The following is a 72089-nucleotide window of genomic DNA, read 5'->3' as shown; positions in this document are numbered from 1 at the left end:
TGGACCGTATTTTATCCCAAAATGTCAAATATTGACGAAATTCATTTTCTTTAATTTTCTTTCCCTCTCACCTTCACGAATTTACTCATCACTTGTTTGAAATAGCATAATACTTATAAATCCAAAATAATCTCATTCCCGAACTTACGTCGATTAACTTACGACGAAACGTTAACGTACGAAAATGTGGGATGTAACATCTCATTTCCGAGATTCCATCAATTTATTTATGGCGTACTTTCACGTACGAAAACATGGGGTGTAACACCTTTCACCAACAGGAATGAATGCAAGGCTACCCATACTCAGCGTCTTCCTACTCAAGGCATCGACCACCACATTGGCCTTCCCGGGATGATACAAAATAGTAATATCATAACCTTCAGCAGCTCCAACCATCTCCGCTGCCTCAAATTTAGATCATTCTGTTTGAATAAGTGCTGGAGACTCCAATGATCTATAAATACTTCACACAACACACCATAGAGATAGTGCCTCCAAATCTTCAATGCAAGGACAATAGTTGCAAATTCTAAATCATGAACAGGGTAGTTCTTTTCATGTGGCTTCAACTGATGCGAAGCATAAGCAATCACTCTACCCTCTTGCATTAAGACACACCTAATACCAATCCCAGAAGCATCGCAATACACTGTATAATAGCCTGAAGTTGAAGGCAAAACTAGAACTGGAGTTGTGGTCAAGGCAGCCTTGAGCTTATGAAAGCTTTCTTCACACTCATCCGACCACCTGAATGGAGCACCCTTCTGGGTAAATTAAGTCAAAGGTGATGCAATAGACGAGAAGCCCTCCATAAAGCAACTATAATAATCGGCCAAGCCAAGAAAACTCCAAATCTCAGTAGCTGGAGATGGCCTAGGCCAACTCTGAACTGCCTCTATCTTCTTTAGATACACCTTAATTCCTTCACTAGACACTATGTGTCCTAAGAATGCCACCGAACTAAGCCAGAACTCACACTTAGAGAATTTGGCATAAAGTCTCTCCTCTCTCAACCTCTGTAATATAATACCAAGTGTTGTGCATGCTCCTCCTGGCTACGTCAGTACACCAGGATATCATCAATAAATACTATGACAAATGAATCAAGATAAGGCTGGAATACGATATTCATCAAGTGCATAAATGCTGCTGGGGCGTTTGTCAGCCCAAAAGACATCACGAGAAATTCATAGCAACCATAACAAGTCCTAAATGTCGTCTTTAGAATATCCGAATCCTGAATTTTTAACTAGTGATACCCAGGCCTCAAATCAATTTTGGAGAACACTCTCGCTCCTTGAAGCTGGTCAAATAAATCATCAATGCGCGGCAAGGGATACTTGTTTTTAATTGTAAATTTGTTCAACTGCCTGTAATCAATGCACATCTGCAATGTACCATCTTTCTTTTCACAAACAGGACCGGCGCACCCCAAGACGACACACTAGGCCTGATAAACCCCTTATCAAGAAGTTTCTGAAGTTGCTCCTTCAATTCTTTCAGTTCAGTCGGAGCCTCTCACCATAGTAAATGAGACCCCACTAGTCTCCAGGATACCCGTTGTATGAAGAATCCGCTAGCATCTATCCAAGAAATTTTGAGCATCCTCTGACTCAGTTCCACTGAATGATGGAGGATGGAGCCTCCCAAATCTCTCTAATCTCTTTTGCTCCTCGTCATTCATAGTAGGACCCACCTGGGCCTGAGCAGCTATAACTGGTTGAACTGGTAATACCCCTGGTATCTAGAGTCCCTGCAATACCTGCTCTAGAGCACGGGCGACAGGGGTATGAGTACCTCCCCCGGCCTGAGAAGTGGCTGGTGCGACATGAGCCAAAACCACCTGAGCAAGGCCAGTGCAAACTGTGAATATCTGGGCCAAAGTCTCTTGAAGGCTTGAAATCACAATAGGCATCGCTGGTGCCTAAGTTGGTCCCACCGGCTCAACTATATCTGGAACCTCCTCATGAGTTGGAGCAACTGGTGGGTCAATAGGTGTTGCTCTAGCTGTTGTACTAGCTGTACCTCGGCCTCTACCGTAGCCCCGACCTCTCGTGGCCCAAACTGGTGGTACTGGTGATTGTCTATCCAATCCAGTAGTACGTGTCCTCACCATCTGTGAGAGAATAAAATAACAGAATTTTAGTTTTTGGAATCAATATATTCGCATGACCATAATACAAGAGAGTGAAATTTTCCTAAGGATTCTGCAGCCTCTCGAAGAAAAGTACAGACGTCTTCGTACCAATCCGAAAGACTCTACTAAACCTACTCATGACTCGTGAGACCCATGCAACCTAGGCTATAATACTATCTCAATACTAAGAAAGCCAATAATCTCAATAAATCACAAATTCGTTTAAGTTTGAAAATATAATAATTAGATTTAAAAGAAAATCCCACAATTTCTGATACAGATTCACTCCCAAAACCCGGTGTCACTAAGTACATGAGCATCTAAATGATACATAGTCAGACTGAATAAAATACTGTCTGGAAATATAGAACAATACAATAACTGAAAGGAAAGAGAATCAAGGTCTGCGGATGCCAAACAGCTACCTCGATAGTCTCTAACAGCTAAATCTCTAAAATCTAGCAACCGCCATATCCGAAAGTACCTGGATCTGCACACGAAGTGCAGAGTGTAGTGAGTATAACCGATCCCATGTACTTAATAAGTAACAAGACTAACCTTTGGGCTGAAAGTAGTGACGAGATCAATAGGTACAGTCCAATATGAAATAACAGTACAGAAATATAGGCATATTTTCAAGTTCAACAGATAATTCAGTACAAGTAAAATAAATCAATTCTGCATGATATGAGGATTATGACATCTCTATATCTACGTGCCAATGTACGTGTTGTATATGGTATACTACTATGGAAGCATCATGTACTCACATTTTAAGAGTACTCAATCACTCAATACTATACGGGCAGGTCTAGCCCAGGGAAGATCCATCCCTCAATATAAATAGCAACTGACAGTCAGTCACTTAGTACTGTATCTAGCCAATCCAGCCCAGATATAAAAAAAATAAGGCAACTCCATGCCCTGGGAAGTCCATCCTAATATAATATCCATTACGCTCACTATGTGGGGTGCAGACTCCGGAGGGGCTCCTTCAGCCCAAACGCTATATAAGCCAGATCCAAGCATAAATCAATAAAATATGTTACGGCGTGCAGCCCGATCCCATAATTATAACTCACAAATCAGGCCCTCGGCCTCACTCAGTCATAAACCTCTCCAGCCTTCGGGCACACAATGATATGAAAATTAGCCTGACATGATGATATGGTGTATCAATGAATGACAACATAGACTGAGATGTGATATGCAAATAATATATGTGACTGAGTACAAATTATATTTTAAACATTTTAATTCAACAACATCACGACCTCTGTGGGTCCCAAAATATCGGCACATAGCCTAAACATGATCTCTACTATGATTCTCAGCTCAATTTCTATAACACATGGAGGATATGTGGATAAGGATATGATTATTTGAAATTCCACGGAATCAATTAGTTCACCATTACTATGGTACACGCACACACGCATGTCACTGAGCATGTGTGTCACCTCCAACAAATCATATAACACGTAATTCGGAAATTTATACCCTCAGAACCAAGTTTAGAAGTGTTACCTCAAACCGTGTAATTCTTTACTCTGCTATGCCTTTGCCTCGCAAATCGCCTCTGAATGCCTCAACTCTAACCACAATTAATTCGATTCAGTCAATATGAATTATAGGAATTAATTCCATATGAAAATACTAATTTTTCAACAAAATCAGAAATTTAACTCAAAAATCGCTCGTGGGGCCCACATCTTGAAATCCAACGAAACTCACAAAATTCGACAACCCATTCAATTACGAGTCCAACCATACTAGTTTGACTCAAATTCGACTTCAAATCGACATTCAAGTCCTAAAGATTCATTTTATGAAATTTCTACAATTTTTCCCAAATTTCCATTTCCAAATACCGATTAAATGGTGAATACAATGATATATTCATGTATGTTGACCAAACCTGAGTTAGAATTACTTATCCCGGTGAATTTCTTGAAACTCCCACAAACAATTGCCACAAATCGAGCTCCCAAAGTCCATATATGAAATAATACTCTAACCCTCGTTTATAAAGTACAAAAATCCAATCCCTCATTGTGCCGACCACAAAATTTTTGTGCGGTCCGCACATTCCAGGTTCTGCGGCCGCAATCCAAATTGTGCGACTGCACTTTAGCAGTCTCTGCCCTATCAGGCTTCAGTAAATTGACCATAACCTTTTCTACAAATGTCCAATTGGTTAATGGTATACCTTTTGGGAAACTAGATTCAAAGGTCTACAACGTTCATTTTGTAATCATCTCTAAATTCCTTGTAGATTAAAAGATATAAGCTTCCGAAATCGGACCATTGAACCTGCAGAATCCCTTTTCTGCGGCCGCGAGAAGAATTTTGCGGTCCGTACTTTTCCTTTGTGGTCTGCACATGATGCTTTGCCTCAACACTACAAAAGGTGCCCTCGCACTTCCAAAAGTTCCAGAACAACATCAAAGTGCCGAAATGCCTAGACTAGCTCAAAACTCACCCCGAAACACATCCGAGCCACTCAGAACTCCGTCTGAATATACCAACAAGTCCTAAAACAAGATACAAACTTAATCGGGCCCTCAAATTGCATCAAACAACATCAAAAACATGAATCACACTCCAATTCAATCCTATTAAAACTAAGGAAATTCCAACTTCTACGATCGATGTCAAAACCTATCAAATCAAGTCCGATTGACCTCAAATTTTGCACACAAGTCATAAATGACATAATGGAGCTATTCCAATTTCCAGAATTAGATTTTGATTATGACATCAAAAAGTCAACTCCTCGGTCAAACTTCCAAACTTAAATTTATGTTTTAGTCATTTCAAGCCTAATTTAACTACGGACTTCTAAATAATTTTTCGAACATGCTCCTAAGTCCAAAATCACCATACGGGGCTATTGGAATTATCAAAATTCTACCTGGGTCATTTACACATATGTCAATATCCGGTCAACCTTTTCAACTTAAGCTTTAAATCTTGGAACTAAGTATTCCAATTCATTCTGAAACCTCCCCGATAAGTCTCATAATTATAATTGAACACTTAATAAGAAGTAAATGGAGAAACGGGGATGTAATACTCAAAACGACTGGACGGATAGTTATAGTTCTACTTTACCGGTGATTCTTTCCTCTTGTTTGACTAACTTATAGGTTGACTCTACATTGGCGGTGCTCCACAAGAGGGAGAAAGCTATTGGGTGGACTTTGGCGGATATTTGGGAAATAAACTCCGCATTTTTCATGCACAAGATTAACTTGGAAAAAGATTCCAAACCCTTCACAGAACATCAAAGGAGACTCAATGAAGCCATGCAAGATGTTTTCAAAAAGGAGATCATCAAGTGGTTAGATACCGGGGTGGTCTACCCCATTTCCGACAATTCGTGAACTTCTCCGGTGTAAGGTGTCCCTAAGAAGGGGGGCATAACTGTGGTCACCAATGATAATAACGAGTTGATTCCAACAAGAACGGTGACCGGGTGGAGAGTGTGTATGGACTATCGGAAGCTAAACAAAGTGACAAGGAAAGACTATTTCCCACTCCCCTTTCTTGACCAAATACTTGATAGGTTGGCTGGCCGTGCCTTCTATTGCTTTCTAGATAGATATTATGGCTATAACTAAATCCTTATTCCCCCGGAAGATCAAGAGAAAACAAATTTCACTTGTCCCTATGGCACTTTTGCTTTCAAGCGGATGCCATTTGGCTTATGCAATGCACCGGCAATTTTTTAACGGTGTATGATGGCGATCTTTACGGATATGGTCGAGGACTACCTTGAAGTTTTCATGGATTACTTTTTGGTAGTCGGGGATTCCTTTGATAATTTCTTGGCAAATTTGGATAAAGTATTGGCAAGGTGTGAAGAAACGAACTTGGTGTTGAATTGGGAGAAATGTCATTTCATGGTTGAGGAGGGCATTGTCCTTGGCCAAAAAAATTCAAAGAAGGGCATTGAGGTCAACAAGGCAAAGATAGAGGTGATTTCTAAACTTCCACCTCCAACATCAGTGAAAGGCGTGAGAAGTTTCTTGGGTCACGCAGGGTTCTACCAGTGCTTCATAAAGGATTTTTCCAAAGTGGTGAACCCCTTGTGCAATCTTTTAGAGAAAGATGCTAAGTTTCACTTCAATGATGATTGCATGAGAGCCTTTGAATTGCTAAAGTTCAAGTTGACAACAACTCCCATTATCACCATTCCTAATTGGAGTATTCCTTTTGAGCTCATGTGTGATGCTACTGATGTAGCGGTTGGAGTAGTTTTGGGGCAACATATCAATAAGATTTTTCATCAGGTCTATTATGCTAGTAAGACCATGAATGATGCCCAAGTAAATTACACCGCTACTGAAAAAGAGCTCCTTGCCATTGTGTTTGCAATTGAGAAGTTTCATCCCATACTTGATGGGCAAAGGTTATTGTCCATACGGATCATGCGGCACATTGCTATCTTATGAGCAAGAAAGATTCAAAAGCTAGGTTGATGAGATGGGTGCTATTGTTGCAAGAGTTTGATATTGACATTCAAGATCGACAAGGGAGTGAAAATCAAGTGGCGAACCACTTGTCTTGTTTGGAGGAGGGGGGGAGGCCGCATGATGGCCTTGAAATCAATGACTCCTTTCCCGATGAGCAACTCTTGGCCATTTCAATGAAGGAGGTGCCATGGGTCGCCGATCTAGCAAACTTCCTTGTATGTGGAATCATCCAGGATGATTTCTCTTCAAATCAAAGGATGAAGCTCAAACGGGATTGTCAAGATTATTATTGGGACGAACCTTACCTCTTCCATATTTGCACGGATGGGGTAATTAGAAGATGTGTACCGGATGAAGAGCAATATATTATTCTTGAGGCTTGGCATTTTTCGCCTTATGGTGGTCACCATGGCGGACCAAGAACGGCGGCTAAAGTGCTAAGTTGTTATTTCTATTGGCCCACTCTCCACAAAGATGCAAGTAATATGGTGAAAAGATGTGATGAATGCCAATGGGCCGGTGGAATCTCGAAGAAGAATGAAATGCCTCTCACTACCACTTTGGAGATTGATATCTTTAATATGTGGGAAATTGACTTCATGGGTCCTTTTGTGAGTTCTTATGGAAACACCTACATCTTAGTCGTGGTTGATTATGTGTCTAAATGGGTTGAGGCCATTTCTCTACCCAACAATGAATCGAGAAGTGTGGTGGCGTTCTTGAAGAAGAATATTTCACAAGATTTGGTACTCTGCGGGCTATCATAAGCGATGGGGGTCGCATTTTTGCAACAAGGCTTTTGACACTTTGCTTAGCAAGTATGGTGTCACTCATAAAGTTACGACTCCCTATCATCTTTAAGCTAGCGGTCAAGTGGAAGTCTCCATACCGGCTGGTTTTTGGCAAAGCTTGTCATCTTCCGGTGGAACTTGAGCACAAAGCCATATGGGCTTTAAAGAAGTTGAATCTTGATTGGGATGCAGCCTCCAACTTGCAGGTTGCACATTTGAATGAATTGGATGAGTTCTGGTACCATGCATATGCAAGTTCGTCCTTCTACAAATAGAGAATGAAGTACCTTCATGAAAAATACATCCAAAACAAGGAGTTCAAGGTGGGAGATCTTGTTTTGTTGTTCAACACACGATTGAATATGTTTTCCGGAAAGTTGAAATCCAAATGGAGTGGTCCCTTTAAAATTGTGGGTGTGACACCTTTTGGCGCATTGGACTTGAAGAACAAAAATGATGAGGTATTCTGAATCAATGGTCACCGGGTGAAGCATTATTTGGGACAAGCTAATGATAGCCACGTGGTGGCAGTTATTCATTTGAAGTGATGGTAATATGCGTCGTGCCGCGATGTTAAATCATGCGCTTCTTGGGAGGCAACCCATGTCTTCTTTTTGTTTTTTTTTCTTCTTTTGTAGATAGGTGTTATTTTATGCTAACCAGATTTGAAGTGTGTTGCAGGAATGAGTGTGCTTTACAGGAATTGTTCTTAGACAAATTGGCTAAGTGTGAAAAAAGTGTGGACCGCACAATTTTGAATGTTACAGCAGAAGGAATCTGCGGCGGCACAATTCTTATGCAGACCGCATAAATTGAGATGGGAAATTGCAAACTCTCTGAAGTTTGGTCTTTCAGAGAATTGGCCATTCTACGGCCGCACATCGAATTATGCGGTCCGCAGCCAAAATCAACGGTCGCACCACAAATTATGCGGACCGTAGATCTACAAGGCTATTGAGCCTTCAGGTAACTGAGTGCGGACCGCAGAAGGAATTTTGCGGCCGCACTCCTCCATTTATTCCTCAAGTCTGCGTCTAAGTATAAATAGTAGCCTTGGGTTACTGTACAAGTTTTTCCCTCTCTGAGCACCCTAAATTATAAAACTTGGAAATTATTTGTTCATTCATATGCCACACTCCATACACATTTTTGATCACTTATTTGCACTCCTTCATATCTGGTATGTTAAATTTCTCATAGAATTTTTAACTTTTTAGTTGAATTTATAATTTGTTAGATAGTTTTAGGCCATTTATCAATAGATTTCAATTTTACTACCATGTGGGGGTAAATCTGTGTTGGGTCAACTACTAATTGCTTTATGGGGACTGGGTAACTTGATTTGCATGCTTAATTGTTAATTCCACGTTGAAACTATGCAAAAACATAAAAATCCTAGAGGTTTAATCGAGTTGATTTTGAAATCTACGACCACACAAGTGATTGTGCGGTCCCCATAGTTGAGATCTAGGATCCTTGGTCAAGTAAGATTCTGCAGCCGCATTCCAAATTGTGAAGACCGCAGAAATTCCACCGTAGCCGCAGAAAAGTGTGCGGTCGCAAATCAGGCAAATCTCTGTCATCAGAGAATTGGCACTTTTGGAAAATCTAATGTGCGGTCGTAGTGAGAAATATGCGGATCGCACTTCTATTATGCGATCGCACTAAAAATTGTGCGGACCGCAGTTCTATCTCTTCATCCGTAAGTACAAATTGTGCGGTCCGCACAACCCGGTCTGCGGTCGTACTTGTAATTGTGCGAACTGCACTTCCCCATCTTGTACTCATGTTCTACACTGTGATATGTTGTCTGTGTGCAATTGGATTACAACTGAATTCTAATGTTGCTAGTTATAGAAAATGGTTAGATCTAGTAGCCGCGGTGACACTTCAAAAGGGAAGGGGTAAACCTTCCAGAGGCCGAGCCAAAGACACTTTATCCCTCGCCCTCTAGAAGATAATCACCAAAAAAGCTATAATAGTCCGAGGAATATAGCTCGAGCCCTCCGAATCTAGTTCATATTCCCCATATCGGGAAGCATCGGAGGGCGACTCAGTGCAAGAGAAGCCTATTGTCCAATCACAGCCACAGCAGCCACAGGGAAGGTATCAACTCTGGGACGAGCCTTCCTCCTCACATAGCACCTCCGAGGGTTCGGAGAGTGCCAGTCAGGCTTTAGAGCCTTCTTCTACACCTATCCCTGAGGCACCAGAAGTCGTTGTTGATGATATTCCGAATGATGGTTGAGGGGGTGATACTACAGTTGCCAGCCTTAAGAGGTCGAAGAAGAAAGAGGTCTGGGAGGACCGTTTTGTGAGTCTCGCTGCCTTCACCAGCTTTCGTGACTGGTGGCCGGTGAGATCGCTCACTCTTGAGCGACAATTCCAACTCAAAGCTCTTGATAAGTATAATACATTCGTGTTGAGACAGTTCCGAGAGAGGAAGGGGTGGATGTGTTTCACCTAGAATGTGGTTGATGCCAAGGAGTATTTGGTCCGAAAATTCTATGCCAATGTGGCACACATAAAAAATGGGACAAAAGTTACAAAAGTGAGAAACCTGATGGTGCGATTTGACCAGCGCACACTGAACTCCTACTTGGGGTTTGAGGATGTGGAGCCAGTGCAGTACTTCGAGAAGTTGGCGATGGGTGATGCAGCTCTCCCATGGCTAGCTAAGATTCTTGCAGCCCTGGGGCCACCACTACCATGGATCACTACAGGGGTTCCTATTCAGCTTAACACCCTTAATTTCGAGGCGAAGGGATGGCATACCTTCGTATGCAGCAGACTAGACCCGTGACAGAACGAGATAAACTTACCTATTTCATAGGCTATTCTAGTCGCATCTATTATGGCCGGGTACCCGATCAATGTGGGTGTCGTGATGTCGGCCAACATGTCAGTGGTCGCCAGGCAGGCTGATACATCCTACCTGTATCCCAACACCCTCACTGAGTACCTTACAGATGCACGGGTAGAGCCCAGGGATTTTGATACGAAGGTTCGGGCAAAGAAGCCCTTCTCTTGGTATTCTCTGATGGATCCGAAGAAGCCTAAGAGAAAGGGTCAGCCGACTACCACCATAGGCCAGTCTGATAAGCCTTCGGTGGTAGCTGCAAAGCCAACAGACATGCCCTCCACCTCAGCAGAGCCTTCTGCCAGTGCAGCTGCCATGCCTCCACCTTCAGCCTCAGTTCCTCCCTCCTCGGCTTTGAAGCCGGTGCCTATGCTTTCTGCCCTACTATCTGCGTTGCGAGTCTCCTAGACTTTGGCAAGCCTCAACAACTGGATGCAAATAACTAATGCAAAGCTGTTTGATACATCTGGTCATATTGCAGCATAGTCGTCTATGCCGGCACCCCAGATTCCTCCCACAGTCGAAGAAACTTTGAAAAAGATCCTGGACAACCAGAACACTATCATTGCCACTCTGGTACAACATGGGTCCGTGATTGAAGAATTGGCCAAAGAAGTAAAGAAGATGCGGAAGTAACAGGCATCGAAGAAATCAATGGGCAAGCTCCGGCAATAGGTCACCAAGCTTGCATCAGTCGGAGACATTGCATTTGACATGTTGATAGACCCGTACCACCCACGTCCAGATCCTATAGAGCCCACAGCAGTAGCTGGCTAGTCAAGGGAGCTATATCTTGCTGCTGAGACAGCCCGTCAGATGTTCACCAACTCAGCTACTCCCAGACTTGAGGATGATGAGATCCAATTGGAGACTGAGGTCGGTGCCACTGCTGGGGACACAGAGATAGCCACAGAGTCATATGGAGTTTTATTCACTCTCACCCTTCTTATACTCTTATTTTGTTAAGCATTGGGGACAATGCTTATTTTTATTCGAGGGGTGGAGTTTCTTTGATATTTTGATGATTCTGATTCTGTATTTTGATAACTATGACACATTTGGCCTGTAATTAACTTATTACTATTTTATTCTTCTTTCTCATTATTGTATATATTCTCTATTCCCTCATTATGTATATTCGTCTAGCTTTCAATAATTTTTTATTTTATATCTTCTTTATCTTTATGTTTGTCTTCTTTTTTACTTAGTAGCTTCTTTTGGATTTGATTTTGGAATTAGTAGCTTTTTTTTATATTTTAGTGGATAATAAGCCTTTGGTTTTCTTAGTACCACGGTTCCTTCCAAATTTGGTTTTTTTTTGTGTGAACCGGGTGACTCTTCTCAATGATGGATCGCGTGACAACCTTCTTACGGGATTGAGTCCGTTTTTGGTAGTTAGGTAATAATAGTAGTAATAATGAATAAAAAGACCTAATTCGGTCATGCTCGAAGAGTCAAACATGCTTCACTTGGTACCAACACATTTAACTACGTGCTTATGGTTAAGAACAAGGTTTTTGCAAAGAAATAGCTCTAGTTAGTGACCTTTTTACTCTTGTGTTGACTTAGGAAATCATCGAGTGGTTTCGTCGAACCATAGTGATTTTCAATCTTGAATATGGTCATTTTGGGCCCTCAATTCTATCCTTTTTAACAATCCAGTTGCGTGAGGGGTGAGATGTTGTTGTTGCAAGTCCAAGTACCCGTGTGAATGGTCTATAACTTGCCCTGAATGTGTTTCTAGGCGAAATTTTAAGTTTTACTTGGCTTGAGAAATGATTGTAGGCTCTCCTTGTCCCGCTTGAAATTTTTCATGGCCCATCAATGTTGTTATCCATAGTCAACCCATTTGAGCCTAAAATCTTTCTCATTTGATAACCATGTTACAAGCCGTTACCCGTTTTGTCATGACCCTCTCTTGGATCCCGAGCTTTCCTTAATACTCTTGTGAAACAATTGGATGAAAATGTAAGTTTGGGGGAGAGACGAGGAGTTTGAAAAAGGTATAAATGCATAAAAGAGAAAAGAAATGAAGAAAAGAAAATGCAAGAAAAAGAAAGAACAAAGAGAAAAATACAAAAAGAGAGTGAATAAGTTGAAGAGTTGAAGAAATTCAAAGAAAAGTAATGATGCAAAGCATGGAGAAATCAAAGAAGGAGAAAATGAATACCATGACCAAGAAAGAGTGATGTTAAGTCTTTCTAGTTCTCCTAAGGAAAAGAAAATGCCTCAAAGAGTTGGCAAAGCATGAGCCTAGAAAAGAAAATGGAGTGCTTAAGGAAAGATGACCCGTTCTCTCATAGCATACCCAACCTTAGTCCAAAAGCCTTCATTGCATTCAGAAAAAGCCCTACGTGATTTCAAGTCGAGTAAGCTTACATTAATGGTGATTTACATGAGGGGAAAGCCTATGGTACTTAAAGCCGTACTTGCGACATTCTTTTGAGAGAGTTGAGCGAACCTTTCACAAATCTTTGGACTGAGTGCTATATTTTTAAGTGAGATAGGCAAACTGAAAGTAGAGGAGGAGGAGTTGTCACGACCCAATTTCAGCTATAGGTCGTGATGGCGCCCAACACTACAGCTAGGCAAGCTAACAAATAAATTAAAAATATATCAATTATTTTCAGAAAAATTTTCTAAGAAATTTTATTATTTTACTAGCAATGTTCAAGAAATTATAAAAGATACTGATTAACTTAAATCCAAGAAAAATAGTATAATTCCAAATTCTACCAATGTGTGCCAAGACCTGGTGTCACAAGTGTATGAGGATCAAGTAGATTATAAAAAAACCTCAAATAATATCTGAAATAAAAATAGACAGAATGAAAATACGAGACACACTGGTAGCTGCAGAATAGCTCAGAAAGGCAGCTCATCACTATGCCTCTGGATAACGTGGGTGTAAGACGATAGGTCCCCAACTAGTACTTGCCTCAGGTCCTGTACACAAAAAGTGCATCAAGTGTACTATGAGTACATAAACAACGTGTACCCAGTAAGTATCAAGCCTAATCTCGAAGTGGTAGAGACGAGATGGCCGACTTTGACACTCACTATAGGTCAATAATAATAATAATTGAAATAAAATTAGAATATCTAAATCAGCATGATTCACAGAATATAACAATAATTTATTTAACCAACAGAAATAATTAAATTCCTTCAATTCCAATAATTTTTTAATTTATCAATTAGTCTCATTTATAGGAATAACAATAATTCCTGAACAAGCAGGGATAATAATTCTTTAAATTCCAAATATTTCCAATTTATCAATTAGCTTCACAAGCTACAATAAACTATCAAAGTATCGTGTAATTATTATTATTAAACACGATTTCTGCTGAGGTCGTACGGCCCGATCCAGAGTGTCGTGTACACTGCCGAGAGACGTGCGGCACGATCCATAAATGCATTTATCCTGCCGAGGTATTCGGCCCGCTCCACAAGAAAGATGGACATTTTTTTATGTACCTCCGGAAGGAGAGTATATTTATTATAAGATAAATTCGGGACGAAGAACAATTTCTATTAACAATTACTTAATTTAAAAAGAAAATAGAGTATATAAGATTTCCATCCTTTAATATTTTTATCTAACAATTCACAATATATATATATATATATATATATATATATATATATATATATATATATTAATAAAACAAAAAATATAATTTACACAAGTAATTCATGCTTTGAGTCCTAAACTACTCGGACTTTAGCATTAATAGTAGCTACGTGCGGACTCTCGTCACCTCGTGCGTACGTAGCCCCCACATTTAACAACAATTATTACTTTAATTACCTATGGGGTAATTTCCCCCTCACAAGATTAGACAAGAGACTTACCTTAACTTGCTCCGATTTAATCCACTAGTAGGCCTTTTCCTCGATTATCCAACTTTTGATTGGCTCGAATCTAACCAAAAAATATTCGAAACAGTCACCAAAAATTATAGAATCAATTTCATAAGAAAATACTACATTTTCTATAATAATTCCGAAATTAATTAAAAATTCGTCTGTGGGGCCCACATCTCGAAATCTGGAGAAACTTACAAAATCTAACAACTCATTCAATTATGAGTCCAATCATACCAGTTTCACTCAAATCCGACTCTGAATCGACATCGAAATCTCAAAAATTCATTTCTATGAGATTTCTAAAAAAATTCAAATTTCAATCTCAAAATACTAATTAAATGTTGAAAACAATGATATATTCGTGCATATTGACCAGATCTGAGTTAGAATCACTTACCCCAATGTCTTTCCTTGAAAATATATCAAAAATTGCCTCTGCTCAAGCTTCAATTTGTTAAAAATGGCGAATGGGACGAATGCCCTCTTTTATAAATCTGCTCAGGCAGCCTTCAGAACTGGGCCTCGATCGTGGCTTTGATCACAGGCTCGAGCCTGGACCTCGGTCATGGCCTCGATTATGGCATCGAGCTCGGCCCTTCGATCATGGCCACGATCATGGCATCAAGCCTGGGCCATCGATCATGGCCTCGATCATGGCATTGAGGTTGGGCCTTCAATCAGGGCCTCGATCATGGCATCGAGCCTCGGCCTTTGATCAGAGCCTCAATCGTGGCATCGAGCCTGGGCCTTCGATTAGGGCCCCGATCATGGAATCGAGGCTAAGCCTCATCTCTAGCTTCAACACTGGACATCGACCCTGGGCTCGATATTTGGGCTCGATCTTGGGCTCGATCACATCCCAGAATATCCAGTAGAAGAGAAATATTGCAGCAGCTTTTTAAGTCCAATTCTTTATCCGTTAACCATCTGAAACTCACCCGAGGCCCTCGGGACCTCAACCAAATATACCAACAAGACCCAAAACATCATACGAACTTAGTCGAACCCTCAAATCATACCAAATAATGCTAAAACCACGAATCATCCTCCAATTCAAGCTTAATGAAACTTAAGATTTCCAACTTCTACATTCGGTGTCGGAACCTATCAAATCAAGTTCGATTAACCTCAAATTTTGCACACAAGTCATAAATGACATAACGGAGCTATAAAAAATTTTGGAATTGGATTCCGACCCCGGCATCAAAAAGTCAACTCCCCGGTCAAACTTCCAAACTTAAATTCTTGTTTTAGCCATTTCAAGCCTAATTTAACTACGGACTTCCAAATAAAATTCTGAACACGCTACTAAGTCCAAAATCACCATACGGAGCTATTGGAATCATCAAATCCTGATTCTGGGGTCGTTTTCTAAATATATTGACCGAAGTCAAACTTGGCCTTTTAAGGCTAACTTAAGGAACCAAGTGTTCCAGTTTCAACCCAAACTCTTCCAAATCCCGAACCAATCATCCCCGCAAATCATAAATCATTAAAATCACATACGGGAAGTTTTATTTTTAGGGAACAGGGTTCTAAAAGTCAAAATGATCGGTTGGGTCATTACATTCTCCACCTCTTAAACAAATATTCATCCTCGAACGGGTTTAGAATTATACCTGAAGTGCTGAATAAGTGTGGATATCTGCTCCGCATGTTTTCCTCGGGCCCCCAAGTCTCTTCCTCGACTGGTTGGCCCCTCCACTAGACTTTTACTGCAGAAATCCTCTTGGGCCTCAACTGGAGAACCTGTTAATCAACAATGGCAACTGGCTCCTCTTCATAACCCAAGCTATTATCTAGCTGAACTGTGCTAAAGTCTAACACATGTGATAGGTCGGTATGATACTTCCGGAGCATAGATACATGGATAACCGGATGAACTCCTGATATATTGGGAGGCAATGCAAGCTCATAAGCAACCTCCCCAACTCGTTTCAACACCTCAAATGGGCCTATAAACCTTGGGCTCAACTTGCCCTTCTTCCCGAATCTCATGATTCCCTTCATCGGCGAAACCTTCAAGAGAACTTTTTCACCCATCATAAACGATAAATCACGCGCTTTCTGATCTGCGTAACTCTTCTATATGGACTGTGCTGTACGGAGTCGCTCCTGAATCAACTTTACCTTTTCCAAAGAATCTTTCACCAAATCAGTGCCATATAACTTAGACTCACCGGGCTCAAACCATCCGATGGGCGAACGGCATCGCCGACCATATAAAGCCTCAAATGGAGCCATCTTGATGCTGGATTGGTAACTATTATTATAAGCAAACTCGGCCAAAGGCAAGAAATGATCCTACTGACCTCCAAAGTCAATTACACATGCCCTGAGCATATCCTCCAAAATCTGAATCGTCCGCTCTAACTGCCCGTCGGTCTGCGGATGAAAGGCTGTGCTGAGCTCTACACGGGTCCCCAATTCACTCTGTACTGCTCTCCAGAAATGTGAAGTAAACTGAGGGCCTCTATGTGAAATAATAGAAATTAGTACACCATGCAACCGAACTATCTCCTAAATATAAATCTGGGCCAACCTCTCTGAAGTATACGTAGTCACAACCGGAATGAAATGTGCCGACTTGGTCAACCCATCAACAATCACCCAAACTACATCAAATTTCCGCAAGGTTCGCGGTAATCCAACTACAAAGTCTATAGTGATGCGTTCTCATTTCCACTCTGGTATAGTCATCTGCTGAAGTAGGCCACCTGGCCTCTGGTGCTCATATTTAACTTGCTGACAATTTAGACACCTAGCTACATACTCAACTATGTCCTTTTTCATTCATCTCCACCAATAATGCTGCCTCAAATCACGATATATCTTCGTAGCACCTGGATGAATAGAATACCGAGAACTGTATGCTTTCTCTAGGATCTTTTTCCTCAGTCCCTCCACATTATAAACACATAGACAATCCTGGAGTCGCAGAATACCATCTGCTCCAATAGTAACTTCCTTGGAACCACCCCGTAGTACCGCTTCTCGAAGAATCATTAAGTGTGGATCATCATACTGGCGAGCCTTGATCTGTTCAAATAGTGAAGACTGAGCTACAACACATGCAAGAACTCGGTTGGGCTCTGAAATATCCAGCCGCAAAAGTCTGTTGGCCAAGGACTGAATATCTGAAGTCAATGGCCTCTCCTCTGCTGAAATGAAAGCCAAACTACCCATACTCTCTGCCTTTCTACTCAAGGCATCTGCAACCACATTTGCTTTGCCCAGATGATACATGATAGTAATATCATAATCTTTTAGTAACTCAAGCCATATGTGCTGTCTCAGATTTAGGTCCCTTTGCTTGAACAAATGTTGCAAACTGTGATGATCAGTGTAAACTTCACAAGACACCCCATAAAGATAATGCCTCCAAATCTTAAGAACGTGAACAGTCGCAGCTAACTCTAAATCATGTACTGGATAATTCTTCTCGTGGGACTTTAGCTAGCGTAAAGCATATGCAATAACTCGCCCTTCCTGCATCAATACACAACCCAAGCCAATGCGTGAAGAGTCACAATACACTGTATACATCCCCGAACGAGAGGCAACACTAACACTGGTGTTGTAGTCAATGTTGTCTTGAGCTTGTGAAAGCTCACCTCATAATCATCAGACCATCGGAATGGAGCACCCTTCTGGGTTAATTTGGTCAAAGGTGCTGCAATAGATGAAAAGCCTTCCACGAACCAACAATAATAACCTGCTAAACCCAGAAAACTCCTGATCTCGGTCGTCGAAGTGGGACGATGCCAGTTCTGAACTGCCTCAATCTTTTTGGGATCAACCTTAATACCTTTGCCAGATACAATATGCCCCAAAAATACTACAGACTCTAGCCAGAACTCATATTTGGAGAACTTAGCTTATAGCTTTTGTTCCTGCAATGTCTGAAGCACTACTCTCATATGCTGCTCATGCTCCTCCTTACTGCGCGAGTAGATCAAAATATCATCAATGAAGACAATGACAAACAATCAATATATGGCTTGAATACCATGTTCATCAGATCCATAAATGTTGTCGGGGCATTAGTTAAACCGAAAGACATCACCAGAAACTCATAATGACCATATCTGGTCCGAAAAGCAGTCTTCGAAACATCCGAATCCCGAATCTTTAATTGATGATACCCCGACCTCAAGTCGATCTTAGAGAATACCCTAGCACCCTGCAATTGGTTAAATAGGTCATCAATACGTAGCAACGGGTACTTATTCTTAATAATGACTTTGTTCAATTGGCGATAATCAATACACATCCGCATTGTTCCATCCTTCTTCTTCACAAATAATACTGGTGCACCCCAAGGCGATATGCTCGGTCTGATGAACCCTTTGGCTAGTAACTCCTCAAGTTGTTCTTTCTATTCTTTCGGAGCCATGCGATACGGTGGGATAGATATAGGCTTGGTATCTGAAGCCAAGTCAATACAGAAATCAATATCACGATCAGGTGGCATACCTGGAAAATCTGAAGGAAATACATTGGAGAACTCCCGAACTATAGGCACTGAATCAATAGCCGGAGTTTCTGCAGTAGTATCCCGAACATAGGCTAGATAAGCCAAACAACCCTTCTCAACCATATGTTGAGCCTTTATAAAAGAAATAACCTGATTAAATGAACTAACAGATGAACCCTTCCACACCAGCTTAGGCAATGCTAGAATAGCCAAGATAACAGTCTTGGCATAACAATCTAGAATAGCATGATATGGAGATAACCAGTCCATGCCCAGAATAATTTCAAAATCGGTCATCTCAAGCAATAGGAGATCTGCTCTAGTTTCATAACCACAGAATGTAATAATATAGGACCGGTAGATCCGGTTCACAATAACAAAATCTCCCATAGGAGTGGACACATAAACAGGAGTACTCAAGGATTCACGAGAAACACCTTGGAATGGAGCAAATAGAGATGACACATATGAATATGTAGATCCTGGATCAAATAATACTGAGGCACCTTTGCCGTAAACAAAAATAATACTTGTGATCACGACATCTGAGGCCTCTGCATCTGGTCTGGTCGGAAAAGTATAGAAACGAGCTGGAGTGCCAACTGGCTGACCTCCACCTCCAGGACGGCCCCTACCCACATGTCCTCCACCTCATGGTGGTCGGACTACTGGTGGAGCAACTGGTGCGGTAATCATAGGCTGGTGACCCTGCTACACTGGCCTACCCCGTAGTCTGGGGCAGAATCTCCGTATGTGACTGGGGTCCCTGCACTCGTAACAACTCTTCGGTGCGATGGGCTGCTAACTAAGAGTCTGGCCCTAGGGAACTGAATACCCACTAGGAGGACCCTGTATAGCTAGTGGGAGATAAGAACTCTCCGGTATAGCACTGAGATAGGGTCGCACTGGAGCACCTAGAGGAGGCGGTGGTGCTGGATATGGGGGCGTGTTGCATTGCCCTCTCACGAACTGACCTCTGCCCCCAGATGGAGCACCTCTAAACTCTCCAGAATACCTAAACTGCTTATCTCTCATAACCTGCTCTCGGCTCCTCTGACGTACACCCTCAATCCTACGGGCTATCTCCACGACTAGTTCATAAGAAGTACCCATCTCAACCTCTCGAGCCATAGTGGCCTGAATGCCAGTATGTAAACCCGCAAAAAACCTCTGCACTCTCTCCGCCTCAATAGGGAGTATCATAAGTGCATGGCTAGATAACTCAGAGAACCTCGCCTCATAATCGGTCACTGACATCTGATCCTGCTGGAGCTGCTCAAACTGATACCGCAACTCTTCACTCTAAGAGGGTGGAATATACCTGTCCAGGAAAATACGGGTGAATCTATCCCAAGTCATGGGAAGAGAATCTGCCGGTCTGCCAAGAACATAAGATTGCCACCATCTACGGGCTCTGCCCTCTAGATGAAAAGTAGCAAAGTCTACCCCATGAGAATCCAATATCCTCATGTTGTAAAGTCTATCTTTGCACCGATCAATGAAATCCTGGGGATCCTCATGTCGCTCACACCCAAAGACAGGAGGATGTAGTCTAGTCCATCTTTCCAATAGTTTATAAGGATCAGCGGTTGCAGCTGGCCTGGGCTCAGGTGTAGCTGCTGCCACTGGCTGGGCTCCACCCACGGGTAGTGCACCCTGGTCTGATATATAGTAGCTGCCTGTCCATGAGCCTGCACGGTAGGGGTTTGTGCTCCCCCGCCCGCCTGAGATGTGGCTAGGTCTGCCGGAAATAAATTGGCCTAAGTCATATTGTCCATGAACCACAACATACGACCCATGACATCCTGAAATCCCGGTGCAAATATGAAATCCATCGGAGTTGGCTCTGCCACAGGCACCTCACCCTGTTCCTCAACAATAGGACTCTCTGCTGGACCCACTGGCGGCATAACTGGAACACTCATAGGATGTCTTCGCCCCCTACCATGGGCTGGAGACCTCCCTCGGCCTCTAGAAACTTGGGGAGTAGCTCTTCCCTGGTCTAGAACCTCATTAGAGCGCGTTCTCACCATCTGTGAGAGAATAAGAGAAGGATATTTAGGACTACATTAATTGCACGATGGAATATGAAGAAAGGTAGTTTCCTAACACCCTATAGCCTCTCGAAGATAAGTACAGACGTCTCTGTACCGATCCGTAAGACTCTATTAGGTCTGCTCATAACTTGTGAGACCTACGTGAACCTAGTGCTCTAATATCATGTTCTCACGACCCAATTTCAGTTATAGGTCGTGATGGCGCCCAACACTATAGCTAGGCAAGCTAACAAATAAATTAAACATATATCAATTATTTTTAGAAAAAATTTCTAAGAAATTTTATTATTTTACCAGTAATGTTCAAGAAATTAGAAAAGATACCGATTAACTTAAATCCAAGAAAAATAGTATAATTCCAAATTCTACCAATATGTGTGCCAAGACCTGGTGTCACAAGTGTATGAGCATTTAGTAGATTATACAAAACCTCAAATACTGTCTGAAATAAAAATAGACAGAATGAAAATACAAGGAGAGACACTGGTAGCTGCAGAACGGCTCAAAAAGGCAGCTCACCACTATGCACCTGGATAACGTGGGTGTAAGATGATAGGTCCCCTACTAGTACTTGCCTTAGGTCCTGTACACAAAAAGTGCATCAAGTGTACTATGAGTACATAAACAACGTGTACCCAGTAAGTATCAAGCCTAATCTCGAAGTGGTAGAGACGAGATGGCCGACTTTGACACTCACTATGGGTCAATAATAATAATTGAAATAAAACTAGAATATCTAAATCAGTATGATTCACAGAATATAATAATAATTTATTTAACAAGCAGAAATAATTAAATTCCTTCTATTCCAATAAATTTCCAATTTATCAATTAGTCTCATTTACATGAATAACAATAATTCCTTAACAAGCAGGGATAATAATTCTTTAAATTTCAAAGATTTTCAATTTATCAATTAGCTTCACAAGCTGCAATAAACAATCAAAGTATCGTGTAATTATTATTATTATTAAGCACGATTTCTGACGAGGTCGTACGGCGCGATCCAGAGTGTCGTGTACACTGCCGAGGGATGTGCGGCATGATCCATAGATGCATCTATCCTGCCGAGACATTCGGCCCGCTCCACAAGAAAGGAGGACATTTTTTTTATGTACCTCCGGAAGGAGAGTATATTTATTATAAGATAAATTCGGGAGGAAGAACAAATTCTCTTAACAATTACTTAATTTAAATAGAAAATCAAGCATATAAGATTTCCATCCTTTGAGTCCTAAACTACCCGGACTTTAGCATTAATAGTAGCTATGCACGGACTCTCGTCACCTCGTGCATACGTAGCCCCCACATTTAGCAACAATTATTACTTTAATTACCTATGGGGTAATTTTTCCCTCACAAGATTAGACAAGAGACTTACCTCAACTTGCTCCGATTTAATCCACTACTAGGCCTTTTCCTCGATTATCCAACTTTGATTGGCTCGAATCTAACCAAAAATAATTCGATGCAGTCACAAAAATTATAGAATCAATTTCATAAGAAAATACTACATTTTCAATAATAATTCCGAAATTAATTAAAAATTCGTCTGTGGGGTCCACTTCTCGAAATCCGGTGAAACTCACAAAATCCGATAACCCATTCAATTACGAGTCCAACCATACCAGTTTTACTCAAATCCGACTCTGAATCGACACCGAAATCTCAAAATTTTGTTTCTATGAGATTTCTAAAAAAAATCAAATTTCAATCTCAAAATACTAATTAAATGTTTAAAACAATGATATATTCGTGTATATTGACCAAATCCGAGTTAGAATCACTTACCCCAATGTCTTTCCTTAAAAATCTATCAAAAATCGCCTCTGCTCAAGCTCCAATTTGTTAAAAATGGCAAATAGGACGAATGCCCTCTTTTATAAATCTGCCTAGGCAGCCTTCGGAACTGGGACTCGATCGTGGCTTCGATCATGGCCCTTGAGCCTAGGACTCGATCATGGCTTCGATCATAGGCTCAATCCTGGACCTCGGTCATGGCCTCGATTATGGCATCGAGTCTGGTCCTTCGATCATGGCCTCGATCCTGGCATCGAGGCTGGGCCTTCAATTAGGGCCTCGATCATGGCATCGAGCATGGGCCTTGATCATGGAATCGAGGATGAGCCTCGTCTTTGGCTTCTACCCTGGCCGTCGACCCTTGGCTCGATATCTGGACTCGATCTTGGGCTCGATCACAACCCAGAATATCCAGCAGAGGAGAAAAATTGCAGCAACTTTTTAAGTCCAATTTTTGATCCGTTAACCATCCGAAACTCACCCGAGGCCCTCGGGACCTCAACCAAATATACCAACAAGTCCCAAAATATCATACGAACTTAGTAGAACCCTCAAATCACACCAAACAACGCTAAAACCACGAATCATTCTCCAATTCAAGCTTAATAAAACTTAAATTTCCAACTTCTACATTCGATGTCGGAACCTATCAAATCAAGTCTGATTGACCTCACATTTTGCACATATGTCATAAATGATCTAACGGAGCTATAAAAATTTTCAGAACTGGATTCCGACCCCGATATCAAAAAGTCAACTCCCCGGTCAAACTTCCAAACTTAAATTCTTGTTTTAGCCATTTCAAGTCTAATTTAACTACGGACTTCCAAATAAAATTCCGAACACGCTCCTAAGTCCAAAATCACCATACGGAGCTATTAGAACCGTCAAATCCTGATTCCAGGGTCATTTTTTAAATATGTTGACCGAAGTCAAACTTGGCCTTTTAAGGCTAACTTAAGGAACCAAGTGTTCTGGTTTCAACCCAAACACTTCCAAATCCCGAACCAATCATCCCCGCAAGTCATAAATCATTAAAAGCACATACGAGAAGTTTTATTTTTAGAGAACATGGTTCTAAAAGTCAAAATGACCGGTTGGGTCATTACAAGTTTGGGATCCACATGACCTGCATGAAAGAACGAGCTTCCTTGATGAACAAAGTCAACTCTTGATGCTCAAGTGTCACACTAGAACTATATGTGCTTAAAGATTAACTCGTTGCCTTGTTGATAATTCATAAATGGTGTGGGTAATTGTTGGTCTCAATTGATGTGTGAATGACTCACTTTTGATTAGCTGGAATAGCTCTTAACTTGTTTATGGGGGAATTACTTTATTTGCTTGAGGACAAGCAAAAGCTTAAGTTTGGGAGAATTGATTTGTGTTCCCGAAAACAGATAAAATGTACTTAATTGCAGGAATATTGGAGGATGAGCTCCCAAGATAAAATCCAACTCAAGAAGAAGTAATTTGAATGCAAGGACGAAAACAGGCACAAAAGCTTAAAAGTGCAGACCGCAGAATATCATTTGCGGCCGCAGGTTGTGAACAAATTGCCATCAAAGAAATGTGCAAAGTGCGGTCTGCACATGAAATGTGCGGCCGCGGAAGCTGTGTCAGAACAGAAGTTCAAAGAACCTGCATCTCAAGTCCAACAAAAGTGTGGACCGCACAATTATTGTGCGCGTTGTCACACCTCCTTTTTCCCGAGGGGATAGGGGAGTTTTTCCAATTTAAGTGACATTATTAGAAATAGAATTATTTATTTAATTTCAGAGTCGACACTTGGAATGATTATGGTGTCCCAAGTCACCGGTTTATTTTAAATCCCAAAACGAGAAAATTTGATTCTGTTTTAAAAGTCTGTAAAATAAGAAGACCAGGTAAAGAATTCTGTTAACCCGGGAGAAAGTGTGAGGTACTCCCGAGTTCTGTGGCTTTAGTACGGTCGCTCAACTATTAATAATTGGCGTAATTATCTGATTTAATACATATTTGAGACCCATTGTGCATTTTTACCTTTTAAACCGCTTTTAGTATTTATGAAATTTATTTGAATAAGTCGCGATGTCACGCACTCCTTTATTTTTGTACACATTGCGAATCGCGCCACGTGAAACGTACCCGCGATCTACAACGTGTTAACTTTTATAATTATTTGAAGTTAGGGTCGATTCACGTGAAACGCACACTCGAATTGGGATTATATATCATGACTATGCCACGGAAATAGTACTCATAGTCACGATGTTTATTATTTGCGCCTAAAGCAAGCTACAATATTCACAAGTGACATTTGTAATTCATCTAAGTAAATTAAAATGAATCCTAGGGATGGAACTGGCTAAAATTATAAGCCAACAAAGTTAAAATGCCTACATTCCAAGGACAAAGGAAAACTCACAACAGTAACATATTCATAAAGACAAGACTAAATTCTCCTACAAAGTTATACTACTAAAACTTTTCAAAAAAAAAAAATTTTCAAGAACGAATGAAACAAGAAGCAGAAAGACTAATCTAAACTAAACATTTGTCCAAGCATATGACAAGATATGTAACAAACATTAAGGCCAAGTAATTAAATACAACCACAAAAATTATGCAATCATCGGAATTACACTCTACTTATCATAGCCTTGAATGTATGAACAGACATCAAACATTTAGAGCCAAAATCAGTCAGATTCAGATTCAGATTCACATTCCTTTTTAAGAGTATAAAATCAATAATCCTAAATCTATCTTAAATGGCTCCCATTATATTTTATCGCACATAGAGAAAACTCGATATTAAAGAGAAAGATGAGATAAACATGAAGTTAGAGCTTTCTGATTAATTGAGTTGCGGCAATTATACGGACTGAAACGAAGCAACAATTACAGCCAAAAATTGAAACAGCTTCAAACGAAATCAGCACAAATCAAATCAAAATTTCAGACTTAAACCTCCAACGACAACCTCCACATGACTCAAACTCAAAATTGACTCCAAACTTCAATTTAACTCCATGTTTTAGAAACTAAGAATCGAATCAAGAATGAAGAAGACGAAGTATTTTTGTATTGTTTTTCGATTTTCTGAAATCAAAACCCAAAAATATAAAAATATTCAAAAAAAAAGTCTGAAAGTGAGAAGAAGAAACTGATTTTTGTTTTGCTTCTCCGGAATCTCCCAGAACCGAGAAGAAAAACTTCTTGAAACCCAAGTTTTGTAACCCCCTTATGTTCGTTCCCTTCCTTTGTTTCTCTGTTACTGTTACGTCATTTCCTCTCTTTTCTTTTCTTTTTTGGTTTTCTCTTGAATGAGCCTGAGACCTAAAAATGATGTAGGGTTTTTTAGGGGGGAAATCTGATGGGTGTTTGGCTATTGGGCTCAGGTTTGGCCCAATTTGGGCCATGGCTTGAACATTTGAACAAAGTAAAACTTTCGGAGAACTAGTCCAAATTAAATCTTCTTCTTTTTTTATGATTTTCAATTTTATCAAATAAAACCTATAAAAGGTGAAATAAAACTAAAATATTAAGATTAAACTTAAAAACTATTTAAATACTAAAAAGTGAGTGAAAATCCAAATATGGTAAAAAAAAAAAGAAGGTGCTCACAGCCATAGAAGAAGAGCTACGCGACCACACTTACAATTGTGCAGACCGCAGAAAGAGAGAAGTGCGGCCGCATATCAGAATTATGCGGCCGCAGATTTCCAATCCTGTCGAGCTGAAGAAAAGTGCGGACCGCACATGGAATTGTGCGGCTGCAGAACCTCCGAAAGGGTATTTTTTTCCGAAAATTCCAGTCGTATATAAATAGAAGAGTTTCACTTTTTTAGGTCAATTTTTTACATCAATTGCTACAGTAGACGGTTGCTTTTACTCTTTTTAGTAGTTTTAGCTATTTTGAGCTTTTTCAACATGGAGTTTATCAATGTAATTAGCAATATGTGTTTAATTATCGTTTCTTCTCCTATTTTTCTAGTTTAAGCATGAGTAGCTAGATCTTTACTAGGGTTGTGACCCAACCCTAGTATGTAAACTTAATGGGTGTTTGATTTATTGCTTGTTTATGGTTGGGTGTTTATTATTTATCCTTGTTCTTTCTTTTATTTGAAGAATTAATGGTTGCAAACATTAGTTCATGCCTATTTGACTTAGTCTCTACTTGAAAAAGAGAGACGTAGTCTAGGAAAACTTGTCTAACAAGAAATTGAGTCAATCGAGAGATTGATATGCCCAATTAAAAGGTTGAACCTAGAGATAGTAAAACCCGATTTGAGCTTTTATTCAACCGTTTTTTTCAATACTCATTTGGATTTGAGAAAGTCAAATTGGGCAAAATCATTCTCTGATCGAGAGGTACTGAGTGAGTAACCGAGTGTTGATAGCTATAATACACCCCGACTAATAAAATAAACTTTAAAGTTTACAACCCATTAGGCAAACACCTAGGTGAAGGTCATAGCCCTAGGCCTTTTATATCATTTGAAAAACAACAAAAATAATTTTCAAGTTTCAGTCTTTAAATTGCAATCGTAGTGTAATTAGATTTTTAAACAAATAAAATATTATGGAAGTACAAATTTAGATATACAAACTCGCACGCTAAGATATATACTACTAACTCCCATTCATATAGCTCCCTGCGGAATTCGACCCCGACTCTTGTTGGGCATTACTATTGTATCGACCGTTTTCATAACCTCAAATAGAGGAGTGAAATTGGATGCGATTAGTGCTCACTCTGAGGAAGTGACATAATCGATATCTTGTAGACATTGTTATGTATCTTACCCTTTAACACAATTTCATCAGTATCAAGCTTAGTGACAGTGCAAATTTTAGAATTGAATTTTACTTCATTTTCTTTGTCTCACATTTGAGAGATGCTAAGAAGATTGTGTTTAAGACCTACCACATAATACACATCTTCTATAGCATGAGAGAGTGACTTACCAACCTTGCCAATACCTGTTATCTCGCCCTTTTTCCATTTCCAAATGACATACTCCCTCCTTGGAAGGCTGTCAGTGAGAGGAAGTTTTTCTTTTCTCCAGTCATATGTCTTGAGAATCCACTGTCTAGATACCAGTCATGATTGTTTCCTCTCACCTTAGCCTGCACCAAAATTCACAAGTTAGTTTTGGGAACCCACACAAGCTTGAGTCCCTTTTTGTTGGAAAAATGATGAATCAAATCCCTTCTTGCCCAGAAGGGGGGGAGGGGATTAGAAGCTATTTTCTTATTGAATTTAATCCACTTAGTATGGATAGGAGTATTAACCTTTGAATCCTCTTCCTTCTTTACATTTTTAGCAATACCAAAGGTACTTCTAAATTGAGCATGAATTAAGGCAGGACAAGTGTCTCTAAAGTGTCCTACTTTTTCACAATGAGTGCACATATTATTATCAGAAATTCCTACATACTTTGGGTCAAACTTAGGGATAGGTTTTCTATAGTCAATTCTAGATTTGTTAGAGCTACAATTTTCATTCAGCCAATTCAAAGCATCACAAGATCTATGCCATTTGCTTAGTCTAGAGAGTTCATAATTAGCTTTCTAGGTTTTCCTGTAAAACTTTATTTCTATATTCCGCATCACAAAGATTATCATTAGCAATTTTTAATTCTTTTTCAAGCTTATCCTGCAGATCACTTATTTTTCCTTTGCCATGTATATCAGGAGACTTCTACACGGTTCTTAAGGTCCTTGACCTGTTTCTCTAAATTAGCTTTGTCAGATTCAAGCTCGTTGATATCAAGTTTGACACATGAAAGGTTGCTTATTAGAGGATCATTTCCAGTACTCATTTTATCCATTTCATTCATTAAGGTAATAATTATGGCCATCAGTTATTTTTTGGACATAGCATGAATGTTCTCTTTCAAGTCAGATATACTTACCTGGTTTGCTTCATCTTCAATTTCTGAATCACTCATGGCAATCATCCCTATCACTTCTTCCTTTGTTTTGGATTCTTCAATTGCCATCAAGACCACTTCGATGTTTTTATTTTCAAAGTCAGTTTCCAAGGTGCTCCATATATCATGAGCAAAGATGCAAGAGGACACTCTGAGGAGAGTATTTCTAGACAAGCTTTGTAGAGCAAGTCCTTCACTTTAGCATTTTTCTAAACTAGCTGACGATCTTCCTCATCGTACTCCTCTTCTCTTTTGTTGCACTTGTTACTCTCACTATCCATTTTGGTTGAGAGAATTGGTCCATGAATGACAATTAACCATAGGTCAAAGTCAGTAGCCTCAAGAAATGTTTCCATACCAGTTTCCATTCATTATAGTGGTGTTTATCTAACATAAAAGGTCTTCCAATGTGCATTCCAAGTTGTACCGGGGGTTCTGTCTCCACAGCCTGGTGTTCATCAATCACAGCATAGAGACTTATAGCCTCATCCTCCTTTTCTTCCTCTTGATCACTTCCACTGTCCTCATATGCTGCCAAGAAGGCCTGCTTCATTGCTTCGGTAAATCTTTTGCCTAGAATATTTCCTTTGTCGAAACCCTTTTCTCTCATCTTCTCCCATTTCTCTTTTTCAGCTCGTTCTTTCCTCCACTCAATTTCCCACATTGGTCAGTACATGACCATGTGATCTAGCTTGCCGCACTTGTAGCACCCATCTTAGTTAGCTTTGTCGATCTGCTTGGTCTTACTACTGGTCTCTCTTGGATGCACTTTTGGAATTCTTCATGAATGTAATACCCGATATTTAAATAAGGTCATATAAGTCTTTAGCCCAAAAAACAAAAGAAAATAAAAGTCAAACAAAACAAAACAAAACAAAAAAACGAAAATAAATAGAAAGATAAAGGGCCAAAACCCACGAGAAAGACCTGGCAAAGTCAAAAAAAAAATATAAGAATATAATTTCGTTTTAGATTATAATTTCGTTTAGATTATAATTTTGTTGCACATTGTTTATAGGATTCCATTTGGTATTGAAAAGTTTATACCAATAAGAAATCATAGGCAGCAAGGTTATTTAAGTTTCACCTTATTCATATGGTTAAGGAGATTTAATAGTACAATGAATAGACTACGCATGCTTTCTATTTAGAAGATTATAGATTGTTTAAGTTATCCGTAGCATGGATTAATATAATTTGACGAAATTAGAATTAAACATGAAATCCCGAGGGTGGAGTATTCTAGATTAGTTATGGATTAACATGAATAAGAAATTAACACGAGATCAATATAATGTGATGATAGATTGATTGAATGAAGCCATGCGGATTGCTCGAGAGGACGAGCTGGATATTTCGACACGAGTACTGTGAGTAGTAATCTTACCACAATTTATATCTTCATAACCTGCATGGTTTATACATTATTTTAAAAATAAAATGTATTACCGAATATTTGTAATTGTATGTGGGACAAGTCCTTTACTTGATATGGTACTGAATAGTTTACTTGAAATATTTACAGTTATTAAAAATGCTCTCACTGTTACTAGACATGTTTTACTATTATTTGAGATATGATTACTGTTACCGAAATTTGATTATATGATTTGATAAGGACTGAAATACCTTGTAGTATTTTGAAAATGCTTTCATGTGAATATTTACTGCTAATGAGAGGAGACCTTGAAGGATCCCGTAGCTAACGGCGGGTTCGTTAGACCTGGTGCACCTTGTATTTACAGATTGTCGATTACAGTTATAGCCCTCGCTAGTGGGAAGGTAGAACTAGCATACAGTTACAGTTTTTCCTCGAGTAAGGACCTACAGTTATATTTGACTCCTTTAAAGAAGGGGTCCATACAGTGATACAAATTACATGATTCTTTCTTGAAAATCTTTCCAAACAAAAAGATTTGCTATGAGAAAGTGTTTACTGAGTTTATTACCGATTTGTTAAATTGATTTATGTTACAGAAAATACATGAAAAGACCGATTACATTTACCGTTTTAGAAAGGGCATTCTTATGATATTTGTTGTTTGATATACTACCATGTTTTCTAACTTGTTCCCAATAAAAATGGTTGTGGTTAAGTATTATTACTTACTGAGCTAGCGACTCACTCCCCGCTATTATTTTTACAGAGACAACAGTAGATGCATGCGAGGATTCTATTAATTAGAGTACACGAGTTGACAACTCCTAGTGAGCCTCGTATTTATTTGTGTGGGCAAAGATTGTTATTTATTTGTTATAGTCTCTTTCTCGAAACTCTTACAGTCGCTCCATATTCATTCTTTTAGTGTCATGAGTATTATTTCGTTATTATAGACTTATGATAAGTATTGCACTTTCTTATCAAATTTGGAGATAAATTAGTATTTCTAATTGTTAGTGGGTCGATTAGTAATGGTGGAGACTTATTTTGGTTAATTGATAAGTTGTTGATTGTTTGGTTTGATATTAGGATGGTTGGTTATTGATTTTGAGACAGGAAATGCTTTTGGATAGTCCAAAAGCAGGGAAAACTCTATCTGTTTTTCTGTAAAATACCGATAAGGCTTTCTTGGGAGCACTTGTTCCTAAGCGCCAGTCACGATCCTAAATTGGGTCGTGACAAAGTTGGTATAAGAGCTTAGATTATTCTTGTGATTAATAGGGCACATGTAGGTAGTAGAATCTCAATTATGGTTATATAGCCGGACATTCCCATAATAGTGATTCTGCGAGGGCGTGATAGGGTGTGTCTTGTCTTTCTTTCTTATTCCTCTGTGCGTGTAGGGCGATTGGGGTCAAATAACTGAACGTCACCTTTTATCTTGTTTCTGTATGGCGCGGACCAATCATTAAATAATAGAGTTTGGCTAGAGATTTAAGGACATCAAAATGCTGCCACTAGATAGCAACTGTCTCCCAGCAAAGGAAAACAATAGAAGTAGTAAACAAGGCCAATGAAAAGATTGTTGTGCCTCAATGAGGGGCTTTCATACCGCTTAGATATATAATAAAATTCACTTTTGAATTAAGTACTAGACCACCACCATAGCTAGAAAATTATTATCAGTGAGGTGCTTATCTTTATGTAGAGAATAATTGAGAGCTTGATAGATATAATTGGTAGACAAGGCAAAATAGGGGTAATAAACTAGGGATATAAAAGCTTTAGACATATGGTGCTAAGATCGTCTGGAGCAGAGAGGTATCCTTAATAGAGTTCCCATAATTGAAACCACAAAGTTTACTGTTTCTTTCACTTTAATCATCCTAAGAGGTTTTTGGCGAAACACTTAAAGCATTACGAGCTCTATAATGTTCCAGCAAGAGGCGTGTGGATCTAGCAACTTATCGACTGGAGTATATGATGAATATATGGAATGGAACCATATTGTTAGGGATACTGTTAGGAGTGACACAACTAACTTAGAAGTAAGCTTAGTAAACTTTTTATGAATCGTTTTCTTCTCGATAGTCGAAAGCGCAATCCTGAGAGGTACTTAAGAAATTAATTCAGATGATGGATGTACTGACATGTGATACCAGGATCTATCTATTGGCTAGGTACGTGATGCCTTAGGCTTAGAGGCTTGTCTAATGGTTGGTTAACCGTTTAAATAAGGCAATACTTTCAGATACGAAGACTCTGACCTATTATGTGGAAGTTGAACTTGCTAGAAAAAAATAAATAGAACTGGATGTGATTGTTATGCAACTAAGAATATATTTAACAAGGTAGGGACTAGGAAATCTCGCAGTATGAATTTATTTTTCTTATATGGGAGGAACATTTAGATAACTAATATCTTGAGATCTTATGAGATCCTTTAATAGTTGCTACTTCTATGGAAGAATCTCGTACACTTAAAACTTTGTATTAAGCTTATCAAATTAAAGTTGAGAGAGAGGATACCCCATCTAGCCAAATTGTACTTGACCTTGTTAATTTTAACATGCTTATAAGTGGGATTAGTTATTTACATTACCTTTTATTACCATGCGAAGGTAGTTAAATTGACATATCTAGCAAACCTAGTTTAAAAAAAAGAATCATATCCAAGTGATAGTCGAGGTTCTATCATTTTTAAAAAAAGGGCTCTACAATTATTGAATAAGAATGGTTAGGGTCTCGTAGCTTTCGCAAAGAGCTCTAAGATATGTGAAACTTAGTTTGAAAAATAAAAGAATCGTAGTGAGAGATTCTCTAATGTATTCCTAAAGATTTACCAAGATTACCTTTAATATGAGAAATAGACTTCGGTATTGATTCGATTCCTGACACTTAAACCATATCATATGGCACCAACGAAGTAAAAAGAGCCAATTGAACAATTGCGAGACCTACTGGATACGGGTTTTATCATATCGAGTATTGCACCATGGGGTACACCAATATTGTTTGAAAAATAAATAGGGGGATAAGTCCTTAAGAATGTGCATCAACTACAGATAATTAAATAAGATAACAATACATAATAGATTCCCATTGTCTTGTATAGATAACTTGTTTGATCGATTACAAGGAGCCATTGATATTTAGTCTGGTTATCATCAGCTTAGAATAAGAAAGGAAGATATTTCGATGTCTTCCTCTATTACTCGGTACAAACATTATGAGTTAGTTGTGATATTATTTAAATTGGTCAGTGCTCCAACTACATTGATGTATATAATGGATATGGTGTTCAAAATTATTTTTGGAAGAAAAAACAAATCATAGTGTTTTTACTTATTATATTCTAGTATATTCTTGTATCTAAGAAGAGTACGAGAATAGATTTCTAAATATGTTAAAGACGCTACAGGAAAATTAACTTATTGCCGAGTTCTTCAGTTGTGAATTTTAGCTAGACTCGTGGTAATCTTAGGGCACATGGTATCTATGAATGAAAAGATGGTAGATTTTGAGAAGATAGAAGCAGTTCATAAATGGCCGAGACCCATTTCTCCTATAGAGGCTGACTTTTTTTTTTGGCTTGACAATCTACTATAGGTAATTGTGTAGGATTTCTCTAGAATAGCACCACCAGTCACCAAGTTAACGTAGAAAATCACAAAATTTCAGTGGATAGAGGACTGTACGACGAGATTCCAGAAGCCCAAGGTAGGGTTGACAATCACACCATTGTTAAACTTATTCCAATAGGCTCTAGAGGATTGACGATGTTCTGTGATGCTACGAGGGTAGGATTAGGATATTTTCTCATACAGAATGGCTGTGTGATAGTTTATGCTTCAAGGAGGTGCTTATCTTTATGTAGAGAATAATTAAGAGCTTGATAGATATAATTGGTAGACAGGGCAAAATAGGGGTAATAGACTAGGGATATAAAAGCTTTAGACATATGGTACTAAGATCGTCTGGAGTAGAGAGGTATCCTTAATAGAGTTCCCATAATTGAAACCACAAAGTTTACTGTTTCTTTCACTTTAATCATCCTTAGAGGTTTTTGGCGAAACACTTAAAGCATTACGAGCTCTATAATGTTCCAGCGAGAGGCGTGTGGATCTAGCAACTTATCGACTGGAGTATATGATGAATATATGGAATGGAACCATATTGTTAGGGATGTTATTAGGAGTGACACAACTAACTTAGAAGTAAGCTTAGTAAACTTTTTATGAATCGTTTCCTTCTTGAAAAATTTATACCATTAAGAAATCATAGGCAGCAAGGTTATTTAAGTTTCATCTTATTCATATGGTTAAGGAGATTTAATAGTACAATGAATAGACTGTACGCATGCTTTATATTTAGAAGATTATAGATTGGTTTAAGTTATCCGTAGCATGGATTAATATAATTTGACGAAATTAGAATTAAACATGAAATCCCGAGGGTGGAGTATTCTAGATTAGTTATGGATTAGCATGAATAAGAAATTAACACGAGATCAATATGATGTGATCATAGATTGATTGAATGAAGCCATACGGATTGCTCGAGGGGACGAGCTTGATATTTCGACACGAGTACTGTGAGTAGTAATCTTACTGCAATTTCTGTTTTCATAACCTGCATGGTTTATACATTATTTTGAAGAAAAAAATATATTACCGAATATTTGAAATTGCATGTGGGACAAGTCCTTTACTTGATATTGTACTGAATAGTTTAATTAAGATTTTACAGTTATTAAAAATGCTCTCACTGTTACTAGACATATTTTACTATTATTTGAGATATGATTACTGTTACCGAAATTTGATTACATGATTTGATAAGAACTGAAATACCTTGTAGTATTTTGAAAATGTTTTCATGTGAATATTTACTGCTTACAAAGAAAAGTATAAATGAGAAGAGACCTTGAAGGATCTCGTAGCTAACGGCGGGTTCGTTAGACCTGGTGCACCTTGTATTTACAGATTGCCGATTACAGTTATAGCTCTCTCTAGTGGAAAGGTAGAACTAGCATGCAGTTACACTTTTCCCTTGAGTAGGGACCTACAGTTATATTTGACTTCTTTAAAGAAAGGGTCCACACAGTGATACAAATTACATGATCCTTTCTTGAAAATCCTCCCAAACATAAAGATTTGTTATGAGAAAGTGTTTACTGAGTTTATTACTGATTTGTTAAATTGATTTCTGTTACAGGAAACACATGAAAAGACTGATTATATTTACTGTTTTAGAAAGGGCATTCTTATGATACTTTCTGTTTGATATACTAGCATGTTTTCTGACTTATCCCCAATAAAAATGGTTGTGGTTAAGTATTATTACTCACTGAGCTAGCGACTCACTTCCCGCTATTATTTTTACAGAAACAACAATAGATGCATGCGAGGATTCCATTAATTAGAGTACACGAATTGACATCTCCTGGTGATCCTCGCATTTATTCGCGTGGGCGAAGATTGTTATTTTTTTGTTATAGTCTCTTTCTCGAAACTCTTAGAGTCGCTCCATAGTCATTCTTTTAGTGTCATGAGTGTTCTTTCGTTATTATAGACTTATGATGAGTATTGCACTTCCTTATCGAATTTGGAGATAAATTAGTATTTTCGTTTGTTAGTGGGTTAATTAGTAATGGTGGAGACTTATTTTGGTTAATTGATAAGTTGTTGATTGTTTTATTTGATATTAAGATGGTTGGATGTTGATTTTGAGACAGGAAATTCTTTTGGATAGTCAAAAGCAGGGAAAACTCTGTCTATTTTTCTGTAAAATACCGATAAGGCTTTCTTGGAAGCACTTGCTCCTAAGCGCCGGTCACGATCCTAAATTGGGTCGTGACAATGAACCTCTTGAACTTGGCAATCATTGCCAGATCTGGATCATCATAGTCATATTCATCATCCTCGGATGCTTTAAGAACCAAGGCCTTATCCTTCTTTGGTTCTTCCTTGCGCGGTTCTATCTTTCTCATTTCATGAGTTTTTAAGTTTCCAACCAACTCATCAAGTGAGATTTTGTCCAATTCCTTGGCTTCTTGGATTACAATGACTTTAGATTCCCATGAAGTTGGAAGGATTCTTAGAACTTTGCTAACAACTCTTATGAGGTAAACACATTTCCAAGTAATTTCAGTTTATTGGTTATTATAGTAACCCTAGTCATCATATCTTAGATGGGCTCAGACTCCTTCATGGAGAAGAACTTATAGTTTCTCATGAGTAGCTCTATCCTCGATCTCTTTACACACAGGACCAAGTCCACATATAAGAATTTTTTTAGCCTTTGCATTTTTCTCCATCATTCTGAAATCTGTTGCCACAAATTCGGAGGGGTCCTTAGGAACTGTTTCATTTTGTGCATTTTGTTTAGTAGGAATCAAAGGACCTTGGTTCACTATGTTCCATAGCTCATAGTCTTCAGCTGTCAGGAAGTCTTACATTCTTACTTTCCACCAACTGTAATATTTTTCACTGAACATGGGTGGCCGGGTAGTTGATTGTTCTTCATTAATTCCGGGTGGAGCACTCATCTTCCTTCCAAGATCTCTCTAGGTGTTAGCCGTGTATATGAGAAAACCCGCTCTGATACCAATTGTTAGTTTGAGTGCCCATATGGATTACTAAAGAACTTGGTTCTTTACTATGTTCCTTAAGCGTGAAGTAAATAAGCAATAAAATGAACACATTGATTTTTACGTGAAAAATCACCCGGCAGAAAAGGTGCAAAAACCACGACCTATCACGTAGGATTTTCAACTCCAACTCCACTAGAACAATGAGCCAAAATGTATCAATTAAAGGACTGTACGTAATTAAATACTCTCCAGTACTCCTACTACTCCTATTTGATTCACAAGTTACTCTAACTTGTAAAGCAAACACTCATTCCAACTCTTTAATTGTAAAATGATACTTGATTACAACTCAATTTCCTAAAACACATTCACTAGACTGACTTAAGAAGAATACAATGCAAGTACTCGACTAGGGTAAACAGCTTATGACTCTTCAGTTAATGTATAAAAGGATAGTTCAGAAGTCCAAAGTTGATCATATTTAAATGCTTCAACTTGAGATCTTCTAGGAGTCCTATTCATAGTTGGCTTCCTCTTTGATAGGACTCCTACTGTTCCAAGGATTCCACAAGCTTTAGGACTTTTGTCTTTAACTAAATTATCCGTATCTTCTTGAGCCTTCTCCCACCAAACTCGAACCTGGGTAACTTTGAAATAAAGTCTGTCTTGTACAGACATACAAGTATCAACATGAGGAGTTGGTCCTTTATCCTGAGGAGCTGGTTCTTCAGAACAATTAAGCAGTTATGTTGAGGATCTGATTCTTTGAGCATTTTGTCATACATTGTAAATCATCAAAACTTCAATACTCAAGAATGTGAACCATAGTGATACTATAGCTTCGCCCTTGCATGCCAATATAGTACACAGTTCCACGTGCCATGCACACGTTTCCACGAGCTTATAAGATTTGTTGTGGCTCATTCAATTTGCATCCACAGAAAGTTGCACCTTAATCGTTCTACCCTTTCAAGACTTGATATCACAAACTAGAATATAGCCCATTCGAAAAATCTGTACAAATTAATTTTCAAGTGAGAGGGTAATGATATGACTATATTATATATGTTCTTTTAATTGATTTTGATGGTTTACTGAAATCCTAGCCTCTGTTTTAAAAGATATTTTTGGGGCGAGCCCCGGGGCGAGGCGTACCAAAAACGCTCCGGGACGATGGTGTGGGGGAAAGTCTCAGGAGGCGTACGCCTCGCAATTTGGGGCGTACGCCCGGGCGTTCGGGGCGCGTTTTTTTTAGTAAGGAGTAAGCCCCGGAGACATTTTTAAATTAAAACAAAATTTGTTGAATTAGTCCTTCATATAATACCCAAATTCTCAAAAGTCAGTTTATTAATTACTCAAAAGGTTTAAAAAGGAACTCAAAAGTATTAAATTTAAAAGTAAAAACTTTTTTTATTGATTTAAGCCCTAATTCATGATTTTCTCAATTTTTTATCTTGTCCGCTAGTCTGCTAATATCTCCCAAAAGCAACGAATATTTTTTTTTTTTTACAAATACAAAGAGAACTGCATTCTTCTTCATAGCAGCAAATTCAAAGTTCAAATTGCAGGTTAATCATCCTTTTTGTTCATCCATATAGAAAACTTTATTCTTTTAGACTCAAATTACTTGTGCTTGTAAGTAACATATAATAGATTATTTTGATTAGTTTTTTGTGGGGATGGAGCACACATATATATAGTTTTCTTCAACTTTTATGCAATTTTACTTGTTTATAAATATTTACTGTTATTATATTATTTTATAAAATATTAAAAATTAAATACCTATGGAGCTTACGCCCCGCTGAGGCATATGTAAAATGCATCGCCTTACGCCCACGCCTTTTAAAACACTAATGGATACGCCTTTTAAATAAAACACATATTTAATAGATTTTTAAATATAAATACAGGATCTAACTCTAATTGTAATTCTTAGTGCTTCTCCTTTCTCTCTCGGCGCACGTTTAGCGTGAAGTGCTAATCTGCGCTCATCGAAAATGGGAAGAGCACGAGGTCGGCCGTCAAAATCTACAAAACAACTGATAGAGAAAGACAGCAACTCCATGGAAGGAAGGATCTCAGAAGCTTTACGTATGGTAACACCAAAGCCCCTAGCAACCGGAGGCAACGCTACTAGCTTATCGACCAAAATAGGGGTCAGTGGGAGTAATAACGCCACTAATGCAAGGAAAATGACTGAGGAAATAGCAGGCACCAAAGGAAAGGAACATGCAACAGTTAATTTGGAGATTTGGCCAACCCTACCTGTGCGCAGTGAAGGTATCAAAACCCTAGCAACTACATGGATAACTCTGGTACACATGCAGACTGATCTAAGCTCAAACGAACCATGGCAGAAGCAGACTAAGGTTGCAAATCCACAATCGAAGCAAGATCAAAGTGACAAAGTCAATGAAATAGTAACTCAGAATGGAGGTGCACAGCGTAAATTACAACTGGAACCAGGACAACCAGTAGGGAAGGCATGGTCGGCGCTATTTGAGAAGAACAAAATGGCAGCGCGAGGTATGGATCTGACTTTTATACCTCCTACAATTGTTGAGGGTGAGACGATTGTGGAATTGGTACAAGAGGATATGGATAGTGAGATTGACAAATGGAAATACGCTGCAATAGCATATGTTATTGGTGGTTCACCTACAATTGGGGCTATGAACAGATTTGTAGCAACACAGGGGAATTTCTCAGCAAAACCAAAAGTATTTTACCACAATGCAGGGTATTTTGTGATCAATTTCTCATGTTTGGAAGAAAGAAATTTGGTGATGTACTCAGGGACTCATATGTTGAACAATCGACCAGTCATTATCAAGGCCTGGACTGCTGATTTTGATTTTGATGCGGAAGATCTGAAAACAATTCCTATTTGGATAAAATTGCCTAACCTACCTTTGAGTTATTGGAGTGAAAATGCATTGAGCAAAATTAGGAGTGGTTTAGGCTAACCCATATATGCTGATGCATGTACCTCGAATGCAGAGAAAAATTCATATGCACGGATTCTGATAAAGATAGATGTAACCAAGGAGCTCCCAAATGTAATCAAAATTAAAGATCCAAAAGGCAAAATGATGGAGCAGGAAGTATGGTATGACTGGAAGCCAACTTATTGCTCAAGATATATGCAAATTGGTCATAATTGTCAACAACAACAGGTCCATGTAGCAGGGGTGGAGAAGAAGATAGGCCAGCAACAACACATGAAAATCCCAAGGCAGAGGACAGAATGGAAGCATATTAACATTGAAGGTAAAATACAAAACCTACATTAAAAGGACTTTCCAGTGAAGAATAATGAGACCCAAAGTATAAAAGATCAAATGATGGATGGTGGAGATATGTGGCAACAAGTGAAGAGTAAATCAGGAGCAAAAGGGCAAAAATTACCAATATCTGGGCAGCACATCACAGTTCTGAATGGGTTTAATAATTTAGTAGAAGCAGGGCAAAAGGAAATGGAATAGCTGAATGTAGTTCAAGTAGAAGGGGTGAAGTAGAGGTGTTACTATAAATAATACCACAGTATCAATATGATAATCACATGGAATGTAAGGGGTTTAAACAAAGTGTTTAAGCACAAGGAGTTAAGGGTGTTTATGAAGGAAAGTAAGGTGAATATGATAGCAATAAGTGAGCATAGAGTTCATGAAGCAAAAGCTGATAAGATTATAAAGAAGATTTTGTCGGGGTGGAAGTGGTGTCATAATGTGTCAACTTCATGTAAGGGGATAATATGGGTAATTTGGAATCCAAATGTTCTAAGTTACACAGTTATAGAGAGATCTGCCCAGATTATTCATGGAACTGTTAAACTTCTGCATAGCAATAAGGAGTTTCAATTTTCAGCAGTGTATGGGCTACATAATGTGCAAGATAGGAAATCTCTATGGGATATGCTTAGGGACATGGAGGGACAAATTATGGGACCTTGGTTGATAATGGGGGATTTCAATACAATTTTGGGGGCTGAAGATAGAGTCCATGGTAGAGAAGTGCAAGACCATGAAACAAAAGATTTCAGAGCTTTGATGGAAGACTGTAGTTTGACAGAGCTACCAACAGTTGGCAAGTCATATACATGGACAAATAGCCATGTTTATAGTAGAATTGATAGGGCAATTGTGAATGACAACTGGAAGATCAATATGCCTCCTCTGCAAGTGCATATAATGAATTCTCTATTCTCTGATCACTCTCCATTGGGTATTGAGGTAGAGGGAAGCTGTGATAAAAAGAAGAGGCATTTCAAATTCTACAATTGTATGGAAGATCACCCAGATTTTGGGAAGATTGTTGAGGATAATTGGGGACTGCATGAAGGAAGTATGGCAGCTATATGGCAAAATTTGAAAAATGTAAGATCAGCTTTGAAGCAGTTAAATACAAAGGAATTTATGAATATTGCAGAGAAGATTAGAACTATCAGAGAAAAGATGAAAGACATACAAGGAAGAATGAGGACTTCTAATGCCCCAAACAGTTTGTTTGAAGAGGAAAAAGACCTTCTGTTACAACTTGAGAAATGGGATAAAATTAAGGAATCCATCTATAAACAGAAATCAAGAGTACAATGGCTGCAATTGAGAGATACAAATAGTGCTTATTTCTTTGCTAGCATGAAGGGCAGAAAGGTGCAGAATCAGATAACAAAACTCATAGACAGTAATGGTGATGTGATGACAAATCCAAAGAAGATTGAAGACAGTAATGAAAAACCGACCGATTTCGGTCGGTTTCTTAAAAAATAAATTTTGCGGAATGCTAAAATAGTTTTCCGCATTTTTGAGCCAAAGAAAACCCGACTGAAGTCGGTCGGTTTCGTAAAAAAAATTAAAAAATAAAATACTTTAAAAAATCGACCGACTTCAGTCGGGTTTTGGCCGAATTTCTAGTAGTGTGTTCTAAGGACTCCATAAGTTTTGGGACTCTTATCTCTTACTGATTTATTCGTATCTTCTTGGGCAACAACCCTTATCACATGTAGCAGCCTTCTTCCACCAAACTCGAACTTGGGTAACTTTGAGATAAAGTTACTGTCTTGCACAGATATACAATCATCAATCAGAGGAGCTGGTCCTTTACCCTGAGGAGTTGGATCTTAGAACAGTTAAACAATTTCGTTGAGGACCTGGTTCTTCGAACATTGCATCTAAACAAACTTTGTTAATCATCAAAATCTCTATACTCAACAGTCTTTGAGCGATTCACTTACATATCACTGAGTTTACCAAATTCAAGTTTTAACACTACAGAAATGCTGACGAAGTACGAAACATATTGATAAGGCTTGAAGCCGGCTCAAACAATTGTCAGGATCCAAATCGAGATGGTTAATTGAAAGCTTTTGTATATTCGATGAGCAAAGGAATAGTGTATTACATTACAGATTAAAGTGGTCTTCCTCAGAGGCGGACCTACATGGAGATGAGAGGGGTCACCGGAACCCGCTAGTCTCGGCAAAAACTGTGTATATATATTTGTATATACATCAAGGACCCCTCAAATAATTTTGATGTGCCCCCTCAAGCAGAAAAGATGAACTGCTCTGTTGGTTTAATAAGTTGCATAATGTCTTCCCTCACCAGAAGACCTGGGTTCGAGACCCAACATCAGTTCTCTTTTTTTATTTTATTTTTTTTCTCTTTGAATTCAACATAGTGTAATATCCTGTATTTAGTGGTCATCTAGTTTTTTTTTTCTTTATCTTTTCTAAGTTAATGAACAATAATTTAGTACTAGTACATAGAAGGGGATAAAATATTAACAACAAGCCAATCACCTTCTTTATCCTTATATCTAAAGTTTATTTTGAGAAGTGTTTTTGAAAAAAAGTACTTTTGGAGAGAGGCAGTTTGTGTTTGGCTAATCACGTTGAAAAGTACTTTTAAGCAATAATTTGTGCTTGGCCAAGCTTTTCAAAAAGTGCTTTTAATTATCAAATTACGAATAAGGACATGAATAAATTTACTTAACAGTTAATATTATAAGTAAATAAATAATCTTAAAAATTTGTTATTACAGGCAATAATTAAATCTTTTCATTTTATTTAAGTAAAATATGAAAATAAAATTTAAACGTACATAATTCTTTTAATATAAGTTAAATATATTAAAAATATTCAACAAATATAAAAGTATTCACCCATAAAGTCACTATATATTAGAAAGCTATCCTAAAAATAATAAGAAATATATTATTTTTTTTTATAACTGTGGTGTCCGGGTCAGCTTGCGCGCATCTCGATTAATTCCACGGGATACCTGCCACCTCCCACCAGCAACAGGTACCAGGTAACTCTATCCACCAAGGCTTGAATAGATGGGAAGAAATTACCTAGTATTTGCCTCCGCTAGGGTTTGAACCTGAGACCTCATGGTTCTCACCCACTTCATTGACCACTAGGCCATACCCTTGGGTGCAAAAATAATAAGAAATATTTATACATTAATATCCTAAGTATTAGGTTTAACAGTTATTTTGGTATATACTATTTTTTGTTAAGGGTATTTTTGGTAAGAAAAAAAGTCAACTGCTTCTGCTTCTGCTTTTTGGAAGAAGCAACTTTTTTCTGCTTCTCCGAAACTGGTTCTGCTTCTTCCCAAAAGCACCCTTTTTCCCAAAAAAAGCTAGGCCAAACACCTCAAGTTAGGGAAAAAAAAAGTATTTTTGAGAAAAAAATCATTTTTGGCCTCTTGAGAAGCTTGGCCAAACATGCTATAAGTTTATAAGCATTATCACTTTCTTGACATGTATAAAATTAAGTACAAAAAGCATATCACCTTCTTTATCCTTATATCTAAGTTTATAAGCATTATCACTTTCTTGACATGTATAAAATTAAGTAATTCACCAAAAATTTCCCCAAAATAGTAATTAAAAACTCCAAATGCCCTTCTGCTTTCAAGGATCACTTTGGCAAAGTAGCAAACATCTATCGATTCAATGACAGTGACTGAGGCTCTGCTTGGATTGCTTAATAGACCTTTAATCTTGATCTTATTTGACTAAGTTTTTTTATATTTTTGAACATCCTTTCGGTCACTGACTCATATTCATTAAGTTTTCAAGGAGTTAGTGCGCCAAATTTTGTCGTTATTAGCTGACATATCTATGTCAAAGATAGCGGTGCCCCCGCTACGCTCAAATTCTGGGTCCGCATCTGGTCTTCCTCCTTTATACAGCTAAATGTATAGAGTTTTCCTCACAACAAACACTCAAGATGATAGAGATAAATCCTATATTCTGGAGAAGGTGGGTGGTTCACCACTGTATGTAGCAATCAAAAGAGGTGTTGGCTCGTATATCAGATACTCTTTCCGTCTTATTTTACGTGATTCTGTTTGACTAGACACAGAGGCAAGCTAGCATTTGAAATTTTTGAGTTCTGAATCTGTCATCGAACTTCATAACTCGTTTAGTTATTATGTTCGTAATTAAATATTTGTATATATTTAATAAATTTTTTATAGTGCATGAAGGGTACGTAGTCAGCCACATAGGGCAAACTGAACAATCTTCAACACGATGAATATTATATATATATATATATATATATATATATATATATATATATATATATATATTCTTACTAAATTATTGGGTTCACCAGTGTAGTCAACCGCTCTTATGTAGGATACACATACTTAACTCATGCACAAAAAGGAATAAATGTCGACATTTTTACAACATTTCTCGTCAAAGGACATGTACTCGATCGACATTATAGTCAACATATCCGCCTAGGTGGCATGCCAACTAAGCAAGTCAGCATCCACGTAGATAATACATGCTTCCACGTGCCATGCACACGTTTCCACAGACAGATTTGTTTTGGCTCATTTATGCACACGTTCTAAATATTTTTTGGTAAAAGGTTTAAACACACCATATATAGACAATTGCATGGGGCAAACAGATTAGTTTATGAAAAGTGAAGGCAGCAACCAATTATGCTGATAATGATTTTTTTTTTGCTTTACGTTCTTTTTAAAGGATTTTGATGGTTTATACTGAAATCCCACCCAAAAGTTATAGAGAGACAGAGATTCTATGTCCACCACTAGGATGGAGAATAATATGCAACATGGGCACTAACTTTTGCTTAAATTCAGTATTTGTATAAAAAGTCCATGAAATATGTATAAACATTTAAATATTTAATTACGAACTCAGTAACTAAGACAAATTATATTATAGGTTTCTTGACAAATTTAAAAATCGTAAAGTTCATATTCTGGCTCCACCTCTAAACACTCATCATACGTAGTGACATGTAAAATGTATTTTGGATGTGGCAGCCCCAAAAGTAGCGTATAAGCAGCAAAGCTTATGGCTCCGCACATTCTGTAGCTAACACTACACACTTCCTAACGTGCCAAACTTAGTCAAAATGAGTCCAGAGTTGGCTCTTTACCTTTATATAAGCAAATGGTTTCTTCACCAATCATACACACTACAACACCATTCTTCACATCTTATCAAAGAGATAAAAACATTAACATCCAATATCTCAATTAAGAAGAGATAGAATGTCTAGCATTTTCAAAATTATTGGGTTCGAGAAGAGAAGGTCATCGTGTTCAGATGGAGATGATGATGGAGATGATGGGTATGATTATGCTCCAGAAGCATGCTTAGAAAGAGGTGGTGACGACGATGATGGAGACTATGACTATGCTCCTGCAGCATCGTTGGAAGGAGATGACGATGATCGAGATTATGATTATGCTCCAGCTGCATGATCAATTCATCGGAGTTTCTTGGCAGTAGCGAATCTAGAAAAAAAAAATATATACATACACACATACACACACACACACACACACACATATATATATATATATATATATATATATATATATATATATATATATATATAGCATATTTGGTCAAACTCCCAACGTCTAGTTCACATTTGAGGAAAAGAAATTCGAACCTTGGTTTTAATTAATACTAATTTTTATAAGTAGGAATATATAGCTAAGCTTCTAAATTAGTTGAAACTTTTTTGCGGCTGAGGTCTACATTAAGGTGTTATTAGGGTTTCTGAGATCACTAGTTTAGATGTATCTTCTTTTGACAATATTTGAATAACTTATGTAGAGCAGTGTTATGTATTCATAATATTTAATTAGTTCTATAATTCGTCTCATGAAATTATTATAATCAACGAACTATAAATTAGCTTTTGTCTATTCCATATGCAAGTTATATAAAAGAGTGATCATAAGTTAATCACCCACAAATTAAACAAGACCAATCAGCTAATTAATCTGCATTTAAGTACTACAGTTAACAAGAAATTCAAACAGTCACAACTACACTATGTCACGTTCTTAGTCGTTAACTAAGTACACGTGCGGCACTTCACAACTTGCTTATAATCTTGCACAACTTGCTCACATTCTTGCTATGCCAAGTCAGCCTTACTACACTCGAGATCTCTAAGAGAATAGTAGAAAGAACACAAGAGAATTGTTAAAGGAAGCTTTGTATTAGATAGAACTTGAATTGTTTGCTTGGTGAAATACAAACGAATGGCCCCCTTTATATACTAGTCTCTTAGGGGCTAGTGTGTAAATATTAATTGTTACACAAGTCCTTAATATTTACAAGATAAGGGCTTTCTCTAGAATTCTCTACAAGCCTAGAAGATTCCAAGGATTTTCCTAGCAAATCCATATGCATCTAGGGTCTTCCAAAGGAAATGCCCATACTTATCTAGAATCTTCTCACAAATACTAGCTTTCCTCCTATGTAAGCTTCCACATAGCATTAACATATGCCAAATGGCGCTTATGTGAAATGATGACATGGCGGATCATCACACTCTCCCCCACCTAATGTTGCGACCACCGCGACGCAATGCTGCTGCATAAACTCTCGGATCTTATCTTTGAATTTCTATAAGTCTTCATATTGTTCCCATGTGGCCTCCGTGATTGCCCCTTCCAATGGACAAGGAACATAGAGGTGGCTTTTTGCCCTAGTTTTCTCGTGGCCTGGTAATCCATGATAGCCTCAATCTCCCGATCATACGAGGCGGTGATAGTAATAGGCGCTCGACTTGATTGTCCTCTACTTGGATCATCCTTGTTTTCATGATATGGCTTAAGCATGATGGCATGGAAGACATGGTAGATCTTAATATATGGTGGCATGTCAAGCTTGTATGAGATCTTTCCAACCTTGGCGACAATCTTAAATGGCCCCTCATACTTGCGAATCAGATTCTGATGCATGCCTTGTAGTTCCTTGAACTATCTTGGGTTAAACTTCTCCATGACCATGTCCCCAACTCCATAGTTTGTGGGATGCCGCTTACGGTCCGGAAACTTCTTCATCTTCTTAGCTGCCCTATCCAAGTAGGACTTAGCAGTGTCAAGCTGCTCCTCACATCCTTTGGTCGTATGATAAGCCCCCAAACTCTTTCCCTCGAACGTGGCTGGTAATGAATGTGGAGTTTGTGGTTGTTGGCCTGTGGCTAGTTCAAATGGTGTCCGCCCCTTGGACTCACTCTTTTGCAAGTTATAAGAGAATTAGGCGATGTCTAGGATCCTTGCCCAATCTTTCTAATGCGCACTTAAATAATGCCTTAAGCAGCATTCTAGTAAGGCATTGACCCATTCCATTTGTCCATCGTCTTCGGGTGGAAACTAGTGAAAAAGTGAAGTTCCTTGCCAAGTATATCGAATAACTCTCTCCAAAAGTTTCCAGTAAAATGGGAGTCTCGATCACTGATAATATGCCTTGGTAAGCCCCAATACTTCACCACGTTCTTAAAGAATAGTTTGGTGGCTTCCTTGGCAGTGCAACCTGGTGAGGCGGGCATGAAAGTGGCATATTTGGAAAATCTATCCACGACCACCATAATAGTACCATAACCGTTGGACTTCAGTAGGCAAGTGATAAAGTCCATAGTCATGCTCTCCCATGGACGCTCAGCAACTGGTAGTGGCTACAAAAGTCCTCCAGGTTGTTGTTGCTCAACCTTGTCCTGTTGACAGACAAGACAAGTATGCACATAACACTCGATATCATCTCGCATGTGTGGCCAATAGTAGACTGACTCAACCAAGGCCCTAGTGCGACGTTGGCCTAGATGACCAGCCCACATTGTGTCATGACTCTCACTTATGATCCGTCGTCTAATGTCTCCAAACTTAGGCACGTAGACCCGTCGACCTGTGGTAAGCAGTAGGTCGTCTTCGACCCAAAAACGTCTCGTATTGCCCTGGTTGGCTAACTCGATAAGTTGTTTGGCTGTTGGATCATGTTGCATGCCTTCTTTTATAGCCTCATGAATGTCCCATCTTATTGAAGTGATTGCAGCAAGCTCGTCTTTTCGGCTCAAGGAATCGGCTACAACTTTACCTTTGCCCGACTTATACTCCAGCATATAATCAAATTCGGCCAAGAAATCCTTCCACCTAGCTTGTTCTGGTGTGAGCTTCTTCTGCGTTTGAAAGTAGATAGTAGCCACATTGTCAGTATTGACCACTAACCTCGACCCGAGCAAATAATGTCGCCATGTATGAAGGCAATGCACAATGGCAGTCATTTCCTTCTCTTGCACCGTGTAACGCTGCTCCGTCTCATTTAACTTACGGCTCTCAAACGCTATGGGATACTTATCCAGTATCAGGACACCCCAATGGAAAATATGAGGCATATGTATGCACCTCAAATGTCTTGGCAAAGTCAGGTAATGCCAAGACTGGCTCCTCTGTTACAGCTGCCTTGAGGTCTTCAAACGCCTTTTGATAATGCTCCTTCCAAACCCATGGCTTGTTCTTCTTTAGCAACTCAGTCAATGGTGCGGCCTTTTCTGAGTAGCCACTGATGAACCGACGATAGTAGTTAACAAGGCCAAGGAAGGATCTCAACTCAGTTACCTTTATAGGTGCCTCCTACTCCTGGATATCACGTACCTTAGACTTGTCCATGCGTAGCTCGTCATTGCTAATAACATGGCCTAAAAAGTGAACCTTTGATTGTGCAAACTCGAATTTCTCCCTCTTGATGTATATCTCATTCTCCCGCAAGACTTGGAAAACCTTCCTTAAGTGCTCCATAAGCTCCTCCAAGTTGTTGTTGTAGATGACTATGTCGTCTAGGTAGACTACCACGAATTAATCAAGGTAGGGATGAAAAATCTTGTTCATAAGGGTGCAAAATGTGGCCGGTGCATTGGTTAACTCAAAGGCTCCATATCTTGTCACACATGTTGTCTTCGACTCATCCCCTTCTGCAATGCGAACCTGGTAGTAACTTTTGCGAAGATCCACCTTGATGAAGTACTTGGCTTGCCCAAGTCTATCGAACAAGTCAACAATGAGCGGGATCGGATACTTATTCTTCATTGTGACCTTATTAAGTGCTCGGTAATCTATGCACAAGCGCAGCGATCCATCCTTTTTCTTCTAGAATAATACTGGTGTGCTAAAAGGTGCCTTTGATGGGTGAATGTGACCAGCATCTAGTAACTCTTTCAATTGTTTCCTGAGCTCCTCTATCTCGGGCAGTGCCATACAATATGGGGCAAATGCGGGTGGCTTAGCCCCTGGCTCCAACTCAATCTTGTGATCCACCTCTCGCCTAGGCGGCAAGTGCTTAGGCAACTCCTCGGGCATGGCGTCTTTATTTTCCTCAAGCAACTTCTTTATGCAAGGCGGCAGTGTCTCTTGAAAACTCTTTTCTTAATTCCTCCAGACTTGCGATGGTTGCCACGAACGACGGCTCCTCCTTCTTGATCCCCTTGACAACCTGCATAGCTGAGAGTTGTGCTTGGCTCTGTCCGTGTGTCATAGTCATTGTAGGTACCATGCAAACTCCTTCTCGCTCTATAACCAAGAGATGTTGGAGGTAGGGGTCGATCAAAGTATGACAATGTCTAAAGAACTCTTGCCCCAATATGATGTCAAAGATATCCATAGCGGTTATGGTAAAGTTTGTCATACCTTTCCAAGTTTCCAATTTGACACCAATTCCATTAGCTAGCCCACGAGCATTATGTACCTCGGCATTCACAGTCTTGACGTGAGAGTTAGTTGGATCAAGCTTCAATTCTAGTCTCTTTGCGGCAGCCTCAATCACGAAATTATGATTTGCTTTAGTATCTACCATTACATGAGCAGGCTTGTTGTTGATGGTGAGATCCACGTACTGATAGCCATTCTCGGTAGGTTGGATAGTTTGCTTCGTGACAGCACCACATAATCCGATCATGCCCAACTGTGGGGTTACCAAACTCTCTCCTTGCGGCTTTTCCTTCCATTCACAGACCATGGCGCTGAGGCTCGTTAGGTCGGGACAATTCCTGAAGCTGTGCGGCCCTCCATATATGTAACATCCCTTCTTCTCGGCCTGCGCCTTCTTCTCGGCGTAGCCCTGACGGCTATTCGACTTTTTAGAATCTTGAGTTTTGTAGTATTGTTGTTGTATCTCCTTTCCTTTGCAACGGTCTCCCCCACCTTTGACATTGTTAAACATTGTTTCTTTGCCTTTGTGTTTGTCGTGCTTGTCATGCCTTAAATCCATCAATGATTCAGCCTCCACTATGGCTTGGTCTATATATGCGACTTGTCGGTGTTTCAGCTCCTCCTTAGCCCAATTTTGTAACCCGTCCATGAAGTGGAACAGCAAGTCATTATTGGTCAGGTTGTGGATTTGAAGCATAAGGTAGTGAACTCCTTGACATAGACATGTATGCTCCCCATTTGCTTCAACTCCCTAAGTTTGCGCCTTGCCTCATACAAGACGTTGTTTGGAAAGAACTGTCGCTTGAACTCGTCTTTGAACTAATCCCACGTGCTAATAGTACATAGACCTTTATCCACGTCAGCCATCTTCCTTCTCCACCATAGCATGGCAGTCTCTGAGAGGTACAACACTGCAGTGTTGATCATGGCCTCATCATCCCTCACTTTGCCGTGCCTGAAGTAGTTCTCCAAATGCAGAGGAAGTTTTCCACTTCTTGTGTATCACGAACACCTTTGAACACCGGGGGTTTTGGATCCTCGATTTTGGCCTCCCTCGTCACTACAACATTATTGGCTACCTCGGTCACGCCAGCACTAACATTCTCCTCGAGTGACTTTATCTTTGCCTTCATAGCATCGATAGTACTCAAAGCCTCCATGAGTCTGCACTCTAAGGCAATGATGGTTTGCCTTAATTCCATCTCGATCTGTATACGTCCCTCCAAGTCATTTCGGATACTCTCAATCTCTTCAAGAGTGTGCCCCTCAAGAATGCTAAGAGTGCCTTCCACTTTCCCCAGGTGTTGGCCAAAGATCTCCACGACGTCCATCCCCGCGTGCATCTTCATCACCACTCTTTACCGAGCGAGACATCCTCAGGAAGAACCTCCACTTCATCATCGCTCGCCTCAGTGGCAGATGGTTCTTGGGATGTAAGCCCTTCGTTTGACACAACCTCGGGTGGCACCTCCTGGCTCTTGTTGGTGGCATTTCTCTTTTTGTTACGGCTGCTCTTGCCAGTAATATCCTAGATGACGTTGGCTTGGGTGTTGGCAGCATTAATTTCTCTGTCGTTCGTCATTCCCTTAGTTGCAACCTTTGCTTTGATACCACATTTTCACGCCCTTAGTTGTTAACTAAGTACACATACGATACTTGAAAACTCGCTTACGATCTTACACAATTTGCTCACGTTCTTGATGTGCCAAGTCAGCCTTACTATACTCGAGATCGCTAAGAGAATGGTAGAAAGAACACAAGAGAATTATTAAAAAGGCTTTGTATTAGAGAAAACTTGAATTGTTTGCTTGGTGAAATACAAATGAATGGCCCCCTTTATATACTAGTCTCTTAGGGGCTAGTGTATCAATATTAATTGTTACACAAGTCCTTAATATTTACAAGATAAGGGCTTTCTCTAGAATTTTCTACAAGCATAAAAGATTCCAAGAACTTTCCTAGCAAATCCATAGGCATCTAGGGTCTTCCAAAGGAAATGTCCATACTTCTCTAGAATCTTCTCACAAATACTAGCTTTCCTCCTATGTAAGCTTTCACGTGGCATTAATATATGCCAAATGGCGTTTATGTGGCATGATGACATGACGGGTCATCACACTAGAACTGTTAATAAAAGCAAGAGTAGCCTTCGAACTCTTAACTAGCTGAAAGTCTAGTCTATTTCACGTAAATGCTAAGTAATTTAACCGATTTAAGAGGTATTTGTAGAAGACTTCTTAAAATCATATTGTGGTAATGCCTAGGGGCGGATGCAACGTTAATGTTGTAGGCTCATCTGAATACAATAATTTTAGCTCAAACCCTATATATGTGTTTAAAATATTTCACTATAGAAAGTACACAATGATAGATTCCAAATCAGTAAATTAATCAGATGCGGTAGAATCCCGAACTTGAACCCATAAAGTTTAAATCTTTGATCTGTCTACTAATACACCCCAAATTCCTCCTTGACTATTTTTTATGTGAAACAACGCCATCTATATTTAATTTCTACAATACATACATTTGATCGGAGGAATCCATCTAGCATTTTAGTATATCATTGAACTTAAACATTGGCCTTGTTGAATATAACTGCATATTCCGTAGCTCTTGTAACAGTTAAAACGGGATAGCCACTTTTCTACTCCTATAATTGAAAACATAGCCATTGTCATGAAATTTCAAATTTTGAAAGAAAAACTTTAGAATAGTGTCATGGAGTTTCATCTGTGAAATTTGAAACTACAATGGCTATTTTCTTGTTACATACTAGTTGAAAAGGGGCTAGTGGGCGCTATTTCTACGTTAAAATGGGATTAGAATATCCTTTTTTTAAATCAAATATTGTGTTATTCTTGGAAAGACTAAGATGTCAAAGAATTAGGATTCATTCATTGGACAACTGGATTGAGGCTTCCAATTGCTTTAAGCCCACAATTCTTTGGGTTGGGCTAAATACAAGAATTGGGCTGCACTAAGAATGTCTTTGCATGCAAAGAAAACAATGAATTCTCTGGCTATTTGTGTAAAGTTCTCAAAAACAAACATATGGTGAAAGTCCAACTCGTTATGGAACCCAGATCCATTTTCAATAATCTCTTGACAGTTGCCATTGATGTTCTCATTTGGTATAACTAAAAGGATTTAGCTTATGTACATTGATAGTAAAACTTTTATTTAATGTTACTAGAATATTTTAACCTGTTATGGTGGTATATAGCCCATATTATTTTTTACATTATTAATTTTACTTTTTACAGACTTATAGTGGCAAAAAATTCATAGCAAAAAATTCATATATTACCGGCGTATAAAAGTTAAATTCTTTCTTGAATGGTTCAAATAGCCACTATACTTATGATAAATTAATTATTTGTATATAGATTCAAATGATTCATATAGTTAACCTAGATTAATTTTTAATGGAAGCATAGTTGATTGATATGCAAAATATGTAATTTTATATATTTAATTTTAAGTTTATTTCGTAAATTTACTTTTAAGTGGCCAATTGATTTTCAATCTTCAACAATACTCTAAATATATCTTTTTGCTAAGAGGCCGACAAAAGTGATTCTAATTCCATTCTCCACTTCCTCGTGCTTTTGATGCAATTATATGTTTTTTTATGCCTTACTCAAGTCAAAGCATCAAGTAGAATTTTGAATACTAAATGCTAATTCCTTAAGACTAGTAGCAAAATACGTATATCTTGACAAGGGACCCATAATTTGGCAAAACAAACGCAAGATTAGGGTCCTCCCCTTCATTCATTCTAGGTTGATTTCGACCCGGGCTGACTTTTTGAGAAATTCGTGCGCACTATAGACACTGCCTCGGCTGGCCCCCACATGCAGGGCGGAGCTCGGTGTTGGCAATGGGGTTCAATCTAATCCCCTTCGACGAAGGTGCAAAAAATAAAAATAATATATATATATATATATATATATATATATATATATATATATATATATATATTGAATCCACTTAACACGACGTAAGATATTAGTTTAATGAAAATGGGATTCAAAAGTGATCGTAGATCACAAATTTAAGTCCTATATATATGAGTGATATTTCAGAATCCCCTTATTTGTTTTCTAGATATTATAAATGCGAACAATATTAATTGATTTTATTATATAATTACAAAAATGTAGTGTTCTCCGGTTCTCAGATAAAAATAATCCCACAATAACCAATCAAATGAGAAAATTTTAAGTCTTTTTCTCAGAAGGATAAGTATCCAATGAATGGAGAAAAAGGAAATCCAAAACAAAAATGCCATGAATGATTGATGTATAAAGAAAGCTTAGTTTGAGAAAGTGAAAATTTTAAGAATCTAATCCAAAATGGAGTTAATGGGATTTAGTAGAATAATCAGTTGAATACTTTGCCAGTTAAAAGATTCTTAAAGAATGCCTTACAACCCGTAAATGTACATTTCATTCGCTTTCCACAAAGCCTAAAAAGAGAATAATATATTTCATAATAATGCAATATATATAGTTAAATAGACCTTTTTAGAGGCGGATCGGGAATTTTAAATTTATGATTCTAGATTATAGAGAAGAATAGCTTACTGAGTTCGAGATAAATTATTTATATATATTAATTAAAAATTTTAACACAAAATACAGAATTTATATTAATGTTATTGGGTTCTGCCGAACCAGTTAATTATATTGGAGCTTTGTCGCTGAACCTTTCCCTTTTTATTTTTATCTAGAATTTTGAATTCTTGATAACAGATATTCAAAGATCTGGGTAAGCTATAGTTGGCTATATATCGGATAACAAAGATGGAACATTATATTATATTTTATACATAACTAAGTACTACATTTTAAGTTGCTAGGCTTTTCCAGAACACAATTATATATGTTTCCATCATATAGGTGTCATTTGTTTATTTTTATTGGTAGTTAAGTTTCCCTTGCCTTGCATATCCTCATGCCTAAGAATTGTTAGTATCTTGCTAATCATGAGTATTATGAATTTCTTAAGGGATCTCATTAATTGTTTTATGTAGGAGACACAAATTAATTATATATAGTTCCTAAGTACGTACTTTAAAAATAAACGAATCTCTCCCACCAAAGTAAACTTTTATCCTTCAAAAGTATTTTTCAAATTGCAATCAAATCATAGTGCTAAGGTTCATGTATTCCACAGGATATGTGTGAGTTCATATCTCATACTTGACATCTTTTATATATATAACGGAAATGGGTCAGAAATAACCTTAACGTATTAGAAATGACTCAAAAATGTCCTCATTCCATCTATGGGTTTAAATTTGCCCTTAATGTTATTTTTAGGCTTAAAAATGTCCTTCTCTTAACGGAAAGATGACATGGCATTGATGGGCATTTTAACATTAAGGGCAAATTTGAACACATAGGTGGAAGGAGGGCATTTTTGAGCCATTTCTAATACGTTAAGGGCATTTCTGACCCTTTTCCGTTTTAATTAAACATGTAGCATTTATTTAGTCAGAAAAAAAGTGAATTTTTTTTACTAAAAACTGAAAAAAATAAAAAATAAAAAATTCCAGTTTTTACAAAAATACTGCTTTAAAAAAGCTGAAAAATATTTTCTAAAACAATATTTTTTGTAAAAACTGAAAAATAATTTTCTAAAGCAATTTTTTTGTAAAAGCTGAAAAAAATATTTTCTCTTCTTCTTCCTTCCTTGTTTGTCCATATGCTTTCTGAGTTCATTTTTTAAATATTTTAGGTCTTCTAATGAGTTAGTACATCAAAACTGAAATATTTTCGTTTTTTTCAGTTTTTAGTAAAAAAATCACTTTTTTTCAGACTAAATAAATGCTACATGTTTAATTAAAATGCTATTTTTTCAGAACTCAAAAAGCCAATCTATTCCTAAATAAATGCTACATGTTTAACTAAATAAATGCTATATTTTTCGAGACTAATGAATTTTGTTTAACTAAAAACTGGAAGAAAAAAAACAAAAATATTTCAGTTTTGATATACTGACTCATTAGAAAAACTAAAATATATATTAAAAAAATGAACTCATAAAGCATATGAACAAACAAGGAAGGAAGAAGAGGAAATATTATTTTTTCAGCTTTTACAAAAGCATTGCTTTAGAAAATTGCTTTTCAGTTTTTTTTTCAGTTTTTACAAAAATATTGTTTTAGAAAATATTTTTCAACTTTTTTTCAAGCAGATTTTTTGTAAAAATTGGAAAACAAAATTTATTTTTTTCAGTTTTTAGTAAAAAAATAATCACGTTTTTCCAGACTAAATAAATGCTACCTGTTTAATTAAAATGTCCATCAATGCCATGTCATCTTTCCGTTAAGACAGGGGCATTTTTAAGCCTAAAAATAATATTAACGGTAAATTTGAACCCATAGGTGGAAGGAGGGCATTTTTGAGTCATTTTTAATACGTTAAGGGCATTTCTGACCCTTTTTCGTATATATAACAACATCTTTATACAACAGTCATTCACTATAAAAGTCAAGTTTTCCTGAGAATCGATTTTTAAAGTTATATTTTACCTCTCTATAATAATTTTTTACCTATAATAGCAATAACCATATTTATAACAGAACGTTCTTTGTAAAATTACTCCTCTATAATAGCCGTATAGAATCATTTAGATTTCTAATAATAGTTTTAAAAATATGCACACAATCTTTTCCATTAAACAAAGTTTCTATCTTGCATAATATATAAGATTAGAAGGTTTGCACATGATATCTTTTTCATTGGACAAATTTCAAAAAAACATTAAATAGAAAATTTTATTGATAAGCTCTTGGATTGTCTTCAAGGGAAAGCTATTGGATATCTTTTTGATAAAAATTTGGATACGAATATTCACCAATTCAAGTGTTATATTGCTAATAAAAGAATGAAATCTACGAAAAACACTACAATTACAAAGTTCTTCTATCAATCTTGAAAGAATATATTTTTGTAAGTAACTTTAAAATGTCTGCCTTAGAGTTTAAATCTTTATACGTTTAGTTATGAATTTATTAATAATGTATTAGCTTTCTTCAATATTTAACTAGTGAAGTATGCATATCTTTTGAGATTTAAAATTTAAATAATTTTCTTATCTTTTATATGTAACACTAAAAAAGGGAAAATAATTGATGTTTGAATAATTTTTATCTATAACGGCCAAAAAATATTTAAACGTCAAATGTTATTATAGGTGTACAACAGTCATTCATTATAAAAGCCAAAAAATATCGGAACAAACAAGGTTGTAATTTAAACTCTTAAATAATGTATATACTCCCTATGTCCTACTCTATCTAGTACGATTAGGAATACGAGGGTCAAACTATCTAATTTAAGTGGGAATTCGAGTGTAAAATCTTTAAGTTGTTTGCAATAAAATTTTTATATTCAGAAACTAAATAAAAGGAAATACGAGTCGCATTAATTAACACTTCGAAATATTTAAAAGGCATATAAAAAATTATAGATATTTTTGACTTTCCAAATGATAATTATGTAACATAGAGTAGAACGACAAGAATGATGAAGTTTTGGAATGAATTTCAAAAGCTTTTTATAAGTTAGGCAAAGGTATTTAATTCTTTACGTGCCAGAAATTATAATTAACATGCATGTCATATATATGTGAATAATGCATGCATTCATGAAAAACAGCTTAGCAAAAGCTGGCAGAAGGGAATATTTGGAACTATTGGAAGGATTTTGGTTCAGAATTAAGTGTGCTTTAATTTTTCAAAAAGATATTCCATAAGCTTCTTTTAATTTTGCACCAATTAGTCATGTTTAGGCTGACACATCTTTTTAATATTTAAAATGTTGTGTGCTAATCCTTTTAAGTAAAAGGTAATTAGCTTGTTTTAATTTGAATACATATGCTCTGTAAGTGTACGACTTTTAGACAAATGAAAGTATATTTGAACTATTCAGGTTGAAATTGTCATTCTAGTTCCATATATATATGAATGACTATATGAGTTCAAATAAAACAATCAATTTTATTCTCTATGTACAGTACAGTGAAACAAAAGTGTAAATGCATTTCATGATTATAAATTCAAAGCCATTAGACGATTATTTTGCCCCCTCTATTCATGCATATTTTTTGAAATGATTCACCATTCATGTGATATTTCACTAAGCATAATTAATTTTGCATTAATTAATATTTTTATTTTTATTTTTATTTTATTTGCAGATAAAAATTATTATATTTGGAATATTTTCAAAACTATATTTTTCGGTTATGACGTGACATTACAAAATTTAACATAACACATAATTAATTAAATGATTCGACAGTTAATAATTCGTTAAATTTTTTGAAGATTCTTAGAAGAAAATATATTAATTAAAAAATAAATGTGCTTAATTAAATATCAACAACAACAACGCCGACAACATATCTAGTGCAATCCCACAAGAGTGGTTTGGGGAGGGTAGAGTCTACGCAGACCTTACCCTACCTTTAAGAAGGCAGAGGAGCTGTTTCCGATAGACTCTCGGCTCAGAAAAAATAAATGGAAGGGGCTTAATTAAATATCACAAGGACCAAAATAAAAATTGTTGAACTTTAAGGACTAAAAGCACAAATTTTCCAATACATGACATGGAAACAACATACCCATAGCGGCGACCAATTTTCACAATAATAATAGCATAAATAATCTATAGTGGGGGGTGTTCCAATTCTAACTAGGGAAGGATAGAATATTCTGAAAATTGGAGTACCAGACAAAAGGGATATTCAGGAAGGAGTGAAGGACCATATATTTATTGGGAATATCACCTAAACTTGTCACTAGGAGAATCTTATGCATAGGACAGAGAAAGAAAACATTTTTTGTTTTGTTTTGTTTTACAACTTAAACAACACATAACATTAAAGTTATGGCGGGACAGATAGGATCTCTTTTGGTTCTGAACTAGAGGTTCGGGTTTGAATCTTTGAAAATTAAAAAAAAAAAATCCTAATCGAGAATATTTTTGATTTTAATAAGTTTTATGCGATGCGAATTAAGATTAGTCGGGACTTCAAAATAAATATCGGAGGAGAAAAAGAAAGGAGATAATGGAGAGAATCTGCAAGAAAAGGTGTGTGTTGTTAAGTTGAGGAGTCTTGTACTAGAAGGCTGATTATAGAGAGCGACTTAGCTTCATTATTCACAATACATTTCAAAACAGCTCTTTTTCTTTCTTTTGGCAAAGACCAAAAGTTAGGGAATTAGATGCAGTCTCTCTTAGCTTTCTCTTTCACTTTTTAATATTCCTCAAAAAAGGGTTATGTTGTTACTGTTACTGCTGAGTGGAATTTCATATTGGTAGAGTGACAGTGTACAAAAATTGTAACACTATTGATGTATTTTAACTTATCGGAGCACAGTCTTTTATTTGAAATCGAACATGAAAATAGTTTTCAATTAGATGATTTTTTCTGTAATTCTACTCTCGACTTGGATATATTCTACTCTCGACTTGGATTATATATCCAAGAAGGTCCTCTCGGTCATTCTACACGCTGCCTAGCAGAGACGTGATTATCTGAAGTGAATTCTCTCTTTTGTAGTAGATGTCGAACTTGTTATGCCCCATTCATGACTAAGAAGGGGGCGGACACAGCAAATACATGAACCTATAATTATTATTGAGTTATTCTTAATTTTACTTAAAAACAATTGTTATTGAAAATATGACAATTTTTCTTCTTAGAACGAACTAATAAAAAAATAGGGACACGTAACAAGAAATAGAGGGATTAATTGATGCATCTACTGTGACATTCTTAGGCCATTTGCATGGATGGGATTGCAGATATTAATTAGAAATTTTTATACAAATAGGGTCGAATTCACTGTTTTTTTCCTAACCGATATACATATATTATACAATGATTATACATGGTTATACATATTATATACATAAATTATACATATATTATATATTCACAGCTATTTTTAATTTAAACGGATGGATGTACGACTATTTGAGTTAATTCTTTAATCTAACCCTAGTTTTGGTGCCCTATCATTACATTGTAAAGTTCATCCAATTGCAACTCTAGTTTTATATGAGTCTATAAAACAACTTCAAAGAGATTACATGGAAATTCTGGTTCCTGAAAGTGCAACAATTATTCATGAAATGAAATAACTATACAAATGAAATAGGAGGAATTAAGAAAGCTTTATGTTCAAAAAGAATTACTATTGACATTACAAAATCCCTTTTCTTGAGTGGTCTTCTCATTCTCATAATTAATATATCCACAAATAGCCAGAAACCATATGAAAATGGAATAAGGGCCATTTTTATTTATTTATTTCAACTTTACTAGGCTATGATGACTTGAGAAAATTGTGCCAAAAGTTTGATTCAATATCCAAACTTTCTCTAAATCAAGACTCTTCACTAAATCTTTTAAAAAAAATATTAAATCATAAAAAATGTAAGAATTAATTCAGCATGAATTTGCTAATTTTACGCTGGCTGTCAGCTTATTATAACCCTCGTTCTTTATTTGTTAGGGACCAAATCGACAAAGCGAGCAAGCTCATACATGCAAAATTTTAATGATCCCGTGAGAATTCATATTATCGATTCCAACTTGATCGAGATTGATTTATAGTTGTGATTAAATAAAGATGGAGAATCTACCTACCTTCCCGCCCACTTCATTAAAGTTATTAGCAGAAGAAGATTCTCAATCCCTTAAGCTCCTTTAATATACTTTTTCCTGAGACATAATTTGATCCTTTTTAAGCTTCGTGGGTTGAGATACTTTTCTCTTCATTACCTTTCCTTAATTTAGAGTCGTAGAATTGGAATTCCAGATATTCCTTCCTTAGTAGCAAATATTATATTCTTTACAGATGAATGAATTTGAATGTCTCTCCCAATTGAATGAACAGATAAGATATTCTCTGTCAATGCACTCAATTCTATAAAACAATTATGTAACTTTTGAAGCAAAAAAAAAGTTGCTTTAATTTAATTTGGTGGATTTAATTGATACTAAGCACCATCTCGAATATGTCTCTCTAATTCTTGAATTAACGCTAAAGTTATCTCCATGTGACCTATAGATTATGGGTCGAACAGTGAAATCAGCCACTAATACTTACATTAGGATAGACTGACTACATTAGACTCGTTGGAGAGTGACCCTTTTTCGAACCCTGCTTGAATGCGGAATGCTTCATGCATCGAGCTGTTCTTTTTTTTCTATCTCATTCTTACTATAAAATGGTAAAAACAATAATGTATTGGGAGTATATGCTCTTGGAAGAAACTTTAAGTTAATTAAATCAACCATAGAATTGGAATCAAAATAACATTTTAAAAAAGAAATTGTGCATTTGAATACTTTGTTAAAAGGACAACTCCAAAGTACTACTATCAACCGCATACTCCATGTCGAGATTCCGCCACTTGTCGGACCTTCCGAAGATTTTTCGTTTATACTTGACATGATAAGTCAATCATACCCATTATTTAAAATAAAGTAAAAACAATTTCTTTTGACATTTGTTAGATTTAACTTTTACATTTTATTTTTCTATTTTAAGTTACTTTCAGGTAATTTAATATATTACTATAGTATATTACTAATTTTATTAGATTGTTATTATGATACTTATTATATTAGTTTATTTATAATTGTATAATTGTGTAAATATTTTTTTAAATCATCGGTATATAAAATTACATTCTATTTTTCACTTTTTTTTATTCCTTCTCTAAAAAAGAACACGATAAGTGGCTTTATCTACTTGATGCATATCCTCCATGTGCATACCAGCTTTGAAGAATCATTTAATCATAATCCTACTCCTTGAGATGCCAATTGAGTGAAAAACGAGTATATGATTTATTTAAGAGTTTAATTTCATCGCATATTTGACGAGCGCAAAACACAACACGAAATTAATGCTCGCTAGCCAAAGATAATATAGTTTAATTATTGTCTTCACGTGAATTAGACTTAAATAATGTTCAAGTAATTTTTGGCTTATCGCTATTCAGGATGATTAACACTTTGGTTGGAATGATTAATAACTAAAATTGTGATGACTCAAAATGTCATCTTTAAATTTAATAAGTAATTATGTGTTCTAAGACCTCGAAAAGTACCATTTATCATTTCTCGACTTGCGTGCACAGTCCGTAAAATTTTCCGGATAGTTTTCATGTGAAAAATGGATTAAAATGGGAAATAGAGCTTTAAAACTTAACTAAGTTGACTTTAGTCAATATTTTGAGCAAACGGATCCAGATTAGTGTTCTGAAAATTTTGGTAGCTCCGTATCGTGATTTGGGACTTGGGCGTATGCCCGAAATTTAATTTGGAGGTCTCTAGCTCAAGTTATGACCATTTAACAAAACTAGCAATTTAAAGGCTAAATATTCCAAGTTTGACCACGGGGTTGACTTTTTGATATCGGAGCCGGAATCCGATTCTGGAAATTTGAAGAACTCTGTTATGTCATTTATGACTTGTGTGCCAAATTTGAAGTCATTCCGGATTCATTTAATATGTTTTGGCATGAGATTTGCAAATTAAAAGTTTAAAACTCAAAGTTCGAATCGGGGTGTGAATTGTAATTTTAGTATTGTTTGATGTGATTTTAGACCCCGAGTCAGTCCGTATTATGTTACGGGACTTGTTGGCATATTCGAGCGGGGTCCTGAGTACCCCGAGAGTGAAACGGATTGAAATCGGAACAAGAATTGGACTTAAGCAAAAATCTGAAATTTGGGTTCTGGTATAATCGCACTCTGAAATTTGGGTTCTGGTATAATCGCACCTGCGAAATTTTGACCGCAGGTGCGAGCTCGCAGAAGCGAGACTTCCATCGCAGATGCGGCCCTTTTGCGCAGAAGCGGACGTCGCATGTGCGACATTTTGTCCGCAGATGCGGAACCTCGCCTGGCAGCCCCTTTAAAATGCGAGCCCAGGCACCGCAGATGCGAAAATGCTAGGCAGAATACTTAAAATCGGGTCTTAGCTATTTTTACTCATTTTTGAGTTTTGAGTCTCGGATTTGGGCGATTTCAAGGGGAATTTTCACGACTTTGAACTGGGTAAGTGTTCTTTATCATAAAGTGATTATATTTCACAAATCCATGTCTATATTCATCATTTATTTCGGATTTAGATGGAAGAAATTGGAATTTTTGTAAAACTTTCCAAAAACGAAAAATTTAGATTTGAAGGTCCATTTGATATCGGAATTGGACAAATTTGGTATGGTTGAACTCGTATCGGAACGGGTGTTCGGATTTCTTGAGTTTTTTCGGGATTTGAGACGTGGGTCCTACTGTCGAATATTTTAATAAATTTCGGATTTTTATCCGGAAAATTTGTAAATTTATATGGAATTAATTCCTATGATTAGTATTGAATATATTGAATTGTTTGTGAATAGATTTGAAGCTTTCGGAGGCAAATTTAAAAGGAAAAGTTGTGGTTGAATAATTGATTAGAATTTGCAAAGCGAGGTAAGTGTCGGGGTTAACCTTGACTTGAGGAAATAGAACCCTTAAATTATTTGTTATGTGAATTGTATGTGAATGACATATAGGCGAGGTGACGAGTGTCTATACATCGTCAAATTAATTGTTTGTCTGCTTACTTGAAAAATCATAAATAATTTTTAATTATAAATTAAATATTATAATAATTATTTCTCTCTTATTCTTTGTTAAATATTAATTCTTGAATTCCTGCATTAATTGTTATATGTTATTTGAATTATGTGCCTTAATTGTTATTTGACATTTAGCATATTAAATATTAAACTGCCTATTTACTCCCTGATTTCCATAATAAATTGCTATTTGTCATTGTTTGCTTCATAATTAAATCATAATTATTGTATGCTTGTTGTCTTGTAATTTTATGTTAATTGTTGCGTTTATTGGGGAATTTCTTCTATAAGAATTGATTGGTAAATGAATATGTTGGAGGAGCGGGTTGCACGCCGCAACAGGATTGATTATAATGAATATATTGGAGGATCGGGTTGCACGCCGCAACAGCCTTATTAAAAGTCAATATTGGAGGATCGGGTTGCACGCCGCAACAGACTTATTAAAAAGTCAATATTGGAGGATCGGGTTGCACGCTGCAACAGACTTATTAAAAAGTCCATATTTGAGGATCGGGTTGCACGCCGCAACAAACTTATTAAAAGTCAATATTGGAGGATCGGGTTGCATGCCGCAACAGACTTATTAAAAGTCAATATTGGAGGATCGGGTTGCACGCCGCAACAGACTTATTAAAAGTCAATATTGGAGGATCGGGTTGCACGCCGCAACCGACTTGTTAAAAAGTTAATATTGAAGGATCGGGTTGCACGCCACAACAGACTAGATTAAAATGAATATGTTGGAGGAGCGGGTTGCACGCCGCAACAGAACTGAATGTGGATATATTGTGAGAGCGGGTTGCACGCTGCAACAGAAATAATGGAAATGATAATTGGTTATGACTGCTAAGTTGCCTTCAATTATTATAAATGAATTACTTGATTTATTCTTATTATTGTTGTTGTTACTAATATTACGTACAGGTTAATGTAAGTGAACCGCCTTAGCCTCGTCACTACTTCGTCGAGGTTAGGCTCAGCACTTACCAGTACATGGGGTCGGTTGTACTGATACTACACTATGCACTTCTTGAGCAGATTTTGGAGTTGGTCTCAGCGGCGTACCATAGACTTGCTCGGATTTTAGCTATCAAAGGAGACTTGAGGTATAACTGCATGGCGTCCGCAGTTCTGAAGTCCCCGTCTATTGTACTTTAGCTGTGTGTCTATTTCCAGACAACTTTATATTATTCAGACCTTTATTTGTATTTATTCTAGAAGCTCGTGCACTTGTGACACCAATTCTGGGATGGTATTTAGACATCATTATTATTATGGATTATTTCAAAATTGCTTCCGCATTTGCTTCCTTGTTATTAATAAACTTAAAATTGTTTTAAAAATGGATAATGTTATTCTAACGTTGGCTTTCCTAGCAAGTGAAATGTTAGGCGCCATCACGATCCGAATGTGAAAATTTTGGGTCGTGACAAAAATTAACTATTAGAACTAAAGCAATTAATAATTGATCACAGAAAGATAAGAATTGAGTAACACCGAAATAATCAATTAGAGAAATAAGGGTCATGACAGGATAGATGTAAGATAGCCATTCGGGATCTAACTCTAGTTCAATTCACTCTAATGTTCTAATGATTCTCATGAATTCACTCGATGATTAGTTCAAACGTGTAGCCAAGACTCCTCTCTCGATTAAATCTTAACTTTACGAGGTGAACTAATATAAAGCACTGTGAAAATATGCATGAACGCATTAATGGACTAGTCTTTAGGAAAACGTCTCTCGAATATTCTCCTAACTAGATTTAACCAACAATTCAACAAGCTCTTTCGATTACTTTAAGAGAATCACTGAATTAAATAAAACGAAATAACACAAAGATAATCACCCAAAATATTGTAACGCTCCGACTTGTCGTTTTGAACATTTACGCTCCTTTCAACTATTTGAAGTCTTGAATAACTTTATATGATGTATTATGACGTGTGTGAATCGTCAGTTTTGATTTTTAAGTGTTTCTGGATTAGTTCGAAAGAATGAATTTCATGTTGGAAGCTTAAATAAAAAGGGTTGACCGGAGTTTGACTTTTGTGCAAACGAATTCGGAATGGAGTTTTGATGGTTACAATAGCTCCGTATGGTGATTTCAGATTTAGAAGTGCATCTGGATAATTATTTTGAAGTCCGTAGTTAAATTTGCTTGAAATGACGAAAACAAGGAATTGAAGGTTTGGAAGTTTGACGAGGAGTTGACTTTATTGATACCGGGGTCGGAATCCAGTTCGAGAAATTGGAGCAGCTCCATTATGTCATTTATGACTCGTGTGCAAAATTTGAAGTCATTCCGGATTTATTTGACATGTTTCGGCACAAGATATTAAATTTAGAAATTTGGAAAATTTATAATTTCGATTCGAGGTGCAATTTATAATTTTGACGTTGTTTGATATAATTTGAGACCTCGAGTAAGCCCGTGTTATGTCACGGGACTTATTGGTATATTCAGACGAGGTCCCGAGTTGCTCGGGTAAATTTCGGACGGGGTTAAGATTGATTGAAACCTTGTTGAAGTTGCTGGAATTTGGGATTTGCTGGTGCAACCACTTCTGCGGAAGCTTGGTCGCAGAAGAGACTCCGCTAAAGCGAGCAACCCATCGCAGAAGTGACATGGCCACTGCTGGGTAGGAGCCGCAGATGCGGAGCCATCCACGCAGAAGCGGGACCGTAGAAGCAAATGTTGCATCGTAGAAGCGGAATTGGACTGGTGGGAGATAGTCGTAGAAGCGAGATATTTTGCGCAGAAGCGCGACCGCAGAAGCGGAATTTTTACGCAAGTGAGAGGGGGTCAGCTGGGTAGTGGACTCCGTAGATGCGAGGTTCCAGATGCAAATACGACGCCGCAGAAGCGGCTATTGGGATTGCAGGTGCGAGCAGCCCTAGATAGAACCTATAATTCGAGGTCTTTGGTTTCTTTCTTCATTTTCGGATTTTGGAGCTCGGATTGTGCGATTTTGGAAAGGAATTTTTTCACACGACTTGGGGTAAGTTTTCTTGAATCCATTGTGATTATATTTTATGAATTAATCTTCATTTTCGGCGTTAGATTATTGATTTTTCAAGAAAAATCGGAGGAATTTTCTACAATTCCATAAAATAAAATTTTGAGCTTTGAATACTGATTCAGAGTCAGATTTGAATGAATTTAGTATGGTTGGACTCGTAATTGAATGGGTTGTCATATTTTGGGAGTTTCGTCGGATTCCGAGACGTGGGCACCACTGTCGACTTTTCGAGCGAAGTTAGAAATTTGTATAAATTGTTAATTTTAAGCATTGGAGTATATTGTGATTAATTTGCACGTGGTTTGAATAGATATGGATTGTTTGACTTGAATTGAGGAGATAGGAAGGCGTTTGGAGGTTGATACGCGCGGACTGGAATTTCTAGAGCATTGTTTACCTATCTCGGTATTGGATTCGGCTTGTTCGAGGTAATTAACATTTCTAAACTTAACCCTGAATATACATGTTATGTGATTTGTTTGGAGGTGACGCACCGTCTAGGTGACGGGCGTGTGGGCATGCACCGTAGAAATTATGACGTAATTGATTTCTGAAATTGTATAGTCAAATAATCTTGGCATTTTCCATGTACTTTCATGTGTTAGAGAAATTGAGGTGAGAATCATGTTAAAAATCATGCTGAGACTATATGCCGGTATTATTGAGATCCACATATGTCGTATTGCTGTTGAATTATTTGTTTAAATTGTAATTTCATACTCAGTCATGTTGATTCATTTCATATCATCTCTCAGTCTCTGTTGCTATTTATTGATTCATCATATCATTATTTTTGGGCTAGTTTCATGACATTGTGAGCCCGAGAGACTGGAGAGATTGGTGACTGAGTGAGGCTGAGGGTCTGATTGTGAGGATATTTATGGGATCGGGATGCACGTCACAACAGGTCATATTGGCTTTATATATGTTATTATTATATGGATCGTGGCTGCACGTCGTCGCAGGCCTTATAAGCTTTATTGTTATGGGATCGGGCTGCATGTCGCAACAGGTATAAATGGCTTATTATAGCTCTTGGGCTGAAGGAGTCCCTCTGGAGTGTGCACTCCCCACAGTGAACGCAGATGATATTATATTTGGGATGGATTTCCCAAGACATGGAGTTGCCTTATTTATTTATGTTTGGGATGGAATTCTTAGGGCATGGAGTTGCCTTATCTATTTATTTATATTAGGGACGGATCTTCCCTGGGCATGGATCTTGTCTAATTATCTATATTGAGGGATGGATCTTCCCTGGGCTGTATTGGCTTCATCTAGTACTAAGTGACTGAATGCCAGTTATTATGTATATATACTTGGTATGAATCTTCCCTGGGCTGGATTGGCCATATACAGTACTGAGTGACTGTGAGCGAGTTGTTATTATATTTGAGCTGGATCTGCCCGGACTGAGTGTGCTGAATAGTGAGCATGAAGGGTGGAAATGCGAGACTGTGAGATTAAGTGCTCTGAGAGTGTGAGTACATGAGTTCATCACTGTGCTGCATTGCATTAGACATGCATACTTGATATGTAGGCATAGATAAGTATTTTTCCTCATGCCATCTGATAATAAAATTCCTTATCTATCGTTAAAGTTTTTGAGAAAAATCATAGATATCAGACTTATTCATATTTTCGGTGATTTTCGGCAAAGGATTTGAGTTTTACTGTTATACTTGAAAAGAAAATGTTTATTTTCCGAAATTGTATACGAGTTGAGCATTTTATTGTTGAGTTATTACTTGTGTTGCTTTAAATTGTATTGTTATGAGATGTTGTTGGGTATTGGCGTGGTCTCTGACCTTGGTATAAGCTCGTCACTAATTTCAATATAAGGTTAGGTTTGTTACTTATTAAGTACATGGGGTCGGTTGTACTCATACTAAAGTTCTGCACCTTGCGTGCAAATTTTTTATGTTGATGTTGATGCGTACGGCGAGAGCTAGATCTGAAGATGTACCTGCAATCCAGTCACAACTGCCTTTTGTTCTAGGTAGCTTTAGAAGTTTTAAATCTGTTCATGTATATTTCAGACATATGACGTATTTTTATTTCACACCAATTTTTGTAAATTCTAATATTAAAAGCTCATGATTTGTACTACCAGTCCTTGGGGAGTGTATTAGAGTCAGTTAAATATTAATTGAATCGAATTGTTGTTATTTGTCTTACTTAGTGGGTGAGGTTAGGTGCCATCATGGCTGGTTGAATTCATTCCACTCACTCGTACACGTATGTGAACGTTCGATATCATCTGTGCATGGACAGCTTGTGATTCTATGAACGAGGTACGAGATATTTTTTCTATGTTTTGGTGATTGGCCAGTCTGGAGGACTTGAGGCCAGGTTTAAACCGCAACTTAGACTTGGTAGTTTCAGTTGTGAGAACTTGTATATTTGGACTCATATGTCCGGTAGTGTCCCTATGAGTAGAATTTATGGCTCGATGAGCGGTGGAATGACAAAATTTTGAGTATGATGCGACTGCGGGATGTGTTCAGGTATTTGAATATGACAAGAAGGGTTTCTCGAGATGTAAAAAAGGGCCATTGGGTGCTTAATTTCCGTCTTGATTTGATGTATAAGTCTCGAGTTATGAGTATGTTGAAGGATCTTTCACGTTGTTAAATTATGGGACAAATGAAATTCTCATGTCTTGTTAATGGGTTCGGACTCAGGAAAATTAAGTGATTGCGTAGTAATGGTGGCTGCGAAAGGGTATAACAAAATGCCAATTTTTGGCTAAGCATGTGGATTATCTCATGCGGAGTAATCTTCGGAGGTGTGCTCCTTATAATATTGAGTGGAGAGTTTCTTTTCTACCAATGGGGTGTATGTGTTGAGATTTAAATTTGAATCTGGTTGAGAAAGTTGACTTGACCGTCAAGAGAATAAATGCGAGCTTAGCGGATGATTGAGGTATTTTATGGTTGGTGTTGCATGAGCTTGAGAAGAATTTTCGTTGAACTGACTGCAGTATTATAGCAGTAATAAAGTATGGAAATTATGAGTTAACGAGTGTTTATATCTATGGCTTGGAGCCAAGTGGGGGAGTTTGCAATCTACGATTTGATTGCACGATTTTGTGTTGTATTGGTTTTGATCTGAGGCATACTTGTGAATCAGTTATGACTTACAGAGGTTGAGATCGAGGATGACCCGAGTAAGAAAATTACTGGATACGGGTTGTATTGCACTTTATGAGTATATGAAAATTATGGGATGAGTGAGTTGTTATTTGCGAAGTGTGTAGTGCGCACGGAGTATGAACTTGATAGGTGGTGTTAAAATGGGGTTACTTCTTTGGGTGTTGTTGTGCTAATGGGGCGTGTGTCTTTAGGCCCGTTTGGGCGGTACAATTTAGATTTGGGTAGAGTGGATGACTATCGAGAGGGTTCTAATGGATTAAAAAAAAAAGAGTATATGTGGCAATTGAATTTTATTTTTCAAATTTTCATATCACTAGAATCGGTTATTTACATTGGATGGTGTTGGGACTTGCAATAATTCTGTTTGACTATGGATTCTACATTTCAGTATAATAAAGGAACGAGGAACAATTTTAAATTCACATAAGGTATTTTCAAAGTGGGTGTTTCGGTTATGGTATTTATGGGGGTAATTATGATGTGGTGAGACTTTACAGATATTTTGGTGGCAATATTCTTGGGTTGGTGACCTGCGTGGCTGGGTCGAGTTAGAGGAATTCAGTTCTGATAGATTGGTTGTGTACAAATGGGTTTCGAACAGTTCTCGATGGTTTCTATCACAGTTTGATATGGATATGTCCTACCGGCTAGAGGAACATGTTGTGTATTGTGATTTCCTCCTGTATGGGAGCAAATGGAAGGTTTCTAACTAACCGGGTATGTATTTTGCTTGTGACTCAGAGTGTTAACGAGGTTCTTGTGTTTTCATGAAATGGCCTAATAGAGGCGGCGCGTGGAGTGAGATTGAGATTAGCATGTATAAGATGACGGTTCAGTTTTGAATGGATGGTCATGAATTCTTAGACAACATGGGTGGTTCCGCATGACTAGATGAATACTATTACTACTTGGTATTGCATGAGAATGGTGTGCATTTCAGAAGGCGTGTTGTGTTTTGACTTACGGATGTTCATAGTATTGCGGTACTCTCCTGCTTGATAGACTGTTGAGATTACAATTATTTCTATGTGGCACGGAAGAATTATAAAAGTATTCCTCGTGGGATGATCGTGCGTGAAAGATGTGTTAGTCATTCGAGTACTGGAGTTGGGACCAGTTACGGTAATTCATGTGTTCTATGAATTTGGAGACTGAAGTTCTCAGAAGCATATTGTTTCAGGGTTGCGGCCTCTTTGAGGCGAGTATTTTATTTAAACTCGGTGGAGGCACTAGCTGCGCTAATTATTTATAATAGCTACGCGCTACGAGTGTGTAGAGATGTGAGATTTGAGCCCATGTTTGGGCGTCGGTGCAAGTATTCATACTCGGGAAAATACTTAGGCTATGATATGCCTAGAGTTGACTGTTAAGCTTAAGGTTAAAACGTTCTCGTATATGTACCTTTGTTGAGAACTATCTGAGCCATACTTGAGGTTACAAAAAAGGCTAATTCCCTGAATAAACTTGGTAGTTACTATTTCTGTGTTAACTTGCCGATTTGAGCTGTAATAACACACTTGTACATGCCTACACTATGGCGTGTTATTTATACCAGTCCAGGAGTGTGAGAATCTTACTTCGTTATCATATACGTGTGTACTTGTTTGATTGCTCGTGTATGATATACTTGGACCGGAGGCCTGTGACCATGCCATGCGATTTATATGTTGATATTATTGACACGTAAGTTATCCGTATCGCACACGACTTGTCCGTGTAGTGTGTGAGAATTTCATTTCTTTGATAATTTATCTGATTTCATTGTTTTCCTTCCTCTACGATAAAAATTATTTAAGCGGTGTATTTGAGGAATTGTGCACATGCACCTACAGTTATTGTTTCCACGAAATTTGAGGTTTGGTTGTAAATATTGGATTTTGTTGGGGTTGCATGTCAATAAAGTGGTTTTGTTTGAAGAGATAAGGTCATTGGACCTAGAATGAGTACTATCAGGTTTGATTACGACGTGTTTGGAAGAATAATTGTAGAAATCGGCTTAGATAATTGGCTATGCTACTTGTTGAACGAGGGAAAGCTACCGACTTGTTGATCTGATAAGTGGCTATGAGATTCCGCATGTTTCTTTCATTATCAGTAGGGTACAAAGGTTTTGGAATGAGGTTTAATACTAGTACCGGGTTGGTTTTGAGTAGTTATTGTGATCGGGAATGGTAATGTGAGTATGTGAGTTATGTAGTATGTTATGTGATTATATCCGGGGTTATGGTTATGGCTTGATACAACTTGTTCAGACTTTTACGGTGTGTAAATGTGAGATTCGAGCCTTGTAAGAAATTCAAGATGTTGGAAATTGGGTTCTAAGTTTTACGGACTAAGGTTAAAGTAATGATCTTCAATTATGTTGTGTTGTCAGGCCTATATTGAATAGGGTGGCGTGGGATCACCCCCGGGTATGTGCGTGGTAAGGTGGAATAGCGATTTGAAGGTTTAGGATCAATTCTTGGCACGTTCGAGGACGAACGTATGTTTAAGTGGAGAAGAATGTAACGACCCGACTTGTCGTTTTGAACATTAACACTCATTTCAACTATTTGAAGTCTTGAATAGCTTTATGCGATGTATTATGACGTGTGTGAATCATCAGTTTTGATTTTCAGGTGTTTCGAGATTAGTTCAATATAATGAATTTCATGTTGGAAGCTTAAATGAAAAGGGTTAACTGGAGTTAGACTTTTGTGCAAACGAATTCGGAATGAAGTTTTTATGGTTCCAATAGCTCCGTATGGTGATTTCGGACTTAGGAGTGTGTCTGGATAATTATTTTGAAGTCCGTAGTTAAATTTAGCTTGAAATGGCGAAAACAAGGAATTAAAGGTTTGAAAGTTTGACCGTGAGTTGAATTTATTGA

Source organism: Nicotiana tomentosiformis, chromosome 6 (genome assembly GCF_000390325.3).
Source record: "Nicotiana tomentosiformis chromosome 6, ASM39032v3, whole genome shotgun sequence".
Lineage (NCBI taxonomy): Eukaryota > Viridiplantae > Streptophyta > Magnoliopsida > Solanales > Solanaceae > Nicotiana > Nicotiana tomentosiformis.
Note: the sequence above shows the minus strand (reverse complement) of the source record.